Source organism: Callithrix jacchus, chromosome 3 (genome assembly GCF_049354715.1).
Source record: "Callithrix jacchus isolate 240 chromosome 3, calJac240_pri, whole genome shotgun sequence".
NCBI lineage: Eukaryota > Metazoa > Chordata > Mammalia > Primates > Cebidae > Callithrix > Callithrix jacchus.
Window position 1 is genome coordinate 60,689,042 of NC_133504.1, and position 72,089 is coordinate 60,761,130.

The 72,089-nt window shown below is 36.1% G+C and overlaps 1 long non-coding RNA gene and 1 pseudogene across 2 annotated transcripts; one reads left to right on the forward strand and one right to left on the reverse strand.

The window, feature by feature from the left end:
- Positions 1–18,239: 18,239 nt before the first annotated feature.
- Positions 18,240–28,506, forward strand: LOC118152059 (uncharacterized). 2 transcript variants are annotated; one of them, XR_004740409.3, is made up of 4 exons: positions 18,240–18,311; positions 23,049–23,191; positions 27,234–27,408; positions 27,891–28,312. It is a non-coding gene; the product is annotated as an uncharacterized LOC118152059 (long non-coding RNA). The 2 variants fall into 2 exon arrangements; XR_004740408.3 differs by lacking the exon at positions 27,234–27,408 and having other exon boundaries at positions 27,891–28,506.
- A 123-nt stretch (positions 28,507–28,629) lies between these two features.
- On the reverse strand, positions 28,630–29,720 carry LOC100397476 (WW domain binding protein 1-like pseudogene; annotated as a pseudogene).
- Between the last annotated feature and the right edge of the window lie 42,369 nt (positions 29,721–72,089).

A 72,089-nucleotide genomic window follows, 5' to 3' on the forward strand; every position in this document is an offset into this window, starting at 1 on the left:
TAGTACATAATTATTCCATGAACTTTTTCAGTAAATTTTAAAATAAAACTGTTCAAATTACATACAAAAATGTTCAGATGCACACAATTAAAAGTAAAGCCAATGCTGTTAATGAGGATGCAATAAATAAATGAATGTACAGTTTCTACGTGGATTTCTTTTGACTGAAAGTATATTAATAATTATCATCATCATCATCATCATCATCAATGTACCATTATAAATCAGATGCTTTATAACAAACACCCTTCTAAGACTTTATAAACATTATAATGAATGTTAGGTCATAGGGACCTCTCTGGCCTACCATCTTGAGGCTATCATTCACACTGAGAAGAAATTGATGTGAGCTTCTAAATTTTAGAACAAAATTATCTACTCTGTCACCTCAACATCTGGTATGTAAACCGTGTGGATCACTCTAAACAAACAGCCCAAACATTTATATTTCAGAAAAGCATTGAAGGATTTAACTATGAATTATTTACAATTAAGACTTTTATAAACCTCACGTAAGACATTGAAACAACCTATAATTATTTACCTGGCTATTTATTCTTAATATTTTTAAATACGCATACCTAAAATATTAACACTTCTTACAGACTCAACTACATCCCAGATCCTGAAACAAATCCCTTTCCTAATCCTAGGAGATTTAATTTGTTCTACTTCAGATGACTGACATTTTTGCATTCTGAACTTGTGTTCTAATTTCTGTTACTATATTAAGTTTTGTAAGTACAACAACTAAAATCATCCTAATTCTCTGTAGAAATATCTTCACTGAATTGAATTAATCTTATATTTTCAATATCTGCAAGTTTATAATATAAAGAACATGTCTAATTGTTTTGTAAAACACAATAAAAAACTCTGCATCTAATGTCCCTTATTCTCCTAATAGAATTATGCCCTGTGGGGAATTGGGGAGAGAGAGCATGGGGAGAAATGCCAGATATAGGTGAAGGGGAGGAAAGCAGCAAATCACACTGCCATGTGTGTACCTATGCAACAATCTTGCATGTTCTTCACATGTACCCCAAAACCTAAAATGCAATTAAAAAAATAAAATAAAAACAGAATTACAAGGCCAGGCATGGTGGCTCATGCCCATAATCCCAGCACTTTGGAAGGCCAAGGCAAGTGGATCACTGGAGGTCAGGAGTTCAAGTCCAGCCTGGCCAACATGGTGAAAACCTGTCTCTACTAAAAATACAAAAATTAGCTGGGCCTCATGGCAGGCATCTGTAATCCCAGCTACTCTGGAGACTGGGGCAAGAGAATCTCTGGAACCTGGGAGGAAGAGATTGCAGTGAGCTAAGATCACACCAGCTTGGACAATAGAGTGAGACACCGCCTCAAAAAACAAAACAAAACAAAAATACAAAAAAAAAAAAACAAACCACATAGTGCATTTTGCTAGTATTCAAAGCTAGAATTCTGTTAATGTTATATCTAGCTGAATCCTCTGTTCCATTTTATTGGATAATATAAGCTACATATAATATTTATGTCTTCCCATAGCAAAGCATTTATGGCTCCTCATTTATTCATTGATGCTACAAACAGTAGTTAATTTCCTATTATGTGCCAGGAACTGTGCTAGTCACTGGGGATAAAACAGTCAGAAAAGATACCATTCTTTTGTGAATATTATGGTATAGCAAGTACATAAAGATAAATGTCAGATGGACAAAAGTTCACAAAGCTGTAATCTCATGAAGGCTAAGTATTCATTTTTGTCTTGCTAGGTAAGAAACAGCTCTTAAGTAAATAACAGTGAGCAGGTATTTAAAGAATGAAAAGTAGTTAAGTATAAAAATAACTGAGAGTGTGGGAAAACAATAGAAAAGTCTCCTAAGCAAAATAAAATATATAAAATAGGAGCATTTATAATTTTTTTCAAAAATTATAAACTATAATCTTCTTTGAATCTGTGGTATACAAAATTTGAAAGTAGACAAAGTTATAACTTAGGTCAATAGGGAAAGATGGTGGACGGTGTGAGGAATATTTGAATTCGTGGTGAGTTCAAAAAATATAAAATTGATTTTAGTGACATTTGGAAGATAAGACTTGGTGAAAAATGGCATATGATATGTGAAGATAAATGTGATTTCTCACTATCTATCATGCTTATAAAGACGAATGGTGGGCTGGTGTCAGTCACTGAGACACAAACCACCAGAGGAGGCATAATTTTTTGTGGTTGTGAAGGTATGCAGGTGAGATCCCAAATTTGGAATATGTTCAGTTTCAGGTTAATTTGGACTTTATTTAACATATATTTAAAATTTCATCATGTGTCAGAACAACTTTTAGCTCCTCTAGGTTTTAGTAGACATTTGGTATATGAGTCTGAAAGTCAATGAAGAAGCTTAAAAACAAATTTGAAAACCACTAGTATATAAATGATATATAGATGGTAATGGAAACTGTTAACATGGAAGAGGTGAAATTGAAAAGAAAAAATACAGCACTAAATATTGAGAGGCAACGTTGAGAAAGATAGAGGTGGTAATCGAGAAAAAGAGATCAAGAGGCTTGGGCCAGAAATAATAGAATAAGGTAAATAGAGCTTAAGTGGCAAAATTTAAGAAACTGTTTTAAAAAAAGAGTGGCTGGGAGGGGTGGCTCACGCCTGTAATGGGACTTTTGGAGACAAAGGCAGGCAGATTGCTTGAGCCCAGGAATTTGACATCAGCCCTGGCAACATGATGAAACTTCATCTCTACTAAAAATAGAAAAATTATCCGTGTGTGGTGGTACGTGCTTATAGTCTCAGCTACTCGGGAGCTTGAGGTGAGTTGGGAAGATCACCTGAGCCCAGGAGGTCAAAGCTGCAGTGAGTTTTGATAGCAGCACTGCACTCCATCCTAGGTGACAGAGTGAAATCTTATATATATATATATAAAAAAAAACACAAAAAGGAAAAAAGAAATGGGGGAGCAATGCAGAGGATAATTGAGAAACCCAAAAACATGCTTCCAAATCAACCTCCAGAAGGTTTTGAGTGTAAGAGCAAGTGTTGATTTGATGGAGAAAAAGACAACTTAAATTTGGCTGAGAATAATCATCAGTGGATAGTGACTACAGGACTAAAGGTAAAACAATGCTCAAGGAAGGGTGTGCTTCAGTTAAAGCATGAAACATGAAAAGAAAGACGTACTGCTCAGGGAGTACAATCTCTGAGGGCAGAATGGAAATTATTGTAACGTTTAGGTGAGGAGCAATGAAGCTGCAGAATTGAGATTGAATTTGCAATAGGTGATAGATTGCAAGAATAAGATATGAAAAGGGTAAGGTATTTTGAAGAGGAAAAACAGGTATTAAATGATTTTACTTTGTGCATACTTTTTTAATTTTTGCAGAATACATTCTGTAAGAGTAATAGACTGACATCCCCTACCCTAACCTTTGAAATTTACAAAATATCTGCTATGGTGACCAGGATTTGGGGTGTGTGTATGTGTGTGTGAAAGAGAGAGAGAGAGAGAGTGTGTGTGTGTGTGTGTGTGTGTGTGTTTTCTTTTTGTTTCCTTTTTCCTTTAGCTAAAAGATGTGAGGATAATTTACCAACATGGTAGAAATCTTCACCTTCTGCTGCTTAGAAGCACACTTCCTCCTCCATTAATTCAAAAATTGACTATTATGTGAATACATCCAAGCCTATGCTAGAGTATTGTAAGAATGGAGCCAAATGAAACACAGGTGGATTAATTTGTGCATATGCAGATAATTTTTTGTTACTGGAGGCTACTCATGACTATATTTTCAAACATATCAGCTTGAAACATTTGGTATTTGCATAAATACCGTTCATCATAAAAGCATTAGCATTGTGTTAGAAGGTGAAATAAGTGTAATAAGTGCACCTATTTTAACATTATCATCCTTCAACTTGTGATAATTTCAAAAGACATGAAACAGTATCTTATGCATCTGAAAAAGCTGTACAACGTCGTAATTTTAATTTATCTGTGTTTCTACATTAATTAACTATGCATAGGTTTTAAAAATAGAGATTAAAATATGAAAGAGATCAAGCTATTTACAATCTAATTAGCTCAAAATTGGATGCGTAATACAAATGCATAATTAATCTGGTTTGACTATGACAAACTTGAAAGGAAGATTATGGAATTAGTAATGGAAAAGAACATCATTAAAAAAGCAAAACTTTATAATCAAGCCCAAAGTAAAAGAAATTTCCTCAGACACTTTTAGAATAGTTTTCTATACCCTATTTTGTGAAAAAATTTACACCATAAATTAAAAAATAAATATAGGGTGAAACATAAAAATGTTTTACTTCTGAAAGAAGTCCTATAAAAAAGCAAAGCAAAACAAAACACAAAACCAAACCAAGCATCAAATCTTCTAAAATACTTGTGAAATAGAAAATTATAATAAAATTACTTTTCAATTTTTACTTTTATTTTTCAATGAATTTAAACATAAAAATTGTAAGACTAATACAAAGAGTATTAATTAACCCTTTGCTCATTATCTCAGGAGTGCATTGGTTATTAAAGAGTGGGGAAGTTCCTTATAAGAGGATACCTTTAGCCTATGTTCTCTATACTCTTGTATATACTTTCTTTCTCTTCCATCTTCTTTTTTTTTTTTTTTTTTTTGAGACGGAGTTTCGCTCTTGTTACCCAGGCTGGAGTGCAATGGCGCCATCTCGGCTCACCGCAACCTCCGCCTCCTGGGTTCAGGCAATTCTCCTGCCTCAGCCTCCTGAGTAGCTGGGATTACAGGCACGCACCACCGTGCCCAGCTAATTTTTGTATTTTTAGTAGAGACGGGGTTTCACCATGTTGACCAGGATGGTCTCAATCCGTTGACCTCGTGATCCACCCGCCTCGGCCTCCCAAAGTGCTGGGATTACAGGCTTGAGCCACCGCGCCCAGCCCTCCATCTTCTATCATAACATGATGCAGCACAAAGGTCTTCATTGATGCCAGCACCACACTCTTAGACCTCCCAGCCTCCAGAACCATGAGCCACACAAACTTCTACTGTTTATAAATTATTCAGTCTGTTGTCTGTTATAGCAGCAGAAAATGGACTAAAGCACATTGTATCTAATCATATACCTACCTATTATTTGTTATAGATGTGGACTTGTAGATTTCCATCTTATTTCAAAGTTTATAATTCATCACTTTCATTGGTTATATTGTTCTGGATTTGGCCTCCAGAAGCCTATTTAATGTTGTACCTTTGTCCTCATGACATGCACCTGTTATTGTTTTTTATTGTTGTTTGTTTGTTTTTTAGTGTTTCCTTACTTCAAGCATAGCAACGTGTTCCAATATCATCTGGTATTTCTCTGAACCAGCCCTGGAATTTAACTCAAGGAGCTAAACTGTTTTTACTGGGAAACATACTAGAAACCATGATCTATGTGTTAAGTGTTAAGTCTACTCATTGCTTTTGACATTTTGCTTTTAGGTCTATCCAGTGTACAAACCTAGAAAATATATTTGTATTCGCACTTATAAACATATTTACAATACACACAAACAAACATACATGTGCTTATTGACTTGCACATTCATAGACATACACTTTTAAAAATTATTAAAATTTTAAAAATTGAAGCATCTTCAATTTCAATGTGGAAATGAAAGCATCTCCAATTTCAATGTGGCCAATAATTTTTTTCCTTTCTCCCCTTTAATATTTGAAACTCTTTCTTATTCTCTTGTTCTCATACATTGCGATATTTACTGACTTTCTAAATAAAAACAAACACTGTTTTCAGAAGGTTTTTGAGTTGGGTATTTTCACTTGAGTATCTTATTCATTTGAACTATACTTGGGTTCGTATGCTACTGATTATTTTGATTTTTAGTTTTATCTTATTACCATGTTATTGTAATTGAAAAATATAAATGGTGTGCAGATTCTTCCAAAAGCCAATATTATACAAAAGACTGTTTTGAAAAATATCTCACTCTTAACTATTTTCCAAACTTTGCTCCTTGTAGGTAACTGATATAATTATTATCTGCCTTATTCTTTCTATTTCTTTTCATAAAGACAAAAAAAATCTGCATGTTCTTTTTTACACAAAATGAAGTTTATTATATATTTTACTCTGTAACTTGCTTTATCACATAAAAATATCTCCTGGAAATCATTCTGTTTTAGCACAGATGTATTCCTCAATCTTTTTTTTTAGCAACTAATACTCAAATATACTTATATAACATCTTTTATTCATCTCCCTTTTATGTCTGGACATATATATAGGTCAATGATGGAATCAATAGACAGGTAAGTATGTGTTTTCATATTACTGGGGCTGCATATTCAGAATAAACTCCTACAAGTGGGATTGCTGAATTGAAAGGTAAATTTATATGTATTGCAAATTCTGATCCCTACTTCTATCAGTGACATTACCATCAAAACATGACACTGTTTCTCCACAGCTTCACCAAAAGAATATATTGTATAAACCTATTGAGCAAAGGTGCAGGATATAAAATCAACATTAAAAAATCAATTGTGTATCTATATACCAACAATGAACAATATTAAAAAAGTTAAGAAAACAATCTTATTTACAATATTATGAAAAAGAATAAAATATTTAAGAATAAATGAGTCCTTATAGTAGAATGATTTATAGTCTTTTGGATATATACCCAGTAATGGGATTGCTGGGACTATAAGGACACATGTACACGAATGTTCATTGCAGCACTGTTTACAATAGCAAAGACCTGGAATCAACCCAAATGCCCATTGATAATAGACTGGATTGGAAAAATGTGGCACATATACACCATGGAATATTATGCAGCAATCAGAAATGATGAGTTCGTGTCGTTTGTAGGGACATGGATGAATCTGGAGAACATCATCCTCAGCAAACTGACACAAGAACAGAAAATGAAACACCGCATATTCTCACTCATAGGTGGGTGATGAAAAATGAGAACACATGGACACAGAAAGGGGAGTACTAAACACTGGGGTCTATTGGGGGGAAAAGGGGAGGGCCAGTGGGAGGGGGAGGTGGGGAGGGATAGCCTGGGGAGAAATGCCAAATGTGGGTGAAGGGGAGAAGAAAAGCAAAGCACACTGCCATGTGTGTACCTACGCAACTGTCTTGCATGCTCTGCTCATGTACCCCAAAACCTATAATCCAATAAAAAATTAAAAAAAAAAAAAAAAGAATAAATGTAACCGAGGAGGTGAAGGATTTGCACATGGAAAATTACCAAAGATTATTAAAGGAAATTAAAGAAGACACAAATAAGTAGAAATAGGCATCCCATTTTCATAAAATAAAAGAACTCAAATTGTTAAGATGTAACAATTAAGATGTCCACACTACCTAAAGTGATCTACAGATGTCTATTTAATCACAAGTTTACCAGCAATTTTTCAGAAACATAAAAATTTATATAGAATCTCAAGGGACCTTGAATAGCCAAAGCAATTTTGAAAAAGAGGTTGGATGACTCGCTCTTCCTAATTTCAAAATATATTGCAAGAATAAAGTAATCAATACAATAAATGAATATATTTCAAGACATATTACAAGATTTGGCCTAAAGAAAGACAAATTAAACAATTGAATAAAATACAAAGCTGAGAGATAAACCTCTTGTTTATGGTAAAATGGCTTCAAAAAATTGCCACTCAATGGGGAAATGACAATCCCTTCAAAATGGTGCTGGGAAAAAATGGATATTCACATACAACAAAATAAAGTTTGACCTTTATCTTACAGATATTACCGCACATACATCTTACTGATATTATAGAATATACAAAAATTAATTCAAATGACTTAATTCAAAAATTAATTCAAAATGACCTATATATATGGCTTAAACAAACAAACAAACAAACAAACAAAAAAACTAGATGAAGCCATAGGGGAAAGCTTTGCAACATTTGGGTTGTCAATGATAAAACACCGAAAGCATAGACAGACAACAAAGGAAAAACACAGACACCTAGAACTTCATGAAAATTACAAACTTTTATTCATCAACCTAGAGAATGTAGGCCATATATATGTATGGCCAACAAATATATGAAAAGATGTTAATTATTACTAATTATTAGAGAAATCCAAATAAAAAACATGAAATCCAAACCACACACCCATCCGGTTGGCTGGTATTTAATGAAAGCCACAACCAACACCCCCTCCGCCCCACACCACTGACCTCAAAACTATAAAACACATAATATCCATTGGTGAGGATGTAGAGAAATTGGGAAACTTGTGCATTGTTGGCAAGAATGTAAAATGGGGCAGCCTGTATGAAAAACAGTCTATTGACAGATGAATAAATTTTTAAAATGTGGCATACACCCAATGGTATATCATTTAGCCTTTAAAAAGAAGAAAAAAATCTTTCATTTGTGGCAACATGAATGAACCTGAGGGCCATTATGCTAAAGACAAACACTACACGATTATACTTATATTAGAAATCTAAAATAAACTTTGATCTATCTCAAAAAATTAAAATAGAACTACCATATCATCAGCAATCCCATTTCCAGGTATATGTCTGAAAGAATTGAAAGCAGCCACTTGTGTGTGCACCCATGTTCATAGCAACACTACTTACAATAGTCAAAAGCTACAAACAACCTAAATGTCTACCAGTGGTTGAGTGGATAAAAACACTCTGGCATATACATACAATAGAATATTGGTCAGCCATAATGAATGAAGAAATAAAATACTGATACATTTTACAGCAAAAATGAGTTTCTAAAACATGATTCTAAGTGAAATAAGTAAGACACAAAAAGTCACATATTCCATGATTCCATTATATGAAATATCCAGAGAATCCAGGGTGACAGAACTCCAGTGGGTGATTGCTTGATACTGGGGGAAGGGGAAGTGGAAAACGACAACAACAACAACAACAATGAAACGGCTGTTTAATCGTTAGAGGGTTTTACTTTGCTGTGCTTGACAGTCTACAAACAAAGTGGTTGTATGACATTGTGAATGTACTAAATGCCACAGAATTGTTCAGTGTAAAATAGTTATTTTTTGTTATATGATTTTACATCAATAAATTATTAAAAATGAAAAATAAAGGAATTGAATATATACATATTTTAGAGGTATTTTCTACCCAGTTATAAAGAAACAGAGAATTCCAAACTTATGCAAACTGTCCTACATAATATTTCACAGTTTATTTTTATAAGGCTAGTATTTTTAGAAAATAGATGAAAGACATGAGAGACAAATGTGCCCCATAAACATTTCTTTTTAAAACAAATGCAATTTAAAGACCAGAAGTCTGGCCCATAAGTGTACTTTACTTCCTCTGAGCTTTTTTCAAAAGAAATATTTTGGTAATTGAGGGGGAAAAAAGGGAAACACCTCAAAATTTAAAAGAAACATAATCATTTATCTTACTGCTCTTAGAATTAAATGACTTACTGAAAATTTGCTGGCAATCTACAGATTTAATAGTTCTAGTTAATATTTGCTAAGTAGGAACAGTGAAAAGCAGTCTATGTGATTAGATTTGTAATTTTAGCTTCTTCAAAAATTCTATCTGAACAGGATGTATTAGAGTAGTACATGGACAAATATTCATCATAGATAATAGTGTGAAAGGGAAAAAGAATATTTATACAAAGGTATCTAATCAATTCAAAAATAATATTTAAATTAATATTATAAGAACCAAATTTACTTACTCAGTGACAGTTATTCTTATTAACAAAATAGTTTTTTCTATTTGTAACGTTGTTATAACCATCTTAATAGACACATTATACAAATATTTTATCTGTTAGTATCATGTGCTCAGGAGTCAATTAGATTACAGAAATTTTTGGTATAAGTAAAATATATTCATCTCTCAGTATTCTTGGAAAATTGTAGGACCTCCTTTGAATACCAAAATTTCAGTATACTCAAGCTCCTTACATAAAATGGTATAATTTGCACCTATGCACAGCTATGCCAATAATTATACTGTATTGTTTAGGAAATAACAACAAGAAAAAAAGGCCTGTATATATTAAGTACAATTTCCTTCAAGCATTTTTAATCTACTGTTGTTTGAAAATGTGGGTGTGGAACTCACAAATACAAAGGATTAACTGCACACTTATTCAACATTTCTCATATTCTCCTATTTGAAAAATTACACAACGAAGATCAAAATAATAATTTTAGTAGTTTAACTTCCCAAAAGAGCTTAATGAAGTAAACCTGTGAATTTTATTCAAGCCAAAACAGATACTGTGTTCCAACATCAATGTCCCATGTGAATAAGCAGGTGACCTGTTGTTTACAACTTTCTTTTAAGCACTCCAAAACTGGGCAAGCCACTCAAGACAGCTGGCAGTAGTACAGCACATCATTTTCACTGCAGAGTCTATGTTTCCCTCCTCTGCTTTGTGTGCTATAATGAAAGAGAGAGACGTGATTTTTTAGTTCAATTTCCCCTTTTTTGTGCCTTTATAGATATATGAAGATAGATATCCTCTGATAAAGAAAAGAATAAATAGTAAATATTCACCTGTTGCTACATTATGTTTATGTCTTTTTCACACCCACACTCTTGTTTGAAATTAGATATTTCAGCCTTAGAATTCATTACAAGTAATTTTTTCTTTCTTGCTGTCTCACTTTCCCTCTATTTTTCTTTCAGGGTTGCTATTAAAATTGGAAAAGCTACAATAACTAACAATGATTAGTGTTCTCCAGCAGCTGCTCCATCATTACAGAGCAGGAACTATGTTTTCCTTTGTCTATGGAGTAATCCAAATGGGGGTCCCCTTCACTATCATCTTATCCAAAAGCTATGCAATTTACAGTAGATAGTTCTCAATAAGCAGTAAATGTGGGAATATTATTTACTGAAACAATAATATTGCTCTCCTCATATCTGTGTATAACAATCTAAAACTACCTGTTATCTTTAGAATAGGGTAACTTAAGATTTAAAGTAAGAAATAGTCCGGGCGCGGTGGCTCACATCTGTAATCCCAGCACTTTGGGAGGCCGAGGCAGGTGGATCACGAGGTCAAGAGATCGAGGCCATCCTGGTTAACATGGTGAAACCCTGTCTCTACTAAAAATACAAAAATTACCTGGGCATGGTGGCACGTGCCTGTAATCCCAGCTAATCAGGAGGCTGAGGCAGGAGAATTGCCTGAACCCAGGAGGCAGAGGTTGCGGTGAGCTGAGATCGCGCCATTGCACTCCAGCCTGGGCAACAAGAGCGAAACTCCGTCTCAAAAAAAAAAATAAAATAAAATAAAGAAAGAAATAGTCTTTATTTTTTTTTAACTTAAAAATATTTTGACATGTGGGACTCTTCCAATTTCTGCATCACAACAGCTCCTCACCCTCTTCAAAAATATCAAAAACACTACAACTTTTCTCAATAGATACATGTGTATGGCTTTATACATCATTTTTTTATTGTACAGCTACTTTGTACCAGACTCTATTCTAGAGACTGGAATTTCAACAATAAAAAAAATATACAACTCTATTTACAAAGATCTTATCATTGTGATGAAGTTGAAAGATATTTAAATTAGCAACCAGTGTCATTTCAGTGGTAAGTCCTACAAAGAAAATAAATAGTACTTAGAAAAAGGAATAAGAATGACCTAAAGGGTGAGGATTATCAAATAGGATTTCCAAGAAAACCCTTTCTAAAGAAGTCATGATTGAGTCATATAGCAAAGAAGGAAGTTTAATGTTTATTTTCAAATAAAGCATCAAAAAATACACACAAGTGCAAATCATTTAATATACAAAGGAGATTTTCAGGTTGAAGTGAAAGAAAGATTAGTATGACTAAAGCATGGTGACATAGAAAATAGTACACAATAAGCTCAGAAGAAAGGATCAGATGCTACAGGCTTTACACTGAGTACATGGGAGTGCCATTTGGTGTGATGGGAACTATTAGAGTAGCTATGACGTTGGTGAAGGGGGTATTGGCAATAGTAAACAAATGTTAGATAGTAATAAAATGAAACAAAAAATGAAGCAAATCTCCTAACAATCAACAGTCTAGATTGTATATTCCAGCACCTCAGGAAAAATAGTTCTTTAAAATACACAAAGTAAAACCAACAGAAACCTCATTTTATTTATATAAGTATATATACAGAAACACATTCCACATATATACATATATCTTACACACACACACACATCTATATATATATAAATCAGGTAAAACTTTTTTGCATTTAGAGGCAACCATAGAACCCATTTTCTGTCTATCTAGAAGATAACTTTGATTTTGCCTATATTAAACCTTTAGAATTCCTCAAAGCAGAATTTCAGTGAGCAGCTTGCATAGATTTATCATATGTACGGAATTAATAAGATCACATTAAAATGTTGTATAAAACATCTTTCAGTCAGTGATGATGATATTGCTAACAAAAGACAATTTAATTTGATATATATACACATACACACATATATAAGCAATGCTAGAAAGTTATCGTTTTAATAAGCAAAAATTAAACTTTGGTTACAGGTTGGGATAACTTATACAGAAAATAGATGAAGTTTGGGGCAATTTATTAAAACTCTTAAGTACAAATCAGATATATTTTCAATAAAATAAACTTTTAAAGGCAAAAAGTACAGTCCAAATTAAAGAATATTAATGTCCCTGTAATGACTATTGAAAGTATGATTATGTATTCTCAGAACTTGGTTGGGATAGAGATTGATCACAAAGGTCTTTGTGAAATGGGTGGCCACTGAGTTGCTCTTCAAGGTCAGGTAAGATTTACACATTCAGAAATTTGGAAAAGGGCATTTCTACAAAGGTTACATCAAGAACAAAGTAATGGAAACAGCAAATGTGAGAGGAATCCAGTTAACTTGTTTATAGCATGTTTAAAAGAAGTGTGGGTGTGGGATAAATTAGAAAAGCATGTGAGAATCACATATTGAAAACTTTAAAAAATAAAATTAGTCATCCTTCCTTATCTCCCTCTTGACCTGCTTTTTCCTTCTTTTATTCTTCCTTTCTCCCTCTGTCTCCAATGTTTTTCTATCTATCTGATTATTTAAAAAATTTTCATAATATTTCATTATAATATTTAGTTATGTTGCCTTCCTATAATCAGAGTTATTTCTGAAATTATTTTATAAGCATTCCTTTATAAGTGCTTATGGATGCATTTGCCAAGGTAAACAAATAAGTCTGTTCGTTTATTTTATTCTTTGGGGTATTGGGCAGAAGCTCAAGTTAAATTAAGGATGATTTATATTGTTAGGCACCCATAACCCAATCTGAAATTAATCAGGGGTTACTAGTGTCAGGAGAATCTAAGGCACAAGGGTTATATTTATGCTAGTTTTGTTAATGTGGCCAGAGGCAATGGAGTATAGTGGCACACAGAGCAATATTGGAGTTGTAAGAATAAAATTTATTTCGCAGTCACAACAAAGGAATTATTCACATTATATAGTACTTAAAATATTCCTTTTGTGACTTAATATATTGTGAACATCCCAGCAGGTCAGCAATTGTATTTAACTCATTCATTTCAACTGCTGAGTGTATTTTATTGTGTATTTATACCAGGACATACAAAATTTATAATACTTGCTATCTACCCATGTATACATCAGTTGATTTTAATATTGTATACTATTAAAAATAATAATGTAATGGGTGTCTGTTGATTTGCTTCTTTGAGCACATTTAAAAATACACTTTGGTATTTTCAAATTTTTATTGTGATAGATCAACTACCTGAAATAAGTTATATCAATTTTTAACCCATAAAAAAAGTTGTTTCTCCTGTATCTCATGCACGCTTTTATTAGTATTGTAAAGTAAAATTTTAAGTAAAAAAATCCCAGAAAGTTGTGCAATATTAATTTTCTTTGCATTTCCATTTCTCTTTTGTGATCTGCTGTCAAATATCTAATTCAGAGAGTCTGTTGAGAAGAGGAAGCTAGATTAAGACAGCCTACGAGATAATAAGTGCATCCACTAATAGCTAGGAAATGAATATATATATATATATTTTGTGTAGACACATAATTTTATAATTCCAGAAATATGTGTTTATATACCATTACATTAATTTATAATAATTTATTAAATTATTCTACTGTATTTGGGCATTGAAGCACATCTATTTTAATGTGTATTACAATTAATATGTGTCTTTGTTCTAAATAAATTTCTCCATTTAATCCCTCTTAAATATATGTCAGAGTACAATCTATAAAAATTTAAAAAGCATTATTATTTTAAATAAACATAAAGTAAAGCTCTTCAGATAATAAACACTTATGATTCATTTTTCTAGGCAATTGATAAAAATGCTGTATTTTATTTGATATTCAAGATAAATTTATAAGAAATTAACAATATTAGTTTCTTTTTTTCAAATGGTAAAATGGTAAAGATACAGAAACTACTTTCTGAAGGTAATAAGCTCACATTGTAATTCAGTACAAAGGCACGTCCTAGTCATAAAGACTAGATTACTGTCCACCCACTCATTTAAGTCAGAAACATGAACTACACACTTTCTGTCTCTTACTTTTATCTAGGTGGATAATGAGCCAGGATAGACTGGTACTGTAAAATTGCTTTTGTCTATTCTGATTGATCTGACATTCAACCTGATTGATTGGTACTTAATGCTGTGGTGAATACTGTGAATATTATACCTGATTACATTCTATTCCATAGCCAATCAATCTTCAAGAACTATAATTTCTACTCATAAGCCTCCCTGCTATGTGTCTACTTTTCTCCACCTTCACATTAATATTCACATAAATATTCTAAAAACGGGCAACAGTCTCTTCCTCAATACTAAAATAAATTCCAAACTTCTAAATCAAGGCTGTTGCAATTTTCCAGAGGGCTCCAAAAGTACTTAAGGCAAAGCCCAAGCTCATTTACATGCCACAAATTATTTGTTAATAGATGGTGCAGTGGAACAAACATTCCTGGGTAAAAATCTTGGCTCCAGTTTTTCTAAATTGTTTAGTTTTGGGGCAAAAATTGTAATGGCTCTTTGCTTTATATTCCCATTCATGAAGTGCATTAATATAATCTCTCTTATATACATAGTAGAAAAAAATATGACATGTACATTATCAGCTTTCAATGAAGCTTTCCTCATAACTACAACTACCATCATCGATCATCAAACATTACTAAACGTGGCCTCAATAATACAAATAGGTCCCTGCTCAGTTGTAGCCTCATCTGATGCTAATCTAAAACTTAGAATATAGACACAATGTTATATAAACTACCTAAACAATCTATTTTTAGCTAACTTTATTGAGACATAGTTGACAATTTAAAATTATACATACTGAATTGTACTTTATTATTTTCTATAAATACACATTGTGAAATTAATTTAAGTGTCCAATTTTCAGAACTCTTATTTTAGCATAGATTAGCACTTAAGACTTACAATTCAGTTCTGTTTGCAACTTTGCTGTCCTCATGATAATTGTTCATGCCTGATTTTCAGCACAGTTTGTTTTGTAGTTGGAGAAGATGGTTTATTTATATGCTTCCATTCCAGCCTTCCAAGTTTGAAAACATATTGTGGGTAATAGTTGGCTAATTTGAGCATATCATTCTCTCTTTTCAAAGATTCTAAATTAGTCAGCTTAGTCTTATCTTCACAATCCTTAACTTTGTCCCCATACCAGTCAAGTACTAGGGCTCCTGCATAAGCCAATGTTTTTCTTTCCACCTAAGGCGCGTTCCTGCTGCAAGTGATGCCGCAGCATGCTAGAAGTTCTTGCCTTGTCAATGACGATCAGCCCTTGCTGCCATCTGATGAATGAAAGGCCCACGTTCAGAGTGCCATTCTGCGTGTCCGTTGTCTGTGGTCACTCTTAATATCAATTGTTTTAGTTTGCATTACTCAATTCCTATGCTAAGGGTTTAGAAATAATTATTTCATAAGTAATAAACTGAAAGTATTATAGAATGAGGTAGCAGGAAGAGTGAAACAGATACAAAGAAAAAGTCAGTAACACATACATGAATTACTTAACAGAGTTCAAATTTAGTTAAACTTCATTACCTACATAATGAATACTGTGTCGTGAAGTAGGTATAAATACTATGTAATGTAGATAACGAAGGTTTAACTAAATTTGAACCCTGTGTATCATCCGAAATGGTCTTAAGAATAGTTCATCTAAAATATGAGAAACTGGGGTATTTACTCACCATTTGCATCTTCAGTGTTTTGGGGGTGGACCATGAGATATTAAATCCCAATGTTGCTGAACTCTGAGTTTGCAGACTACATGGGTTCTTTAGGCAAACGAGTTAAAGAAAACATGGCTCATAACTGAGGTAAGACTTAGTAAAGGTGCATGGAACTTTCCATAACCTATAAGAGTTCAAGGGCTGGGAGCGGTGGCTCACGCCATTAATCCCAGCACTTTGGGAGGCCAAGGCAGGTGGATCACGAGGTCAAGAGATCGAAACGATCCTGGTCAACATGGTGAAACCCCATCTCTACTAAAAACAGAAAAATTAGCTGGGCATGGTGGCGCGTGCCTGTAATCCCAACTACTCAAGAGGGTGAGGCAGGAGAATTGCTTGAACCCAGAAGGCGGAGGTCGCAGTGAGCCGAGATCGTGCCATTGCACTCCAGTCTGGGTAACAACAGCGAAACTCCATCTCAAAAAAAAAAAAAAAAAAAAAAAAAAAAGAGTTCAAGTAGGTGACGATAAAATATAAATCATTGAGATTTCAAAAAAAATCATTGTAAAATGATAAGCAACATTTCATTGGAATGATAGAAAGAGAAATCTGATTAAAATGGATTGAAGAGAAGGGGAAATGGGGATATGTGACAGGAAGTCTATACAACATATAAAAAATTTAGTACAACATAATAGCAGAACAAATATGTTGATGATGGTATGGTATAATTTAAGGAAGGTAAGGATGTTCCTATTTTGCATTTCCCTTTATTGTTTTATTTAAGATGAGAACTAATGTATATTTTATATTTATATAATAATTTCATATATAAGGTGATACTGTTGAGGAAGGAATTTAGCAGCAATGTTCCTAGAGATGCGTTGGGATGATACCTGGAGAAGTAATTCAAAAAAATATTTACAATTATTTCAGCTTTCTCCTCATCCTGGCACATGATGTATGGTTATATTTCACTATCTTCTTGATAGTGAAATGTGTGGCAATGTAACTTGCTTTGCCAAGGATATGTGAGGGAAAGTGATGTGTGTTTCCTGTGGGCAAGGGCTCTAAGAGATAGTGCATGTTTATTTCTTGGTTTTTCCTTCTTTCGTGTTATTAGACAATATTCCAGATACTCGATGCTCTTTGAGCTTTGATTCTGTAAGAACAATTATGGTTTGAAAACAGAAGAACCAGCAGTTATTTGATAGGCTTATGGTAAGAGTAAAGAATGAAGTTTGTTATTTTAAGCCATTGAAATTTTAAAAAACTATTAGGGCATTGATGTGGGGACATCTCTGATAAAGACGAAAGAGATTTATTCATTTTGAGTATGAATACTGGTTTGCTGATTGATTTGGGGGTGGATGAGTGATTAGATGATAATTGAATGATTATTTATATTTTCTCTGTTAATTAAGAGGAACAAGCATCAGATAAATATAAGAAAAGTGTCAGGGGTATTGGAAAGTTTAAAAAGAAATGAAGATATGCAAAACAGTCATTTGGCACAGTTGGAAATGAGTAATATACTAGGAAATAGAATAGTCTTGTTAGGACCATTGGGTAACCCTTTAAGATAGCTACTCGCTAATTTAAAATAAGATGTCACAGCTACTATCTTCAGAAACAAGCAAGAATTTCTGCACATATCAAAAATATTTTTAAGCAATTTATGAACAAAAATATTTTGTGTGTCTGTGAGACAGGAAGGATAACATATTTTAAAATATGAAATATTTTAGAACATAAAATACTTTAAATAGTTTGAAATATAAAATGTAAATTATCTCTGGGTGGTAGAATATATTATATAAAATATACAAATTTCGGGCCCGGTGCGGTGGCTCAAGCCTGTAATCCCAGCACTTTGGGAGGCCGAGGTGGGTGGATCACGAAGTCAAGAGATCAAGACCATCCTGGTCAACATGGTGAAACCCCGTCTCTACTAAAAATACAAAAAATTAGCTGGGCATGGTGGCGCGTGCCTGTAGTCCCAGCTACTCAGGAGGCTGACGCAGGAGAATTGCCTGAAACCCAGAAGGCGGCGGTTGCCGTGAGCTGAGATCCCGCCATTGCACTCCAGCCAGGGTAACGAGCGAAACTCCCGTCTCAAAAAACAAAACCAAAAACAAAACAAAACAAAACATATTTCATTATATAAATATATAATCTATTATTTTTTTTTATTTCCTCAATACTTGAAAAAGGAGGAGTACTATATTTTAAAAATAAGAGGCAGGGGATTTCTCAATTATTTGTGCTTTTTTTTTAGCAGATTTAGTATCATACCCATTTCGTTTCCTGATATATTAATTGTGATGTTAAAATATTTCAAGTTTTCAACTATGATGAGATGAGATGAAAACACTGTAGTAAAAATGCTCAGGTACTTGCTAACCAGAATTGAATACTCTGCTTTCTTTTGTAGTTGCTACTGGCCTAAGCTATGAAGTTATGGCAACTCTATCCCAAAGCCACAGGGTGTATACACATTTTTTTTTAAATTGTGAGGTTTGTATTTCCCAAGACTTATGGAAGTTACCTTATAAAATAGTTTTCCAATATTTTATACCTCCATGTGAAGATATTGGGTATTTTTCTGTTTGTGGTTTATCTCTACTGTATTTCATGTTACAAAAATAATTTTTGTATTCTTTAATGAAAATAAAATTTGTATAATATACATGAATTTATTAATTCAACGACTAGAATCTTCCTAATAGCCATTATTAGACTTTTTTTTCATAAGTAAGCCTTGAATTATATGAAGGAGCCTGTAATATTTTAGACTTCAGGTGGAATATATTACATTTTAAATTATTTTATGAAAGAATGACAAAGGCTGGGCACCGTGGCTCATGCCTATAATTCCAGCATTTTGGAAGGCTGAGGCAAGAGGATTGCTTGAGCCCAGGAGTTCACAACCAGCCTGCTCAATACAAGGAGACCTCATCTGTACAAATAATTTTAAAAATATTACCCAGGAGAGGCAGCATGAACCTGTGGCCTCAGCTACTTTAGGGGCTGAGGGAGGAGGATCCCTGAGCCTGAGAGGCTGAGGCTGCAGTGAGCTATGATCATGTCACTACACTCCAGCCTTGAGCAACAGAGCAAGAACCAGTCTCAAAATAAAATAAAATAATTGCAATAACCGCTGCACACGTACACACACTCACACACACATACGTATTTTTTTCTGTACTTTTGCCTATTTTACCTCCATGTAAAATAAGCTTAGCAAATTGAACAATGTTTAGCAATAATGTATTTTTTATCTTAAAAATTGATTTTGTTGATTTATTAAAGTACGTTGACCTCATTTAAGAGATTTATCTGAATAAAGAGGATTGAGTAGGAGTGTGGACAGAAGTATGGAAGTACAAAAAATATATTTTATTAGTTAGGAATGTAATTCTCAATCTCTTCAATTTGTCCCCTCCCTCTCCCCCGACAACACAACTTACTTTGTTTAAAAATAATTCTGAAACTATTTCAGAATTATTTTTCAGTAATGCAATCTTATTGTTTCAGTTTTATATATATATATATATATATATATATATATATATATATATATACAGTAGGCATATTTTCACTGGTATTACTATTTTAAAATTTGCACTGAATTGTATTCTGTAGGTAACCAGTTCAAACTGGCAAAGAATTAATGAGGAAGATTATTTATAGGGGAATATCTAAATGAGGTAAAGAAGTTAGACATCTTGCTGTTATTTAAAACATTGTGAGTTGATTCTATTAGCTCCTTAAAATATATGTTACTAACATTGAAAGTTCTTTTTAAAAGTATTATTCTCATACCAAAACTCTCTTTAAGAAGTTGCACAATGATCTTTGGCTGTATGTCAGCATAAATGACAAAGTCAAGTGAATAATAATAGAAAGAGTCTCTATTGATTGGTATCCAGGACAGCAAGACTATTATTGGAATCTATATAAATCATCTTCTCCTAAACTAATGTATGTGTTAGAGCTGTAGTTAACTTGATAAAAGCTAATTTGAAGAAAAGACATTTTCTATGTGTCCTTGATGGTATTACTGGTAGTCTAGTTATCACAAAATAGTAATGAAAATGTTTTGGATATATAAAACTTTATCAATAATGAAATTTCATTTTAGTTTTTAATAGTATCTTGAAAGTAAGAACATATAATTTATTTTTCAGATTTTTTAGAAACAGTTTCTTATGACCTGTCTAATCTATATATCATGTTTTGAATCATTATATTTTACACTTTTTACTTTATTTAATGATGAAGATTAATCTTTCATCAAAATTATTCTTTCTTTATATTCTCACTCAGTATTTATTATAAAATTAACCATTACAGAGGTGTGCAATTTAGCTCAATTAAAAGTTTAAAATATTCATTCATTCCCTGATAAAGTGGTCATATAGCATTGTTTTTGTCAATAAGTTCTAAAAGGAAGTTTCACACTATAACATTTCTGGAATGTATTTTGTTTTCTGGTAACAAAGGCAGATGAATAAGAATATTTTGTTTCTTTGGGCCTTTTCACCTATTCTTTCTGCTTATGTTTTGCTTAGTTTATCCTCCAGACAAACATTCCAAGTGATAAAAACAGAAACATATAAAGTATAATTTAATGAAAGTGTTAAAAGAGCAAGGTTCTCAATAACACTGTTTGGCACTGTGCCAAATATGATGTATCCTGTCTTCTGATCCCTAATTATGTAAAACTGTTAAATGTCTTTAATATCCACAATGGTGAAGTCTGTTATTGGTAACCAAAATCATTTGTAACTGATACCACTTAAATCTTAAACGTGATCCCAAAACAGTAAATAAGAATTTTCTTTATAATCTAAATTGACCATTATGCAGGACTATTAAAGAAAGATTCATAGAAGCGACAGAATGATTAAGTAGGAGATCAAATGATAATTTTTGAGCAAACTCTCAAGTTACAGTTAGTTTCATACTCTATACTCTATCATAGGCAAGAGTATAGAGGATGGCTCCCACTAATTAGCAGTATGATACATGATTAAACGATAGCCTGTAATTCCCTCCCATCAGCTTCAAGGTTGCATGAGGTATTGAAAAAAACATAGGAGACAAAAACATGGAAGGACACTGCTGATGCCTAAGGCAAAGCTACAGAGCCAAAGCAAGCAAAAACACTTGTTTATATGAATGTGTGAGTGAGTGCTCTCCTGCAATGAAAGAGTCCTTTTCTCGGGAATCTAGAAAATGAATCCAAACAATACTCTGGTGCTAAGTCATGCTAACAATAGCAATCAACTTGAACTTCTTTGTGACTTTATTTCACTTTCTTGCCCAATTCAACTTTAGATGGTTTGGGGCAATCTATTACATGGAAGAATACTAGTTTGCTCTTGCTGCCTTAAAGTACTATAAATTTAAAAGCTTAAACTGGTAGCAATTTGTCATCTTGTTTGTAAATCAGCAGCATGACGTGACCTCTTTGTACTAAAATTGAGGTTTTAGCAGGACTGTTTTTTATTTATTTTTTTTTCTGGAGGCTGTATGAGAGAATGCATTTCTTTTTCCAGCCTCTAGAGTATTTCCGCAACCTTTTGCTCATGACCTTCTTTTTCCATTTTTTAAAGCCAACAAATTTGTATCTCTTTGGCCCTTCTTCCATCTTTAACTTTGCCTGTCCCTTACTCTTTCTTTCTGTCTGTCCACAGTCAGAGTTTACAAAGTCACAGTTTACAAAAATGCTAAACTTTTACAACTTTTATAATGTGATTACAGTTGAACTCCTTAAAATATATACTAAGATATAACATAAAGAAAGCAATGTTAAGGCAAAGATATTTTCCCATTAACTATATGAATTTGACATTTGGATAAATGTATTTACCATTATTAAATGCATATTAATCTATTCAATTTGCCACAGTCTTAACTTTGCATATTATAGTACGCAATCTATACTGATATAAAGACAAATTTATGGCTCCAAGACTTAACCAGTTCCTTTTACAGAAGCTGAGAATCAAATTTTGTGGAAAAGTAGGTATGGTTTAAAAACTCATGCCTGATATTTATGTAAGATGTTAAGATATACTGGCTTTTTGTTGTATGGGGATTCTTTAGTATTTTCAAAACTTTTCTATAAATGTAAAAGTATACGAAAATATAAACTTTACTGCAAATAGAAATAGAGAAACAAGTACAATTAATAATGTGGCCATTCAAATATCTATATAGGAATGAGTTTAATAAAATACGAAGTAAAATTTGGGAGACATTAACGTATGATTTGGCAGTCAAGCTTTTATTAAAGTTGATCTTAAACCTAATTCCTGTTATCAGTTCAGAAAACTTACTTCTTAGAAGAATTTGAGTCTACTTAAACTATTTTAATGCTTTATTATAAATTTTCTTTGGTAACCAGAGCCTTTAAGCTTTGAACTTTAGTTCAGTTAGATCAAGAGAGATCTTATATTTATCTATTCACAAATAGCAGTTCTATAAATGTTACTAATCAGTGATTGAAAATAATAAAGATACAATGATTCAGACTGTAAATATTATAAGTACACTGGTTCAAATTATATATATATATATATATATTTTTTTTTTTTTTTGCTGAATTGACTTTGAACCTTATAGCAACTAAATATTTTATGTGTACAGAGACAAATTTTATTTTACACCACAATAAAAATATTTATGTAATTTTACTATATAATTAACAAATGATCATAAATTAATTACTGACTGTTAAATGGTGGTGAGTGTTTAGTTAGTACTTATACTCTTAGGGAATTATATGTTTTAATTAAAATATATGCATTACCTGCTTTCCAGGAGCCTCACATTCTCCATGAGAAGACATGACTAACACATCCGCACTTGGAGAGAAATATGCCAAATTAGATTACTAATTAGAAACTATAAACTACAGAATAATAAAGCGATAATTTAGCCAAGAGAGAATAACGTGAAATAAAGTAAGTGGGGAAAGATTTATGAAACATGATAATTTATATAAATCCTGAAAGAAAATATTAGGAAAATTAAAGAGATAAGGAATAATGATAGGTGCCAGTCAAATGTGTCACATTTAACAAAGATACAAAATAAGAATGACAAGGATGTATTTAGATTGCAGAGAAACAATGTTTTGTGACCATAAAGAGAGAAACTTTTAGAAATAAGAAGGTTTGAGCAATATAGATGGTCTTGAATTGATTCAACAAATAAAATGGTTCATAAGTACAACAAGCTTAATCAAAATATTGTATCAGAAGTATTGTGGTAGAATCTATTTTATTATTAACACATAAGAATTATTTGTCTTTATGAGTGCATGTGATAATGTGTTATATTAATACAATGTAGAATGGTGAAATCAGGGTAATTGGGATATCCATCATCTCAAATATTTATTATTTCTTTGTGTTGCGAATATTCTAAATTTTCTCTTCTAGCTCTTTGGAGACATACAATAATTATTGGTAACTATAGTCTCCCTACTGTGCTATTGAACACTAGAACATATTCCTTCTATATAACTGTATTTTATATCCATTTACCAACTTGTCTTTATTCCTACCTCCCCACTACCCTTCCTCACCTTTGGTAACCACCATTCCATTCTATATCTCCATGAAATCAACTATTTTTTAGTTCCACATATGAGTGAGAACTTGCAATATTTGCCTTTCTGTGTCTGGTTTTTTGCACTTAACATATCCTCATCCATGTTACTGCAAATGATAGAATTCCATTCCTTTTTTGTGGCTGAATAATATTTCATTGTGTATGTTTACGACATATTTGTTTCCATTGTAAGGACTTAGTATTTAACACATCAGAGAAATGCAATATTTCAACTAAGATATACCATTTCAAATGACAGAAAGTTTTTCAAAAAACTATGAAGAAAATATTACAATATTAATAGAATATTTTTCCTTTATTCCTTCAAATGAATGGAAACTGGTGATCATAATTCTTCTGATTTATGTTGAAAAACAACATATATAGAAAAGTTAATAAAATCACACAATTCTTCTTATGTGTTTTTAAACGTGTATTATAAAGTCAGTGTTCAAGTTATCATTGCAATGTTATAAATATAAAAATTGTCATGAGGCTATTTAGTACTTCATTGATTTACAATTGAAGCAAGTGTCACATTAATTGAAATTCCAGATGAAATTCTTCTAATTTAACTCAAAATCCTTTTAAAATAGAGGTTTCAATGATTAAAATGCATAGGTCATTTCTGTCTAGGATATATAAAATTGAAAAGAAACTCTGCACCTTGAAGCAAAAAAAAAAAAAAAGCAGAATAACATGCAACATCAGTACTATTCTTGAAACTGACATAAAGGGCAGTACTTTCTTTCCAGTACTAACAGCAAGTCAATACTATTGAAACTGACAGAAACTGAGGTCCCAGAGCAACCAATGACCAGGCACAAGCAGTGACTCCCTGAGACATAACGTGGTAGAAAATAGTGTAGGGCACTCTAAGAATAGGCAAGAAGAAATCAAATAAAGTTTTAACAAATTGCTACAGACCAGGTTTGGGGCAGTGTGCCTGTATGAGACCCCAGAAAACACCAGACAAAAGAGTTCTTTGCAGATTATTTTCTCATGAATGTCCACCTAGTATTCATGGGAAAATGAGAAAAACACAGGGAAGAAGAAATAACCAGAAAGCCTCTCTCGGTGGTGCAGGTTTGAAGGAACAATGCCTGCAGCTGTGGGAAAGGCGCATGACCTCAGTTTTACCTGGAAATTTCTCTCATAGAATAAGAGAAAAAAACAACAAAATAAACAATAAGCCTGCCCTTGGAGAAGGGACAGGGAACAGTCCTAAGCCCAGGATCCTATAACAGTAACACTGCAAGTCACCATAGGGAACCAGAGTACAAAAAATCTCAAATCCTGCTCAATGTCTCACTATACTGACTCAATGAAGCCCAACTCTCTCCCATTTAACGGTTCAAATGAGGTCAAATCCAAATGCTGCGTAGGCCGTGGTTGGTCAGGGTGAATTAAAAATTGATGACTAAACACTGTATACGGTGAGAAATTAATATTGTAGTCATTTATTTTAGTGTTAAAAACAGATAAATTTCTATGTGAGTTATTACCTCTTCTCAGTAATTAAAAAGTTTGTGTCCAGACATTCTTACTTAAATGCTTTATCATCTTCATTTTCTTCTTTAAAGACATGTAAAGAATCACTCCGGGGATTGCTATATACAGATATCTGGATTGCATTGTCTAGCTAGTGGACTAGTAATTCACCATTTAGAAAATTTATTCTGAATATGATCATATTTTCTTAGGTGTGGCTTAGATTAATTTTTTTTGGCCGTGTGTGTGTGTGTGTGTGTGTGTGTGTGTGTGTGTTTAGTATAAAATTTCAAAATCTTAAATCTACCGCTTTGCTCCTAAACAACACGAGGCTATTACTGTTTTCTTATTTGGGGGGTAATCCATTTTTATTTGGTCTTCTCACAGTGGTTAAAGCCACTCTGTCTTCAGAACAGTCACAGTACAGGAAATGTGTCACCAAGACTGCCCAGAAAATCTGACCAGCTGAATCTTATTGCTTAAAACGCACATATTCACAATCACTGACAAAGGGTAACGTGCCTCACACAGGAATGTGTTCACATTTGCAAATCTTCCAACTGGCTGTAGCACCAAACTCTCCACCAACCCCTTCTCATTCACCTGGAAAACCAGCCTCAGCCACATCTCCCTGGCTCCCAAAGGATTCCTTCAGCTCCTGATTAAATCTCTCTTGAGCAGGGCAGCCTGTAGCGGGGACCAGACTGCAACTCGGGAACCAAGCCCAGCTCCGCAGGTTGCATTTCCGTCTTCTTGAGCCTTTAGGGTAGGACACTGCAGTGAATCCCATGGTTAACCTTTGACCAGTTCCCCATTCTCACTGGGGAAAGGAACTTGAGAGGGTCAGAACTCATCCATTTGATCTATTGACTGAAAAAGGATTCCTTTTGGTAAAACTTGTTTGCTTTTGAGACACTTCAATGAGTTATTTGGAATTCTTAAAAAAAAAAAAAAAGGTGGAAGGAAAGGCATCTGAGGGCTGTGACACACTTCAGCCACCTCTGGCCACAAGCCAGCTCGCTTGTGCCTGCTGGACTCAGCAGAGGGAGGCAGGCCCTGTGGTTCCTCTGGTGCCCACAAAGCCTCCTCCTGGCAATTCTGGGCAGGGCTGACGCCTGGGCCACAGCTAGTCCAAGCCTGTCCTTGAACACCCAATCAAGCTTCTGTTTAAAATTCCACCTTCTTCTGTCCCAAGTGGTTATGGACACCCCCGGGGGCTGGTACCGAGGACCAGCAGCAGGCAAGGGACCCAGACAGGCTCAGAGCACACTTCCATTTACAGGGAATAGAACGCAGGCCTCTGAGCGCCCATGGAGCAATGTGCAAATCACAGTGATCCGTAGTGTAAAACCTCTACTTCGAGCACAGTAGCTCTGGCAAACACAGGGGACTGCAGTCGACAATGCTGCGGAATACACCCGAGTACACAGTCAGACATTTGTTCAGTAAACAGTAAATGGGGAAGATCAATTACCTTGAGAGGACCATCCGCGCTCCAGGAGTGTGGTTCACATGGGAGAATGGCTGCCACTCAAAGTATCTTCACAGGAAAACAGGGCTCGAGGCTCACACACAACAGACAAACACACAGCTCACCCAGAAAGTCACTGTGTATGGACTCGATTTTGTTTAACGTGGATTTTGGTTTTGTGGAGTCCAAATGCAGACACTCGTATACCTCACAGCCTTGGATTTGTCTGTTTTTGGACATGTATATATATATACATGTCGAAAATATATATATATTTCCTTTCCTTCTTCTGTAACATTAATGGTTTGTCTGAATATCATCATCGTTCAAGAGTTGGAGGAAAAAACAGACACTTCATATGCATAGGGCTGGGCGGGGAATGTTCGTTTTGGCTCTTGGCTACCTCCAATCAGATTTTCCTATCACAGCTCAGCCGGTGACCTAAAGCCGAGCAACAGGCACAGGCGTCCTCAGGGCCTTCTGGATGGTCGCTTTCACCTCCTGCCTGGGCTACCGAATCTCCACAAAGAAAAATGAGTCACCCGACTCAAAAGGGGTGAGGGCAGAGGCTGGGACAAGGCATGAAAACCTCAGATAACCAAGGTATTTCTTCCACGTGGTCAGTTCAAAACAAACAACCACCACACACACGCACAAAAAAAAACCCACAAAAAATATGTATTCAGAATCAAAGACAAAATACTGCGTGAGAGCCAGGCTACAGAGGCCCTTTCTCAGGGGCCATTGCTTCCTCAGTCTGCTGTTTCCTCATACGGAACCGTGAGACATGAAGGGTAACAGAGTGTGTGTTTGGGACGCAGGCTGACACGGGTCACCTGTGGACACAGACCAAAGGGCAGAGAGGCCGAGAGCAGCACCTCTATCCACGGCTGTGGCTTAGGGCCTCTTGCTCATGGAAGCTCCGAGAGCCTTCACAAGAGACATCTCCTCTGGCTCAACAGCAGCCAGGCTCTTTGAAGGCCAACTTGGGAAAGAGCCACAAATGTCATTTTCCAGAAGAGAATTTTGCCTGCCCACCAGTGACGTTCTTATTTTCAGCTGTCTTTTGTTGTTTGTTTTTACAGTAAAAAAACAAAACAAAGGAAGAAAAAGCAGTATAATCTTTCACACCAGAACCAGCCTGCAGCCAGCCAGATCCCCAGAGAAGAGGCCCCTCAAGGACACATGGGGTACATCGATCTTGTCACCTGGAATTTGGCAGATCGACCAGCCCCCTACCAACCTATCATACAATGGCCTGGCAGCTCTCATCCTTCCACAGGATTTGCTCAATGCTGGCTCGGCAGCTGCTGCAGCCACAGTGACAAGCCCTGGGCCTCTATGGGCTTCCTTCTTCATCCAGGGCCAAGATGGGCTGCCTCTCCTGGACTGAGACACAATGATGTTCTCTTAAACTAGAATCAGAGCACAAGCCTACTCCATCACCAAGAATCATGTCAGGGCACAATCCCAGCCTCCTTCCTTGGGGGCTTTTAAAACACATTTCTCTTCCCATCTCTCTGACTCAGGTATGTAGGTGAGATTTGACTTTAAAGAAAGGGGATGGAGTTGGGAGATGAGGAATGAGTCCCAGAACCAACTCAGCCCTCTACAACACTGTGCCCTTGTTGGGGGAGAGGCATCCACACCTCGAACTGTTCCTGGTGATGGAGGAAAATGCAGGAGAAAAGGAAAATAAACAAAAAAAAAAAAGGAACCAGGTGGTTGTACTCTGAAAGTCTCTGAAAGTCATTTAATGCTTCTCTCGTGGTTCTCCCCTACCCTGGTTGCTTTGCTGAGTTCCTGGGTGCTGGCAGGGCTGCTCTAGCTGAAAGAGCTGCTGCTCTGGGAGTTGGGAGAGTCCTGCTCGTTGATGGTATTAAGAAGCAGGTATGTGGGCGGCTGTGGCAGGTGAGGGTGCCCAGGCTCTCGATCCTGCTCCTCAGAAAGCTGGCAGAGAACTTCCTCATCACCAGGGGGCCACACATGGCAGCTGTCGCAGAAGTCCAGGGGCCCATCCAGAGCATTGTCGATGAGCACGTTGAACTCTTTGAGGTCATCGTCATGGTGGCCCCGGTTGCACACACACACTTCAATGCCTGAGTCACCTGTGAAGCGGCGATGTCTCCCAGGTGTCTTCTCTTTGCTGTCGGGTGGTTCTCTGCCAGGTTCAGAGCTGTCATCTTTCAGCAGCTCCTCCCTACACTCTGCATCCTTGTCCAGGATGGCCCCTGAGTTCAGCTCCCCCAGGCCAGCCACAAAGCCACTGGGCTCCGTCCCCGGAGCTTTGGTGGCTACTTAGTCAACTAGTAGGTCAGAGGGCTCAGGGTCAGCGATGCTGGGAGGTCTTGTGCTGTTTCTGCTGGGCCCAGACAAGGGGCCGCTCTATGCCCCTTGGGATCCCCTGGTGGGATCAGTGCTGCCCGAAGGACTGCCACCTGCAGCGCCACACTGTGGAGGCAGCAGCTCCTGCTGCTGTAGCTGGAAGACACTGTATGGTGGGGGAGGAGTTGGAGGTCGGTTCACCACTTCTTCATAAGGAGGTAGTAAATAGTTTGTCAAAAACCTGAAATAAAATGGCAGCGCTGAGTAATTGTGGGCTTCTCAGTAGGAGATCAGGTTGATTTCATGTTGCCGCTGCTGGGCCTGAAGGTGGTGCTTGGCTCGGCAGTGGTGGCAGACACAGCAGCAGCTCAGGATGATGATGATGGTCCACACCAGCCAGAACCACCAGAGTTCATAGTAGCAGTTGCAGCACTGAGACTGTCCACAGCAGTGTCCTGTGTCACAGATGTAGCTTTGATACCCACACAGGCTTCCTTATCCTGTGTGGGTTCAGCCCTGGCTGACATGGGGCTGTGCAGCGCCTGGAGGAGCAGGAGTGCCATGCCACCCAGGAGCCTTCTCCTCTCCATCCCCCTACTGCTCCTGCTCCTGCTCCTCTGCCACGCGGCTACCTCCCTCCTCCTCCTCCCCGCTCTCCTCCTCTCGCTAGTACTGTTTTCTAAAAGAATATGAGCAAGCTGTACTCCTAAGATTTTAGGTAGATGCATGAATAAAGCTATTCCTTATTTTATTTTGTTTTATTATTTTTATTTTTTTGACACAGAGTTTCGCTCTTGTTACCCAGGGTGGAGTGCAATGGCACGATCTCAGCTCACTGCAACCTCCGCCTCCTGGGTTCAGGCAATTCTCCTGCCTCAGCCTCCTAAGTAGCTGGGATTATAGGCACGTGCCACCATGCCCAGCTAATTTTTTGTATTTTTAGTAGAGACTTGGTTTCACTACGTTGACCAGGATGGTCTCGATCTGTTGACCTCGTGATCCACCCACCTCGGCCTCCCAAAGTGCTGGGATTACAGGCTTGAGCCACCATGTCCGGCAAAACTATTCCTTATATACTTAAAAAGTAAATTATATAGCAACTTCCACTAAATTATATTATATTGTGTACCCACTCTCTTACACACAGAACTCCATTTGAAATATACTGTACAATAAAAATATTATTTGGTGCATTACTTCATCAAATGTTTACCAAAAAGTGTGACATTTGCAAAGGAACTTGTTATATCAAAGGTACATCAATTCCTTGTATTTTCTAAGGTGAGTATAAGCACCAGAACCAGAGGCCTTTAGCAAGTATGATAGGTAATCTGCTGTAATTACAATCAGTAGTTAGTGGTGCTTATTGCAAAATAGGTACAATGTCTAATTTATTGGCAAGAGTGTAGGTGCTAATTTTGCTTGTAAATGAAAAGAACAAGTGTTTGCCAATTAAATCAAGCAGCTGCTTCACAGTCAGTAATACTAATAGCTACCAACACAATTCTAAGCCATTACTCTAAATTGTTTAATGAACGGCTTTTAATATGTAGTAAAGTAGAACCCTGATTCCTTAAAAATGTTGGGCTGGAACTTAGTTATTTAACTTTGATTGACCTCTCACTAGATCCCCTGCAATTATTATAGTTGGGTAGAGCTAAGATTTAAAAAGTACATTTAATAGAGATTAAAATACCAGTATACTTAAATGCAGATATGCTGAATGTATCTGTGATTTACATTCATATTTACAATCTTCTGTGTGCTCAGATTTTCAGCTATGGAGTTTAGGCCATTATAAAGAACTCTACTAGGCTACTTATTCTTTTCTATTATTGTTACCCAAATAGCATCCTCAGTTGATGAAAATGATAGGAAACCATAAATGTAATCCCAATTTCCTGAGGCAGTAACTGAATACCACACATCTTAAAAACTGTATAGAATTATCTTAAAAGTTTTATGATTTGTAAAATATTGAAAAGTTTGATGTCAGCCTATATTCTGGTCCTAGGAAGGTTTCATTCACTTGGAAGTATATTAAAGGTCCATCTAGTGAGCGTAAAATGATAATGACTTCCTGTCAAACTGGGTGTCATAATTAGAACTATTAACTACCCTTTCTTCATTACTTTAAAACATCATCAACTTGACAATGGAATTTTCAAACAGGAATTTTAAAGTAAACTGAATGCACAGATAAGTAGTAGATGACAACATCTATTATAACAAAACTTGTCTTTGGACTTTTTTAGCTGGTATTTGGAAGCATCATCTTTTATGTGGTGTCCATAGTAAAAGTCTGTAAGTTTCTATGTGGCATCCATCATGAAACAATGCATTTCAAACAAATTAAATTTTTACTGTCACCATATTTAAGATTATACTTGGCAAATTAAGTATCTATAGTCATAAAACTAAATATAACTTAATATAAGTTCAATCTACAACACATACAGAAGTGTTGACAGTTAATATTAGGTAAACATAAGAAGTAAACATTTCATGACATACAGTTCAATTTAGCTTACTAAATATTTGTCTGTTTAGAAATTACACAGAATATGAATTAAATAATGTAAATATATTTTAATTTTTACCCACAACTAGTTACTTACAGAGTGTTACTGGAAAGTTATCAAGGAGAATCATAACAATCTCTTTTAGCAGCAAGTTAGGTGACTTTTATTATATTATTTTATTACAAGCTTGGAAAAATTGTCAAAGCTTAGAATTTTATAATTTTTTTCAGTAGCTACATAGCACAATGACTAGAGGTGATACAATATTTATAATAGCACTAAAACATGGACATGAGGAAAAGATTAAGATAATTCTGATTATGGCATGTCCATACTAAAACAATGTTTAAACAGTGTATCTACAAGGAATTTTTTTGAAATGTGAAGACTGTTACACATTCTTCAATATTTATAATACAGATACTGCTTGAAAATACGTTGTATATATGAAGACTGTGAATAGCTCATAGATGAAAAAAATGTGCATAGGTATGTTATATTTCTATTGCCATGTAATAAATTACCAACACTTTAGCAGCTTAAAACAGAAACTATTACCTTGCAGTCTCTGTAGGTCAGAAGTCAAGCCGTGCATGGTTGGGATGTCTGCTTAGGGTATTATAAAACTGATACCATTCTAGCTCTTTTTTCATAAGGCATCCTGTTGTGCTGGAGGACCACATTAGTCCCTAGTCACTGTGGTCCCTCCCAATAATGGCGGCAACAGGAGTGAGGGCCATGGAGCGGCAAAACTAGTGGCCTGCCTGCTACTTCTGGGAGCTCTGTCCTAGAGCTGCTACTAGCCTGAGATCCCAGGCAAGAGGTGCCTGGGGTTCCAGGTTGGGAGGCTCTGCAGAGTGAGGAGTAGCAGAAGCAAGGTCCCATGTGGAAAACTTTGGCTGCTTTTCTGTGAGACAGCTGTATTGTGCTGGGGGTCTGCACTAGTCCCTCCTCATTGCTCTCCCTCCCAAGCCAGAGGACAACAGGACTGAGTGCTGTAGAGAAGCAAAAATGGTGCTCTGCTTACTTACCCTCTGGGAGCTACATCTCAGGGAAATGAAAAGCTGCTCCTGATCTGAGAGCTCAGGTGGGGCTGGGGAGGCCATGCTAGGGTCCCAGGACAGTTGGTCTTATTCAGAGAGGTGCAGTCAGGGAGAAACCTGCTGTTCATCTGCTGTTCAGTCCCTATGGAATCTTCCCCCACTCTAGGGATGTGCAAGGGAGGCTGGCCTCCCTCATTGCTGGATCTGCAGCCAGTAGTACTGGAGGCTGTGGGTTGTCCCAGGGATCCAGGGGAGTTTGCATGTGCCTGAGTGGTAGCTCTGCTGAGACTCCGTGTAGTTCTCCCCATTAGTCTGGAACCCCCAGTTCAGGGAGGATCATGGGGGATCTCTAGAGATCAGGTTTGCAAAGGTTCATGGCAGAAGTGTGGGTCCCCAGGTCCTATCACTCATTCACCATTTCCCCAGTGAGGGGTCTCCCCTGGTTCTACACTGCTTCTGGGTAGGTGGTTGTCCTATCTCTTCTTTGTTATCCGTGGGTTGCATTGAGGAATCAATATTCCTCAATGAATCCCAGTGTGTCCACCTGGATGATCCAGTTGAGGAGCTTGTGTTTAACTACCATGCCTTATTCTCTTTGTAAAAGTGATGCATGCTGGCTGCTTCTAGTCATTCCAGATTTTATACTTGGGTAGGAAAGCCTGAGATCTAGGTTAATAGCCACATTGTAACCAAGTCTACATATACCACTTTCTGCATGACAGCCAGTAAATCAAGAGACAGGTGTTGGAACAAGGAAAGCAACTTTATTCAGAAAGCCAGTAAACTGAGAACATGGCAGTCTAGTGTCCTAAAGAACAGCTTAAGTTAGTATAAACTTTAGACTCCCTTTTGTGTTAAGGAAAGGGGAAGAAGAGGGGATTAAAGTCAAGAGGTGACGATCAACTGCAGATGTGAGCACCAGTGAAGTTCTGGGGAAGCTGTGAAACGTCTTTGTTCTTGGTCAGCTGACCTCAGATAACACAGGTCAGGTCACAATATTTCTATAAATCAATTTTTAAAAAGGCACGTGTATCCAAATTATGTCTACAAAGTTGGTCTTGTTCACATGGCTAAACTTTGTTTTCCCTGACAGGTAAACCAGTGATGGCTGTGAACCAAAATTTTGCTTAACACATTATCTGTGTCAGTTTCATTTTCAAAAAACTGCTTTATGTCTTTTCTCTTTAGTTTCAAATGTTTCCAATCTTTACATTTTAGCTAGAACAGTCTGAACTGTATAAGAAAAACAAAATCTCAAAGTATCCTTAAATGAGTAGTACTATAAACAGTGAGTTTTATCTCAACATCAGTAGCTTAACATCAGCAGATTCAAATCAGGCAAAAAAGGAAAGAGAAACAGAGAGCTTTACTTAACTCTACAGTTGCAGGTTGACCATTAGAGCTCTGAATTTTCCTTGGTATAATCAGTTTTAAAATGTGCACAGGTTGGCCCATAATATGCAACCAGATGGAGTCCTAGAAAACCTGGCAAGCTTTTGAACTTTCCCATGTTTTTACACATGTATGACACAAGGGTTTCTTTCCTAAGTGGGTCAGTTACCCATTGCACTGACCTGATAAGATGTGTCTTGCTGTGCCCTTAGTGTGGGTGTTCCCGAGTCAGTCATTCTAAGCCTTCCTCTACTGATACATCATGATGATTCATTTCAAGATCATTCTTCAGAGGGAAATTTGACGACAGCCATCTGGAATTGACTATTTTTAAATAATTAACTTGATAAATAACAAGATCCCCCAAAATAAAAAAGATTAATTAAGATGGATGCAGAGAAAAATTGAAGAAGAAAGGGAAGTCAAACTGACAAAATGGGTGAGTTATAATAGTTTCTACATCCTATGCTGAAGTGACAGAAAATAAAATATTCTCAGATGTGGAAAACTAAATGTTTTGTATTTACTCTAAATTTGATGAAAACTCTGATCTTTTATTGTCAGAAAACAAGCAAAAATATTTTCTCCCCCCAAAATTTAAAATCTATATATATACACATATGTGTCTAAATATATACATATATAACATATATGTATCACAATGTAGCATACATATGTATATGCAATTTTATGTTCAATAGAATTCTGATTATAATAGAGATAATTTAATTTTTAACATTTGCAAAGGTATACACCTATCTCTCTTTTTATAGTATGAGCAGATACAACTGTCATCTTATAAAAAGTTGATTTTTATCTCTGAGAAAATCGCATCTCAGAGAATATTTTTCAGTGCTGACTGTTAATGCATTCTTGAATGTTACCTATAAAATTTAACAAGATAATTGTTTAGGCCTATATGTTTTAATTCCCATTCTAGAAACTTAATGACTTTATGCAGCGTTCTTCCCCATGCATGACAAAGTCATGCACCTCACTCAAGCTTATCTTTAGTTTGTGAAGATATACGTCTTGTGAGAATTTAAAAACATAAATGGAGAGTATGCAATAAATATTTTAGATTGTTATTTTCTTTTTGAAAAGCAAACATGTTATGATGTAAATTTCAAATGTATTAATATAAATGTAATAGTATAACCTATACTTATGTGCCCATAACTCAGCTTCAATAATGATCTACATTGCACCATTTTTATCTCCACCAGCTACTGAACACCATTTGATGATTGTGATGATGATGACGATGACAATAAAGGTTAGAATTCCTTTTTGCTGTATAACTAAAAGCGGGATTATGATATAGAGTGGAATTTCTTGAAATGGCCAAGAATATTACATTTATTATTTATTAAGTGTAACTTTAGAGAGACTATAGGCGACATTTCAAAAAATACAAAATATTAAGACCATTTAAAAAGATTTAAATTCTAGAGAAAGGTATGAGTAATAAGACATTAAATGCAGATACAGCTAAGAATTATTTTCTAGTACATGATATATATCTGGAAAAATTTTCTGCTGAAGGTTACTTTATAAAGAAATAATTTCAGGTATAGTTTGTATACTGAGAAATCATTTGAGTGTAAAAATGATTTAAATTAATATATCTTACATGTTCATCAATAAAATAAAATGTATTGGCCAATAAATGAATGTCTCAAAAATGAGTTATTTATTATTCCTAGCACACTTTCCTATCAAAAATAGTCAAAATTGTTTACATATATCATATACATTTTTGGAGTAGTAATTTCCACATGCTCTTCAGGAAAAAATGTGAATCCTCTTCCTAATTTTTGAAAGAATACTTCATAGAGTGTATTATTTTTTTCAGAAATGGTTTCAATCATCCAAAGATCTAAACATTTAAAAGACTTTACTGTGGGTCTATATAAATGTATGCATCTCTAAATCTTGACATGAAGTCAAAAGTAGCCTCACAGAAATTCCATTTGGGCAAGTTAAGTGACGTGGCTGTCCATCTCATCTCCATCAATGTCTTCTTGATACCTCATGTCACCATTTCTCAAGTCTTGGCTTTATACATATACTTGTATCTAGCCCTACTCACATTATCAGGGATGCTAGTGTTAAAAAAATGTTCAGATATTTGTTAAAATGGTAAGAAAGACTCTATTCAGAACTGTTGCCATAGGTGTGAAGACCATTACAATAGGAAGAGAGATCAGGCTCAGCTCTGAATGCAGTAAAGACAGCTAGGGATTTATAGCCAGTTAATAGAATAAAGGTGTCAATGTAGGAAGAATTGGATTAAGGTAATGGGGATTTTTGCTGAACCATCTTAATAGAATTTTTCTTGATGGTAGACCAAAGGATTATACATCAAAGGTGGGGGATGAAGAATTTTCTCAGTTATCATGATCAAACATGGAGGGTGGGGGAGTCTCAAAATGGAAATAGTAGGATTCTTTTTTTTTTTTTTTTTTTTTGAGATGGAGTTTCGCTCTTGTTACCCAGGCTGGAGTGCAATGGAGCGATCTCGGCTCACCGCAACCTCCGCCCCCGGGGTTCAGGCAATTCTCCTGCCTCAGCCTCCTGAGTAGCTGGGATAATAGTAGGATTCTTGATAAAACTGGAATGGGTAGGACAGAGAGAGGATGGGGCCTGAGGTCTACACCTAGTCAAGAAGAGGGCTCAGAGAATCTGGCTAAGTTTTGTTCAAGGACAGACTGTGTCAGCAGTGATCAACATGTCGTGTCTGACTTTTATATCTCACTCAATTTAGGATACTCTGCCTGCATGAAGGACAGAGGGGAGGCTACAGAGTCCAGTGCATTCACCAGTTGACATTTCTCTGATGTTCCTAAGACCATGGCCTGTCCCTCATTTAGGCTAGCTAATCTTCTGATCTAGTGTTAGGGGGCTATTTATGCATGTAGCTTTATAAAGTGCTGACTATTCTAAAGAGAAACCCAAAAGACAAAGCATTGACTCTGTCATCATTCCTTGAGGGTATCAGTACACTTTCCTGTTAAGATAGTACCTCTTCTCAGCCTGGCCAAGATGGTGAAACCCGGCTCTACTAAAAATAGAAAAATTAGCCGAGTGTGGTGGTGGGAGCCTGTAATTACAGATACTTGATAGGCTGAGGCAGGAGAATCACTTGAACCCAGGAGGTGGAGGTTGAGGTGAGCCTACCACACCACTGCACTGCAGCCTGGATGACAAAGACAGATTCAACCTAAAAAACAAAAATGTTAGTACCTGGTCTCAGACTCTAAAGTTGGTTTATAGTCTATGCTTAAGGCTATCCCATCAACAGCATCTCAAAAGCAGACCACAGTTTAGGGTGGGCACAGACACTACACCGTAGGGCAGCCTGCAGTTGCAGAATCATAAAGAATTCTCACATCTTGCTTTTCAAAAGTCTGAACATTTTGGGTTGTTCACTGTTAACTAGAATACGTTTTTTTCTTTCCCTGCCACTATGGGCTAACCTACTGTGTGAAACGTTACTTTTTTCCTGATTTTTCTCATTGTATTGAGGAAACAGCCATTCTCTTCTACACCTTCTCTTCCTTTTATACTATATTTTTACATATTCAATGGTTAGGAGAATTCCACACAGGGAGCAAGGAAACTCATTTTAAGTATAAATTAGAGCATATCAATTCTGATTCTGATGGAGGCAAAACTAAATGAATTGAAAATTATTTAGGTCAGTAATATAGCATCGACATCTACTACTACATTTCAAACACCAGAACTTTCTAACTAGTCCTGTGTTAATCTATAGCAGTTCTGATTACTGTGCCACTTAAAATACTTCCAGACGCAAGTAACGGTAAAATCAAATAAAAATTATCTAAGACCTTTAAGAATGGATTTTACCACATAAACAGAAGTCTAGATTTAGGGCAGTCTGCCAGATAGGCTCTAGAGTGGCCCACATGCCACTTTGTGTTCATGCCCTTGTAAATTCTCCTACCCATAGGCAGAAATTGTGACCTCTTCTAATCAACAGAATAAAGGTAACAGATGTATGTGGTGTTGTATACATGATTATAAAGCATAAAACTGTAAGCCATGTCCTAGATTATTTCCTTGATGCTTCTGAGAAAGTAAGTAGTCATGTTAGCAAGGCCTGTCTAACAAGGAACTTAAGGTGTCATTCAGCTGATAGCTAATAAATACTGAAGTCCTCAGTTTGACATCCCAAAGGAGCTTAATTCTTCCAACAAACATGTGAACTTTAAAGTAGATTCTTCCCCAGTTGAATTTCAGATGAGAACATGGTTCTGACAACACCCTGATTGCAGTCATATGAGATGCTGGACCAGAGGATCCAGCCATTCCATGGCCGGATACTGGACTTACAGAAACTGTAATAAATGCTTTATTTATGGAAATTAGTTCATGGAAATATTGTTTTGCAGCAAAAGATAACTAGTACAGGCAGTTTGAAAGTTGACTAATTACGTGGTTCAGAAACAGGCTCTGGTTTTGTACTGATGTTATTGCTGCAAAACCAATCATCCAAAACTTAGTGGCTTAAAACAACAATCATTTTATCATGTTCCATAATCCGTGAGCCAGGAATTCTGGCAAGGCACAGCTAGGTAGGTAATGCTTCTGTTCTTCATGATTTGGTGGTATTTAATTCATGTCTGCTTTGGCTTAAAAGGTCCAAAAAGGTCTCACTCAAATGCCCGATAGTTTGACAAGGATAGCTAGACATCTATGTGACAGGGATCAGCTGAGCAACTTTTTCTCTCTGCATGTGGCCTCCCAGCAGGTAGATTCGGATTACTTGGATTACTACTTGAATTACTCACGAGGCAGCTAATGGTTCTAAGGGCTGGATATCTGAGAGATAGAAGTTGAATCTATCGATCTCTGAAAAGTCCAAGGTGTTAGTCAAAGCAATACAGGGTCTTATCAAAGGAGATGTGGTCATAGACCCTATCTCTCAATGGCAGGATTGTTAAAGACATTTTGGTCATCTGAATCCACTACAGTCAGTATCTTAGTTATTCTCGAAAAGTCAAGAGCTGTCTTCTAACTGTCAAGTAGTTCTTACTACGCAGTTATATCCAGAGGTAAGAAGAAACTCATGTTTTCTATTTTTTTTTTTTCAGAGATTGAGCAATGTTTTCTCAGAAGCCTACTCTATTAAGTTCTATGGTATTCTCAGATCTACAGTAATCATATAATATACAGTAATAATAATCATACTACTCAACAAGGTAGTATTTACATATGATTTGTGAATATTATCTAGTTCTTATAAAAACAGAATTAGGTACTAGTATTTTTCCATTGTTATCGTTTTTCCCTTTTCAAGTGCACTTATTCTCAAAAGTTCATGATAACCACTGAATTAATCAACTTTTGTCAGTTTTACAGATGTCAATGTCTGAAGTGATGGGAATATATATGCATATATATATATATATACACACACACACATATACATACACACTATCGGCTCTCATATGATTTACATCTTTGAGTAGGATATAAAGAATTATCATGTAAGCAAATAAGTAAATTATTGAATGTGAGACACCATGGAAAAAACAGAGAGCAGGAGTACACATCAAGGAACACCTCAAATATGTTGTGTATGCTTGCCAGAGTCAAAAACAAAACATTTACAAATAAGTGAATTTTCTTTTTAATATAATTTCAAGTTTTATTATAGATTAAAGCATACAAGTGCAGGTTTGTAACTGGGTATATTGTGTGATGCTGACGTTTGAGTACAAATAATCTCATTGTCCTGTTAATGAGCCTGGGATCTAATAAGCTAATAGGTGGTTTTTCAGCCCATTTCCCTCTTCCCCCTCTCCCTTCTAGTAATCCCCAGTGCCTATTGTTCTCATCTTTATGTTGATGTGTATTCAGTGTTTAGCTCCCACATATAAGTGAAAACATGCATTTTTTTGATTTTATGTTCCAGTGTTAATTCTCTTAGGATAATGGAATCCAGCTGCATACATGTTGTGGCAAAGAACATGATTTCATTCTTTTTATGGTTGTGTAGTATTCCATGGTTCACATGTATTACATTTTTTCTATCCCGCCCACTGTTGAAGGGCACCTATGTTGATTCCATATTTTGCTGTTGTGAACAGTGGTGTAATGAACATATGAGTGCATGTCTCTTTTTTATAAAATGTTATTTTCCTGTTGGTATATATCCAGTAGTGGCATTGCTGGGATAAATGCAAGTTCTGTTTCAACTTATTTGAGAAACCTCCAAATTTTTTTCCATGGTGACTGAATTAGTTTGGATTCTCCTCATCAGTGTATGAGTGCTCTTTATTCCCTGCAGCCTCCCTAGCACATGCTACTTTTTGACTTTTAAATAATTGCCTGCCATTCTTACTGGTATGAGATGGTATCTTATTGTGGTTTTGATAATTAGTGATGTTGAGTATTTTTATATATTTCTTTATGTTTTCTTTTGAGAACTATCTGTTCATGTCCTTTGTCCATTTTTAACTGGATTATTTGTTTTTTTCTTGTTGATTTTTTAAAGTTCTTTATAGATTCTGGATATGAGACCTTTGTCAGGTGCATAATATGTGAATGTATTCTCCCATTCTGTAGACTTATGGTAATTTCTTTTTCTGTGTGGAATGGTAATTACTCTGCTGGTAATTTCTTTTTCTGTGTGGAAACTCTGTATAGTTTAATGAGGTTCTACTTGTCAATTTTAGTTTTTGTTGCAATTGCTTTTCAGGATTTAGCCGTACATTCTTTGTCAAAGCTAGAATGTTGAGAAGGGTATTTCCTAGGTTTTCTTTTAGAATTTATATAGCTTGACATCTTACATTTAAATCTTTAATCCATCTTGAATTAATTTTTTATGTATAAGCAGGGGTAGGGCTCCAGTTTTATTCTCCTGCATATGGCTATCCAGTTATCCCAGAACCATTGGTTGAATAGGATGTTCTTTCCCCATTGCTTGTTTTTGTCTTTTTTTTTTTTTTTTTAAGATTAGATGGTTGTAGTCATGCAAGTTTATTTCTGGGTTCTCTGTTCTATTCCATTGGTCCGTACATCTGTATTTGTACAAGTACCATGCTGTCTTGGTTACTGTAGTCTTGCAGTATAGTCTGAAGCTGGTTAACATGATGCCTCTGGCTTTGTATTCTTTGTATAGAACTGCATTCTCTATTGTGGATCCCTTTTTGGTGCCATCTAAAGTTTAGAATAGATTTTTTTCTAATTCTGTGAAGAGCAATGTTGTTGTTTTAACAAAAATGGAATTGAAACTGTAAATACCTTTGGGCAATATGGCCATATTAACAATATGATTCTTACAATCCATGAGCATGGAATAATATTTAATTTATTTGTGCTGTCTCTGATTTCTTTCAGCAGTATTTTTAGTTTTCTTGTAGAGACCTTTCGCCTCTGTGGTTAGATGAATTCCTAAGTATTTCATATTTTTTGTGGCTATTGTGAATAAAGTCGTGTTCTTGATTTCATTTTCAGCTAGAACACTGTTGGTGTGTAGAAATGCCACTTATTTTTGTACATTGATTTTTGTATCCTGAACTTTACTGAAAACACTTTTTAGGTTTAGGAACCTTATGGCAAAGTCTTTAGGGTTTTCTGAGTATAAAACTATACATTCAGCAAAGAGAGATAATTTTACTTCTTCGGTTCCTGTTTGGATGCTTTTTATTTCTTTCTCTTGCTTGATTACTCTGGGTAGAACTTCCAGTAACATGTTGAATAGGAGTAGTGAGAGTAGGTACTCTTGTCTTACTCTGATTCTCAAGGTGAATGTTTCCAACTTTTGCCCATTCATTATGATGTTGGCTGTGGGTTTGTTATAGATGCCTCTTACTGTTTTGAGGCATGCTCCTCTGATGCCTAGTCTCCCAAGGGTTTTTGTCATGAAAGGATGTGAGATTTTAATGAAGGCTTTTTCAGCATCTATTAAGATGACCATATGGTTTTGTTTTTTTATTCTGTTTGTGTGGTGAATCACATTTATTGATTTGTGAATGTTGAACCAGGCCTACGTGATTCTGGTGAATTAATTTTTTGGTGTGCTGCTGGATTGAGTTTGCCAGTGTTTTGTTGAGGATTTTTGCATCTGTGTTTATCAAGAATATTGGCTTGAAGTTTTCCTTTTATGTTGTGTCTCTCTACTAGATTTTCATATCAGGATGATAATGGCTTAATAGAATGAGTTAGGGAGTAATCCCTCTTCCTTGAATTTTTGGAATAGTTTCAGTATGATTGGTATCAGTTCTTCTTTGTACATCTGGTCGAATTTGGCTATACATTCATCTAGTCCAGTGTTCTTTTTTTTCTTGATAAGTTTGTTATTATCAATTTAATTTTGAAACTTGTTATTGATCCATTTAGGTTTTCACTTTCTTTCTGGTTTAATCTTGAGAAGCTGTGTGTTTTCAGGAAGTTGTGTGTTATTCATTTTATCTCCATTTTCTAATATGTGTGCATAGAGATGTTCCTAAATCTAAGAGGATCTTTTGTATTTCTGTAATATTTTTACAATTTCTTATTGGGCTTATTTGAACCTTCTCTTTTTCTAACATATTAATCTGCTAGTGGTCTATAAATTTTGTTTATTCTTTTGAAAAATCAACTCAGTTTTATTGATTCTCAGTTTTATTGATTTTATTTAATTCTTCTCTAATGTTAGTCATTTTTTTTCTTCTACTAGCTTAGAGCTTGAGTTCTTGTTTCTAGTTCCTCTAGGTGCAATGTCAGATCATGAATTTGAGATCAAACTTTTAATAAAGGTATTTAATTTTTCCTTCATGTATGAAGCTTAGTTTGGCAGCATATATGATTCTGGGTTGGAATATATTTCCTTTAAGAGTGCAGAAAACTGCCCCCCAGCAATTTCTATCTTGTAAGGTTTCTCCTTAGAGGCCTGCTGCTAACCTGATGGGGTTCCCTTTCTAGCTGCCTTTAAGATTTTTTTTTTTTTTTGCATTGACTTTGGTGAGTCTGATAACTCTTTACCTTGGGGATGGTCATCTTGTATAGTATCTAGCAGGGGTTCTCTGTATTTCTTCGATTTGTATATCTTCATTTCTTGCAAGTTTGAAGATATTTTCATGGATTATATCTCCAAATATGTTTTCCAAGTTGCTCACTCTCATCTTTCAGGAATGCCAGTAAGTCATAGATTTGATATCTTTACATCATCTCTTATTTCTCAGAGGTTTTGTTCATTTTAAAATTCTTTTCTCTTTACTTTTGTGTGATTGATTGATTTAAACAAACAAACAAAAACCAGTCTTCAAGCTCTGAAATTATGGTTTCGGCTATATCTAATCTGCTATTAGTACTTCCAATTATATTATAAAGTTCCTGAAATGAATTCTTCAGTTCCAGAATTTCATTTTGGTTCCTTCTTTTCTTTTTCTTTCTTTCTTTCCCTCCTTTTTTTTTTTTTTTTTTTTTTTTTTTGGTGGGGTCTTGCCTGATCGCCCAGCCTGGAGTTCAATGGCACAATTTCCGCTCACTGCAACCTTTGACTCCCGGGTTCAAGCGATTCTCTTGCCTCAGCCTCCTGATTAGCTGGGATTACAGACAGCTGGGATTTTTTTTTGTATTTTTAGTAGAGACAGGTTTTCACCATGTCAGGGTGGTCTTGAACTCCTGACCTCAGGTGATCCACCAGTCTCGGCCTCCCAATGTGCTAGAGTTACAGGCATGAGCCACCATGCCCAGCCATCATGATTCTTTCTAAAAAAAGCCCATTTTTATTTTGCAGCTCTTGTATCATTGTGCTGGATTTATGGATTGGGTTTTAACTGTCTCCTTAATCAAAATGAGCTTCCTTGTCACCCAGATTCACAGTTCTGTATCTGTCGTTTTAGTCATCTCAATATAGTTAAAAATCATTTCTGGGAGACAAGCGTGTTTGTTTGAAGGTAAGGGGACACACCAGCTTTTTGAGTTATCAGAAATTTTGCACTGATTCCTTCTCCTGTATGAGGGCTGCTGCTCCTTTAACTGCAATGTAAATTGAGTGTAGTTAGTTAGCCTCATTTTAGGTGCTGCCCAAGGGACAAGACTTTATATAGAATCTTTATGTGTGGCTGGATTTTTGCCTGAGTTTTCACAGGCACTGTATAGTGGAAAATACTTTAGTGTTGTAATATGGCCTGTGATCCGGTAGGTGGAACTTAAACTTGGTGGGCCACGGATAGGTTCTTAGCTGCACGGCTTTTTTGTATTTTGGCACATTGGCAATAGTGTGTTGTGAACAAAAGAGAAATGATCACCTCATTTGATCTGATCCTGGGCCTTGGAGGAGCCCTGTCTGATCACTGGCTTCATGCTCACATTTTCTTTGTTAGGTATTCTGGGCTGTGGGGCTGCCTCAGGTGGGGGCTATGATTGACAGACAGGCTGTCCCCTTCCCATACCAGCCCTGTGGAGGGAGGTATGTCCCAGTTTCCCACTGGCTGACAAATCTAGGTGTCACTTTCTTCAGCATTCTAAAAATGAGGGCTCCCTCCCTGCTTATGTGCTGTCCACGCTGGTGAGTCCTACTCAGCTGGAAGCAGTGGGAGTGGGTAGAGTTATCTGGTCTGCTGTCCAGGTGCTTCCCAGGGGAACAAGGAGCTATACTCATCTGCAGAATGGGCAGATATGGGGCACTGTACCAGAAGCCACTGTTGGTGTGTCTTTCCTAGCTAGGAGCAACAGGAGTCGATAGAGTCAACATTTTGCTGTCTAGGTGCTTCTTGGGGAAACACAGGGCTGTGCCTACATACAGAGTTCAGACACAAGTGGATCTGTTATGCTGGAAGCCTGAGCAGACATGTCTTTCCTAGCTACATACAGTGGGGATGGATGGAGTCACTCACTAAAATGTCCAGGTGCTTCGTGGGGAACACATAGCAGTGTCCTCTGGCAGAGTTCAGGCAGAAGTAGGACTGCTGTGCTGGAAGCTGTTGCTGAGCCTTGTCTGGCGAGTGGGAGTAAAGAAATTGTACTGCCCCAAACACCGTGACCGGGGCCACTATTGAGGCTATGGAAGCTGGTGCTGTGCTGCTCTGGAAAACAAGATCTCTGGGGGTCCCTGTGGACTTCATTGTTGCCTCCACAAAAACAAATGGCAGCTCTCTGTATCAGTCTAGAGGCCCAATGGGGTCAGGGTATTCTCGTGCTCCCAGGATTGCTCAGGTTCCTGTGAGAAGTGTGGATTCCACAGAGGCTCTTTCTTAGTCACCCTTTCCCTGTACTGGGGAGTTCTCCTGGCTTGGTGCTGATCTGTAGTGGGCTGCTGCCCAGCTTCATGGTTTTCTGTTTGTGTCTCCCTGCCCCTTTGATGGCCCCTGACATGGTTTCTTAGATAGCTTGCCGGGTCAGTGTTACTCACCACTTTTCTTCCTCTCCATGAGAGCAGTGCCCACTAGCTGCTTCTGATATAGGAGTTAAGAAGAACAACTACATAGGCAAATAGTGAGGGTACACACAGGAGTCCTCGGTAAGGTTTTCCTTTTAATGAAAAGCAACTCTCAAATCATTTTCTTTTCTAACAAAGAGCAGCCTGTAAAATCGAGCTGCAGACATTGACAAACAAGCTGGAAGCTTGCAGGGGTGAATGTCAGCAATTATGCCAATGGGCAAAGGCTACCTAGGATTAGGATTTTCGAAGTGGCGGTTCCATCCTCCCTTCTTTTTGCCAAATCACGTGTACAGTAAAGAGAAGATAACATGGCCCTGGCCAACCAAAGACCCCATTTGCATAGTAAGAGCAGGGTGCAGAACAAGCCTTTGCTGGGTGATGTGTAAACGTCACAGCTGGCCCAACCAATCTGTGGTACCTACATACATCAGACACAACCTCCTCAAGTCTGACTATAAAATATGGCACAGTTCATGGCAGACTGGCTGTTCACTTTCAGATGCCCCTCTCTCTCTCTCACAAGAGATAGAGAGTTTCTCTCCTTTCTCCTTCTTTTGCCTATGAAACCTCCACTTCTACACTCACTCCTCTTGTGTCCATATCCTTAGTCTTCTTGGCATGAGACAACAAAATCCAGGCATTTACCCCAGAGAATGAGGTTGTTTCACTTCTAGTCCACCATCTTGCTTATTCCTACCAACGAATAAATTTTAAAATACCAAATTGTCTTCAGGATACTTAATTAATGGCAGATATAATCAGGTAAAATAATATATACATTAAAATGTGACTATATAGAATTATTGAATTCGTGATTTAGAAACATTTCTAAGAGCTATTAAGATGATAGGCCCATGAAACACAATTTCAAGATAACTATACACCTGTCTTTTTACAATTAAGGCATCGACCAATTAAGTGCTGATGTCCACATTTTCCTCAAAATCATACTATAAAAATTGCATTCTGAAATGTCCAAAATATTCAATACTGATAGAATGCTATTTCTAGCATTATTATTTAATACCAGAAGTATAAATTAATATTTATTTTCTGTTAGATATTGTTAAATATTGAAACCAAAGTGTTTTTTATGGGAGAATTTTAGCATTTTAAATGGATTGATGAGAAAACTTTATCATCACTCTCCTCCAGGCATAAGAACTTTTAGCATCATAATCACATGCCCTACAATCTGCCTTAAAGCCACATGTTACATTCATGACATGTCTTTTGATGAGGATTTATATAAGGACATAAGACAGGCATGAAAAACAATTGTTCATGCTACTTCTCTATCAGGCTTATGAAAAACAATTGACTACATCAAACAAATTTCCTGACTTCTACTCTTTTCATAATACAAAGCATTCTCTTTTCCTTTTCTTTCATTCTCACCCGCCACCTCTTTTGATTAATTATGATTGTTATATGGATTTTCATAATGGAAAAACAAATATATACTTTTAAATATGAAATATATATCTCATTTTTCCCTCTCAAATGAATGCTTTTCTTCTTTGCAGTTGTTCCTAAAGCGTTAATCAGCATAACTGTTAGAGCTTAAACAGACTATTACAGATATGACGTCCAGATTACTCTCAATGCAGACAAAATAAAATCTTTTTTGAAAGGGGTATCTACTCTCTATTATCTTTACTATGCCTCAGTCTTAGAAAAGATTAGCACTTGTCATTGCTAAAGATTTCACCAAAGGAAAGCACATATAGTGGAGATAAATATGCCTAAAACAAATATAGATTATGACTTTTACTCTTCATAATATCTAAATGCAAATCTTTTCTTAGCAAAAAAATCATAAATTTGCTTATACTCGAGTATGAATTACATCAATTTTTTTTGTGATCACCCAAGGTAGCTACATTTAATGAGTCTCAAATTCTGTCCAGAATTTGTCTGTAGAATATGAGACATTGATAAAGAGGTTGAACAGACCTATGGTGCTCTTCTGTGGATTGCAAGTAGTCTTTCGGTGGTCTTTGAGATGACATTGTGTACTATACATTCAAAACATTGACAATGTCTAAAAATGGAACAATTGCTTTCCTAAAGGAATTGGAAAATGGAAAATACATTATATCCTTTATGTCACCCATATAATGTTCTGTAGGTAACCAGGATACAATTTTGTATCTCCTTTTTTCAAAGTGAATCTTTTTATTCTACTTTTTAAAACTATGTCATTTTCAAAGCAGAAATGAATCCTTAGGTGTTAATAAAGTGTATGCTTTCTGTAAATATTGGTATTTGTAGCATTTAGCTTTCCATCTAGTCTAAAATAATGATATGCATACAGAAATATGGCAAACAATATTCCCCCATAATTATGTGAGATGAATTGGCAATTATTATATTATGAACATGTTTAAAATGCTTATCTGCTTTCTTGTTCACATCTTTTAGTAAACTCTTTATTGATAGAAGTACTTATTATAAAAATACCTATATTATTTGATAATTTTTGGCTTTTAACCTTATCCATAATTTGAAATAAAAATCTGAAGACATTTCAACCTAATTTCTACTATTGTTGGTCAATTTTGGGGGTGATTCTTAACTTTCTTAGAGATTAGAATGTCCAGTTAAGATTTTATCCACACACATCAATCCTTAAAAAAATTAATTTGAGAGTACACTTATGTGTCATTATGCATGACAATATTTTGATCAGTGATGGACTGCATATAAGACTATGGTCACATAAGATTATAATGGAGCTGACAATTCCTATCACCAAATGACACTGTAGTTGTCATAATGTCATAGCACAACACATTACTTTTTCTATGTTTTGGTAGTTAACACACAATACTTACTATTGTCCTACAATAGCCTACAGTAGTTAGTACAGTAATGATTGTACAGTTTTGTAGCCTAGAAGCACTAGGCTGTACTAAATGCCTAGGTTTGTAGTAGGTTTGTGTAAGTACATCTTCTAATGTTTATGCAATGACAAAATTGCCAAAAGACACATTTTTCAGAATGTATTCCACTTGTTAAGTATTGTGTGGCTGTAACGGGTAATGCCTTTTATCTCTGAGATGTTACAAAGTTTTAGATTTCAGATATTACTATAAGTTCAATATTTCCAGCTTCCAAATTCAAATTTGTAAGACTCCTTATTATCTTAAAATAGGGAATTCTGCTAGCTCTTACAGTCAATAAGCTAGAATGACCACCCTAGGTTGTTGAGAGTATCTTTTTAAAGAGAACAAAAGGCAGGAGTATCAAGCTTAATTGTGACAGTAACATAAAACGAAAAGTGGTCAGTGTGGCAGACATATGAGTTAAGAAGTCCTGGGTTCTGAAGTTAGTTACATGTCAAGAAGATCTGCAATTTCAGTTTAGTGATATTCATCTTCCTTGAACTCTCTGACCAACTATAAAGCCTAAACCCACATGACATAGAAAATACAAACGAGACTTCATTCATCTCTCTCCTAAAATCACATGTACTTTCTCCTCCTTTCTTTTCATCCATCCTAAACACAGCAGATGTCTGATATGCCTTACTCAATGCATATATAGCAAAGAAAAGGTGTCAATTAAAATGTTAGTAAGAAGTAATGAGGAAATTCTGTCATCTATAGGCTTATCTAAAGTTTGGTTCTTTTTAATCATTTATTTTCTGGAATAACTAAGCCTAATTCTTATTCATGATTATATCTTGAGTATTTAGCAATCACTGCAGCCAGAATCTAATTGGCTCAGTCTTCTGTTATCCATTTCAGTGATGTACTGTGTTTTTGGCTACATTTTAATTTCAGGATTTTTATATCAGCATTTATGAAGAGAGCAAGAGAGCGTGTTTGAACAATAAAAATTACGGCTAATAAGATTAAATATTAGCAAATATAATTTTATTGTGTTATATTTCAAGTATAGTTTTCTCTTGGGTTTAATTTTTGTAACAATGATAAATATAATGTACAATAATCAGACTCATAGGAACAAATTGTGGCATTTTAATTAGGATTAAGAGCTCACTTTTAAAGGTAATTAATTTGGTCACTTTGTCTACAACTTAGCTTTTGGAAATAATAAATGAAATGAGTGTATTGAATAGTCGATCTAATTTTCTTGTACATAATATTTGTATGTACTTTGATAATACATGTGATATTTTGTTACATGCATAGTCTTTGTAGTGATCAGTAGAGTATTTGGGGCATTTATCACCTCAGGTAAAATATCTATGTTTGGGGAAAATTTCAAGTCCTCTATTCTAGCCATTTTGAAATATACAATACATTGTCATTAACTATAGTCTCCTTTTAGATCTAATAATACTTGCTTGATATGTATCAGTGCTCCGGTCTGGAGCATATATGCTTAAAATTGTTACATCCTCTGTCTAAATTAATTTCTTTATCATTATATGATGACATTCTTTTTCTCTTTTTACATTTTGTGCCTTAAAGTCTGTTTCATCTGATGTAAGTATAGCTGGTTCTGCTTGCTTTTTGTTTCTATTTACATAGAGTATTTTTTTTGCATCCTTTCCTTATCAGTTTACATGTTTTTATGGGTGAAGTTTTCTGTAGGCAGCATATAGCTGGGTAATTTTAAACATTCATTCAGTCTTTCTTTGATTTCTTCAGCTGTAAATAGTATCAGTTGTGTTTGATTTCCCAGTAGCTTGGGGATATGGTTAATAGTGGAGGCTATAGTGAAGTTTTACTCGGGGACAAAGCGACAGCTGGTCTGTCTTTGGGCCCTAGTAGTGGTAGCAGTGGTCCAAGCAGGCCTGTCTTTGGGCTTCAGAATAACGTATGCTGACACCAGTGTTAGTTGGTTCAGTAGGTCCAATTCTTGGGCCTCCTGGCAACTTGCTCAATTGCCATTAGGGGGAGTGATGAGTCAGATGGACCCCTGGATAGCAGGTATGATGTAGGCAATAGCAGTTGCAGTGTCTGGCCAACCCTCTGGCTCCTGAGTGGTCCATGATGATGTTAGTGGTACCTACAATGGAATGTGTGGACCAGACCCACCTATAGGTGGCATGGGTAGGTGGGTGCCAGCTGTTTTGGCAGGTTGGGGACCTGACTGCAGGACCCTAGAAGGAGTACTTAAGTTCCAATGGTGGTTAAGTGGGCTGGGTGATATCCAGGGATAGGATGATCCCCAGGCTCTTGGTATGATACTCAAGAGGGTGTGGCAGCAGATGCTCTGTCACTTTGTTACTGGGGAGGGTAAAAATGGCTTTCAGTGGCAGCAGTCATTTATAGGCAGCTGGGGAGCATCTGTTTCACTCATGTTTTGGCCCTAGCAGTGGCAGCAAGCTATAGCAATGGCTGTGAGTAGGGAATATCAATGAAGCTCTAGAGACGTGGAGATGCAGAAGGTGTTGGGTTCCCCAGGAAGGATAAAGTTCGATGAAGGCTAAGGCCTTCATGAAAACTTACTGTAGCTGCTTATGACTGAGGTGATGGGTGGGACCCATCTTGAACTCCCTTTCTGGGGCAATGCCATTGTATGGTCCCCAAGCAGTTGGTTTCAGGGCTTAGAAGGGTCTAGGGGCCCTCTCATGTCAAGGATTACAAGAGTCCATGGAGGGAATAGAGAGACTGCTGGGGTCATACTTACTTTTACTTGTCATTGAGGAGACTCTACAAGCTTCTACCTGATCCCAAATGGATCCTTGCTTTAACTGTTTTTTGTAACTTCTGTACTGAATTCCAGTGTTCTCTTTTAGATGATCTATTCAGTGTGATTATCTACTTGCTCTTTTTGTTCTTCTTCATGGAGCACTCTAGTACCAAATATCTCCTGTCAGGCATCTCAAAGATCCTTTAATTTAGTTTTTAATGAGAAAAACTTACTTATCATTTTGGCATTTTGCCATATTGACTTGTAAAGTACATTTGCAAGGGAAAATATACCATAGTTAAAGATTGCATAAAATGGAAAAAAAATTAGGTGGTGTTAACTAAGGGTTTTGATTTAGAGAGTAATATTTTGTCCATTAAATGAACCCTCCATTCAGGAGGCGTTTGCTGTCCTTTGGCTGGCTTAAATAGTTCCCATTTGGTAAGGCTCACTTAGTTTAGCATATTTCACATTTTTTCAGATGCCGTATCAGATCTTTTGCTGCTTTATGTTTTTCCTTCATACTGATTCAGTTTTCACTTACTCATCAAATGGTCCTAGACCTAGTCAGTAAATTCATATCTGTTTTTCTTTGGTCTATCAGCTTCTTCATTAGTTACTTACTCCTTAAAGCATTCTTCCTTGATGAGCATATCATTATTACACAGTTTTAATATAAGGATTATTCTATGAGATTTCTATGAAAATTTTTCAGTAAAGCATTCTATTTTCTACTTTCATTCATCACTGAAGAATTAATTCATTTCTCTAAAAACCTAAAGGTAACATTCCCTTGCTTTCTAGCAGGCTAACAGATAGTAAAATAATGTGAATTAACATAATAGGTGATGTCTGTTGTTCGTTAGAATTTAACATTGTGAGTACTATAACTGTAAGTGTTCTGTATTGTAGTTTTACCATAGTTGATTATATCTGAGAGTTTTGCAAACTCATTTTTAATGCTATAACAATAAATGAAGGTAAGTGTGTCAATATTTCATGGTTCTGCAAAAGAAAAGCAGCAGGTGTTAATGTTTTAAGCTGAGTTCGTTAACTAGAGAGTTGATTGTGTAGTGCATACTACATATTTAAACCATTTTGGTATGAAGGACAAATTTCAAGGGAGAGAATTTTTCCACAGATTAGGGTGGCATATGGGGATGGTTTCTGGATGACTCAAGCATATTAAATTTATTGTGCTTATTAAATTTGTTTATTTCTATTAATATTACTTTGTAATACATAAAAAGTAATTATACAATTCATCATAATGTGGAGTCAGTGGGAGCCCCGAGCTTGTTTTCCTGCAACTAGATGGACCCATCTGGGGATGATGGGAGACAGTGACACTCAAAGAGTGTTGCTTATGTCCAGCAACTCCATAATCTCTTTTTGCTTACTGTCACTGCAGAAAACCCTGCTTCTCAAAAATAGCTTGTTTGGAAACAGGTTTTTCAGTGCTTTTGTGGCAATTTCAAGATATTTCTCCTTGACTTTAATCCAGAATAGATGGAGATTTAAAGTTGTCTTGAACATATTTTTATGGCCACCATGATCTGAGACCTCAAGCAGTTGATCCTCTTCTAGCACAAACAAAGTTGATTCACCTGGCTTATTCACAGATGGTGCATGAATCCCTCCCTTCCCAGTACGGGGGTCTTTTCTGGTTGATGAATCATACTCAAACTCTTTTGAAAGCTGAGATAGGTGATCATGTACCAGCTGGGACAAAGGCAGCCCTAGCTCAGTCTCTTTCAAAATCTCTGCTAATGTTTGAAACATGTCAAAATCCCAATGTTCAATCATGCCCGTGTATCTCCAGTTTGGCTTTGAATGCAGCACCTTTATCTACTGACTTCAACACAGTGGTCATATTCTCCTGAAATTACATATTGAGTTCCTGGAGCAGGTTGAATATGTCACACAGGTAAGCAAATTTTGTTACCCACTCTGTGTCACTACAATGTGCTGCCAGTGGTGACTATTTTCTAAAATAAATATCCGGAGCATCTTTCATAACTCAAAACCTCTGGCCAGTGATTTGCCTTTACAAAGCATTTCACGCCTGTGTATAAGAGAAGATATGTGTGCTGTGCATCCATCTCCTCACAGAGCTTCAACAAGCAGACATGAGTTAAGGGCACGTACTTTAATATGGTTGATAATTTTAACCACATCCTGCAAAACATTGTTAAGTTTGGGTGACATATTTTGGCTAGCCAGCATTTCTCTATGGATGACACAGCGCCTAAATTCACATTCACAAGTGACCTCTTTGACAGGAGAAATGAAACCAGAAAGCCATCAAGTCATGACAGCTGTTCCATCCATGCATATAATGACAGAAAATGACCAATTTAGGTTTTCTGATATGTAATAAATTGAGACTTGTATAGTTCCATAGCTGTGGTGTTGGTTGACAGCAAAAATACATGCAACGTTTCTTCATGTAAATCCTTCTGAAAATATGTATCTCACAAAAACAAGCATTGTTGTTTTGTCATCAACACTGGTAGACTCATCAGCCTGGACTGCGTATCATGGTGACTCACTAATCCTCTCTAACAATTGTACCTCAGTATCGCCTGCTATTTCATCAATTCATCTAGTTTTGGTGCTAGCCAAAAAAGGAACACGTGACACCTTTTAAACTGTAGACTATCCTAAATGTTTGTGACAAGTGTCCTTGGCAGCAAGCAGGGTGAACTCTTCACCAATAGGAAAGGGTTTCTTAGCTTTAGCAATGCAGCCAGCCACTAAGAATGATGCTCTCAGTGCAGACACATTTCAATAATTGCTTTTGATCTTCATGTTCATATTTTTTTTTTGTTTTTTGAATAATGTCAAAGGCTTGTCTTTAATTCAGAGTGCTTGGTCTCCATGCGGCAAAGCAGTTTTGAAGGTTTTGTGGCTTTTTTGGGTAGCTGATGAGCACATATTATACAAAGGGAGCTTTAAGAATGTGAATCACCTGTTGCAATGAACCCATAATTTAAGTAGGATTCCTGGTATTTTATTTTAAACACAGCTTTCTTTTTGTTGGCAGTCTTAGAGTCTTCTGCTATCTTATCATTGGGTTATTTCCCCTTTTCAAAGAAGCCTGCCAGTTACCTTTGTTTTTCACTCATTTTGGCCAGGATTAGCTTGTGAGCTTATCGAAACTGTGACTGAAACTAGTGTGCATTGTGAGAAAGAGACACAGATAGAAGTGATGGGCCACACGTGGACTATAATGTGTTGGACACTGACTTAAAGCCTGACGCCAGATGCAGTTATACAGTTGAAGTACATCAATTCATTTATCCTCTTTCACTCACTCTGGCTCACTTCTTGTAACCCAGACATTAAGAAAATTTGAAAAAATAGAAACCAATGCTGCTTTTTAAATTTTGTATTGTCTATGACATTACAGTTATTTTTTATTAACTTGCTATTTATATATTAATGTTGTCTTTAATAGATTAATAAATACATAATTATAAATTTTTAGTTTTAATTCCTAGTATAGTAAATATAAGCCATGTAAGCAAAAGCTCCTTGGTGCACTAAAAACAGTTGTAATCAAGGAGTTTATAACAATAAATGTCTACCTGAAGACAAACGATAAATGTAAAAATAAACCATTCAACTTTAAATACCAAGACACTAGAATATGAAGAATAAACTAAGCCCAAAGTCAAAAAATAAAATAAATAAAATAATATTCAGAGCAGAAATAAATAAAATAGAGATCAGTAAAAGAAATAGGAAAGACCAATGAAATTAAGAGTTGGTTTTCTAAAAGGAAACAACATTGACAAAACGTTAACTAGACTAGCGATAGAAAGAGAGAGTTATATATATATATATAATTTTATAATCACGTATGATAATTTTATATCATATACGTGTGTATAATGTGTAATAATACATATTTGGTGGAATCTTTAGGAGTTTACATATATAAATAAATAATATATGTATTAAATAAATATGTATATTTAAATCTTGAAATATAAAATTGAATGGTTTATTTCACATTTATTATATGTATGTGTATATATTTCACATTCATCATATATGTATATGATGAATATAAATTAAACAATTCAACTTTAAGTAAAATTAAGTCACAATTTAGGAGTTTATATATATATTAGAGTTGAGCTTACTGTGGTGGCACACACCTGAGGTCTCAGCTACTCAAGAGGCAAGGCCAAGAAGGCCAAGCAGAAGGATCACTTGAGACCAGGGGCTTCAGGCCAGCCTGAGGAACAGAGGTCTTATTTCAAAACAAAACAAACAAAAATCTCCCCAAATCTATTAGAATTAATAAACAAATTCAGTAAAGTTACAGGATAAAAAGTCCATATACAAAAATTAGAAGTGAATCTATATGCTAACAATGAGCTACCCATGAAAAAACTCAAGAAAACATCATATTTAAAGTAGCATCAAAATACAATACTTGGAAATGAATGTAACCAAGAAGTTAAATGATCCATACACTGAAAACTGTAAAGTATTGATAAAGTAAATTGAAGAAGACAAAAATAAATGAAAAACACTCTGTGTTAACACATTAGAAGAATTAATATTTTAAATATATCTATACTACCCAAAGTGATCTTTGGAATCATTGTTAAATTCCAAAGCCATTTTTCACATAAGTAGAAAAAACAGTCTGAAAATTCATATGTAATCGCAAAAGACTCTGTATAGCCAAAACAGTATCGTGCAAGAAGAACAAAGCTGGAGACACCACATTACTCAATTTCAAAATATATTACAAAGCTATAGTAAACAAATGGCAAGGTGAAATGAAACAAACATTGAAACAAACAATGAAACAAACATTGGAACAGACTAGAACACCCAGAAATAAATCCATGCCTGTTATTTGACAATTGTGTCTAGAACACATGATAGGAAAAAAGATAGACTCTTTGAATGCTCTTGGGAAGCCAGATAAACAAATCCAAAAGAATAAAATTGAAAACTTATCTCACACCATATACAAGAATCAACTCAAAATAAATTAAGCAAAGATCTGAAAGTATGTGGCTGCTAGAAGAAAATACAGCAAAAAGGTTTCTCAATATTGGACTGAGCAAGAACTTTTTGGATAAAATCCCCAAAGCACAGGTAACAAAAACCAAAATAGGATTGGATCAAACTAAAAAGCTCCTGCATAACAAAGAAAATAATCAACACAGTGTAGAGACAACCTTTGGAATTGGAAAAAATAAATCAAATATCTGATAAGGAGTTCGTATCCAAAATATCTGGAAACTTAACAACTCAATAGCAAGAAAACAACTCAACTAAAAAATTAGCAATTGACCTGAATAGACATTTCTCCAAGGAAGAAATTCAAATGATGAACAGGCATTTGAAAGAAGGGTCAACATCACTAATCATCAGGAAAATGGAAATTAAAACCACAATGAGAATATCACCTTGTGCCTATTAGAATGGCTGTTACTAAAAAGGTAAATGATATCAAGCCTTGGTGAGGATGTGGAGAAAAAGAAACACTTATATGCTCCTAGGAGGAGTGTAAATTAGTGGAGCCATTAAGGAAAACAGTATGGAGATTTCTAATAAGAGTAAAAATAGAGCTACTATATGAGCCAGCAATTCTGCTACTAGGTATCTATCCAAAAGAAAGGAAATCAATGTGTCAAAGAAATAGTCTTCACTCCCAGCATTATTCAAATAGCCAATATATAGAAACAACTTTAATTGTCCATTGATAAATGAATTGTAAAGAAAATGTTATACACACACGCATACACAACACAATGTGATACTATTGAGCCTTAAAATAGAAAGAGTTCCTGTCATTTGTGACAACTTGAATAAACCTGAAGGACATTATTCTAAGTGAAATAAGCCAGGTGCCAAAAGACAAAACCCACATAATCTCACACAAAATCTCATTTTTATGTGGAATCTAAAAAAGTCTAACTTACAGATTCAGAGGGTTAAAGAGTGGTTGCCAAAATCTGGTTGGGGGTAAGGTACAATAGGGAGATGTTGATGAAAGAATACAAACTTTAGTTAGACAAGGATATGCTCTGGAGTTCTATTGCATAGACTATCAACTGTATTTAATAGTAAGTACTATATACTTGAAATTACTAAGTGACTAAATTATAAATATTCTCACCACTTACACCAAAATGGTAAACTATGTGAGATGATGATATATTAAGTCGCTTGATTTTGGTAATTATTTCACAGTGTATAGATATATTAAAATATTACATTGCATACTTTAAATACTTTCAATTTTATTTGTAAAATATTCCTCAATAAAGTTGGAAAAATATAATTCTAACAAATACAAACTGAAAAGAGAGAGAGAGAGAGAAAAGCAAAAGTTCATTGTTACACTTAACGGTTTTTAAGGAAAAAAAACTCCGAGATCAAAATGTTTCAAAAAAGCTGTTCTAAAGGCAGCCAAATAGATGAATGCTTTAGGAATTTTAATTGTTTTAATGCTGACTTATTATAGAGAATAAAACAACAGTCTTTTCTTAATTTGTTCATGTTTTATTAAAATGATTACTTCTTCTATCTCATTGAATTTTTTTTTTACACAGTAATTTCTTAGTAAGAAATATTCATTTTACAACTTTTACATAAAACTTGATTTCAGTTATATGTAAAAGTTCAGAAATTTTTTTTTCTCAGTATTCCTGGAATTTAACTGAATTGGGAAGCATAGGGACTGCTGTCTCATGGACTTCAGATCTGCTCTGATGATACAAAAAATAAGTACTGTTAGACAAATGTCTAACAATCTGTTTCCACAGCACCTGCATTTATCGTGAACATGGGAATTCAGTTTTCTCTGTCATATTAGTATTCTCCGTGTTATATTTTTTAATAGTTAAAAATGGGTGTAAATTTTCTTTTTTTTGAGACCGAGTCTTGCTCTGTTACCCAACTGGAGTGCAGTGGTGCTATCTCTGCTCCCTGTAACCTCTGCCTCCCAGATTCAAGCAATTCTCCTGCCTCAGCCGCCTGAGTAGTTGGAATTACAGGCATGCACCACTACACCTGGCTAATTTTTGTGTTTTTAGTGGAGGCAGGGTTTCACCATCTTGGCCAGACTGGTCTTCAACTCCTGATCTCAGGTGATCTGCTCACCTCAGCCTCCTAAAGTGCTGGGATTATAGGGGTGAGCCACCACACCCAGCTGGATTTAATTTTTAGAAAGTATTTTTATTTAAAAGTAAATTCAAATATATTATATGACATTAAATGCAGAAAAAATAAAGTTGGCTAAATATTCTGGTTATGTAAATGTTGCTGCTTACATATATGCTATAAATGCCCTGTTACCAGGATCTTGAACTTCCTTATTGTGAGCCTGATTAAAAATACTTGAAAGTCATTAAATAAACAATTTATTCTGATGAAAGCTGCCCAAAAAATTTTACTTTTTACTAGACATTTAAAATTAAAATAATATGCAATTCAAGAGTAGTTTATTATTTTAAAAAACTTATTTGCATTGATAATGTTAATTAAAATAGTCTGTAATCTTTTTAAAATATTTAACATTTACAAAGTTTAAATAAAATGAATAAAAAGCTGAAAATATTACTAAATAGCAAGAATAGTGGGTTAGATATCTGGCATTGGTAAGTAATGCATACATTTTTGTTTTGTGACATGTACCACCATTCTGGGAATTTAAGAAATAATAAATTACAACTGGGCTAAAAACATAAAAATTGCATTTATAGGCTGGGTGAGGTGGCTCATGCATTTAATCCAAGCACTTTGAGAGACCAAGGCAGGTGGATTATGAGGTCTGGAATTCGAGACTAACCTGACCAATACAGTGAAACCCCATCTCTACTAAAAATACAAAAATTAGCCAGGCATGGTGGTGCATGCCTGTAATCCCAGCTACTGAAGAGGCTGAGGCAGGAGAATCACTTGAACCTGTGAGGCAGAGGTTCCAGTGAGCTGAGATCCTGCCACTGCACTCCAGCCTAGGTGACAGAATGAGACTGCGTCTCAAAATAAATAAATAAATTGCATTTATAAGACTAGTTCATTTGCTCACAATTTGATTTTTACTCCTATAATGTAGGACTATTGCTTGAGATAAATGCTGATTGATAAATTGAAAATAACATTTAAAAAACATTTACTAATTAGCTGAATGTAAAAGTTATGATTAATACATCATAAAGTTATAAATATACATATTTTTATTTTAAATTATGTGGGTATTTATTAGGTGTATATATTTATGTGGTACATGAGATGTTCTGAATGTGAAATAATCAATCATGGAATATTGGCTACCCATCCCTTCAAGCATTTACCCTTTTGTTTCAAATAATCTGATTATACTCTTTTACTTATTTTAAAATGTACAATTAAATTATTATAGACAGTAGCACCCCAGTTGTACTACCAAATACTAAGTCTTATTCATTCTTTCTAGCTAGTTTTTTTGGTAATCATTAACTATCCCTCCTCCCCACTACCCATCCCAGCCTCAGGAAACCATCCTTCTATTCTCTACCTTTCTACCTCTATGAGTTTAATTGTTTTTTTTTTTTTTTTTGATCCAACAAATAAGTGTGAATATGCAATAATTGTCTTTCTCTGGTTGGCTTATTTCACTTAACGTAATGATCTCCAGTTCCATCTGTATTGTTGCAAACAACTGGATCACATCCTTTTTATATGGTTGAAGAGTATTCCATTATGTATGTGATATAGCTTGCCTAGAGTTAGAACCTGAACAATGCCATTTTATAAAGGACAAAACGGTTTCCATTCTCCTCACAGTGACTGCTAACCTTGGCTTCTGTAAAACTGCTAGTTTACTTTGCAGAATGCAAAGAGGTAAAACTGCTTACCTTCTCTTATCTGTAACTGCCAGAATTGCTGGCCTTTGTTTACCGGTAATAACCAGAATAAGCACCCCCAGATGATTCCATCCTGGTGCCAAGCAACTAAAAATCTGTGGATCCCACCCCTACCAAGATGATGTGTAAACGAATGCTAATCTTAGCATTTGTGAACCCCTTAAGTGACAATCAGAATGTCAAATAGTCCCCTGGCCCTCGGAATGACCGGAGCCCCCACCCTCATCTTTGCCCAGGAATCCTCTGGAATGTCCAGAACCCCCTCACACTCATCTCCGCCCAGAAGGTGATTTGAATCCACTAGCCTTCGGAATGTCTGAAGCCCCTCACCTCATCCCCTCCCCTCACCCCCAAGGTGATTTTTACGGGTATAAAATGTCTTGTCACCCTGTTTTACGGGGCCACGTGTTGGAGGGACGTGAGTCCTCCGTGGTCGCTGGCAATAAACCCTGCAATTTGGCATACTTTTGTCTTGGTGTTGACTTTCTATGCTCAGTCCAGTATAACATGTATATGTACCACATTTTCTCTACCCATTCATCTGTTGCTGGACACTTAGGTTACTTCCCACTCTTGGCTATTGTGAACAATGTTTTTCACAAACATGGGAGTGCAGAGACCTTTTCAATATACTGATTTCCTCTTTTTTTAGCTATATACCCAGAGTGAGATTGCTGGATTGTATGTTAGTTATATTTTCAGCTTTTTTGTTTGTTTTTGAGAAACCTCCAAACTCTTCTCAATAGTGGTTAAACTCAGTTGCATTCCCTCCAACAGTGTGCAAGGGTTCTCTTTTCTCCACATCCTTGTCAGCATTTGTCATTGCCTGACTTTGGATAAAAACCATCTCTTTTACTTATTTGGAAGCAGTCCCTCCTCATATGTTCTTTAGAATACTTTGAGTAGGATTGGTATTCATTCTTCTTGAAAGTTTTGGTAAAATATACACAATAAAGCCATCAGGTCTTAAACTTCTCTTTGCTAAGAAACTTTTTATTATGGCTTTCATCTTGTTACTTGTAATTGGTCTGTTCAGCTTTCGGATTTGTTCCTGATTACATCTTGGCAGCCTGTATGTGTCTAAGAGTATTTTACATACCACCATTAAAATAACGTATTGTTCTGTGTTTTTCTGTGTCTTTACTATTACCAGTGAGTTTTGTATGTTTCAATAATTTCTTCTTGCTCATTCACATTCTGTTCTTTTAGATCAAAGATCATCCTTTAACATTTCTTGCAGAACAGGTCTGGTGTTGCTGAAATCCCTCAGCTTTTTCTTGTCAGGGAAGGTCTTTATTTCTCTTTCATGTTTGAATGATATTTTCAAACTGAATATACTATTCTAGGGTAAAAGTTTATTTCCTTCAGCACTGTAAATATGTCATGTCACTCACTCCTGGCTTGTGGGGTTTCCACTCTAAAGTCTGCAACCAGACAAATTGTAACTCCATTGTATTTGCTTTTTATTCTCTTGCTACTTTTAGAATCTTTTCTTTATCCTCGACCTTTGAAAATTTAATTTTTTTTTTTTTTTTGAGACAGAGTTCTGCTCTTGTTACCCAGGCTGGAGTGCAATGGCGTGATCTCGGCTCACCGCAACTTCCGCCTTCTGGGTTCAGGCAATTCTCCTGCCTCAGCCTTCTGAGTAGCTGGGATTACAGGCACGCACCACTGTGCCCAGCTAATTTTTTGTATTTTTAGTTGAGACGAGGCTTCCCCTAATTATTAACTATGTTGAGGTAGTCTGATTTTGGTTAAATTTTCTAATTTGGGTTAAATTAGTGTATATTCTATAATCTTCTTATACTTGAATATTGATATCTTTCTCTACATTTGGGAAGTTCTCTAATATCCGTTTCCTCCCTTTTAAAGCTAATAACTCTCAGATTTACTCTTTTGAAGCCATTAAATTTTATCTGTGTGTTTATTTTTTTGTATTCTTTTTTCTTTTGTTGCCTCTGGCTGTATACTTTCAAATAACATGTCTTCAGGCTCACTAAGTCATTCTTCTGCTTGATCAGTTCTGCTATTAAGAGACTCTAATGCATTCTTCAACATGTCCACTGCATTTTTCAACTTTAGGATTTCTGGTTTATTCTTTTTATTTTAATATCTATGGTAAATTTACCTTATAGAATTATGAATTCCTTCTCTGTGTCTACTTGAATTTCTTTGGGCTTTTCAATGGAACTCTTTTCAATTCTCTGTCTGAAACATATGTCTCTGTTTCTCCAGGATTAATCCATGTGCCTTACTTAGTTCATTTGGTGAGATCATATTTTCCTGGTTGGTGTCAATGCTAGTAGGTGTTCTTCATTGTCTGAGCATTGAAGAGTAAAGTATATATTGTAGCCTTCACAGTGTGGGCTTGTTTGTGCCCTTTTCTCCCCCTCGCTCCCTCCCTCCCTCTCTTCCTTCCTTCTTTTCCTTCTCTCCCCTCCTTCCTTCCTTCTTTCCTTCTTTTCCTTCCCTCCCTCCCCTCCCTCTGCCGCTCTTCCTTCCTACTTTTCTTTCTTCCTTCCCTCCTTCCTCTTTCTCTTTCTTTTCTGTCTTTCCTTTCTTTCTTTCCTTCATTCCTCTTTCTTCCCTCCCTCCCTCCTTCCTTTCTTTCTTTCTCTTTCTTTCTTTCTTTCTTTCTTTCTTTCTTTCTTTCTTTCTTTCCTTCTTTCTTTCTTCTTTCTTTCCTCTCTCTCTCTCTCTGTCTTTTCTTTCTTGAATTTTACTCTTTCACCCAAGCTGAGGCGAAGTGGCATGGTCTTAGGTTATTGCAACCTTCACCTCCTGGGTTCAGGCTATTCTCCTGACTAAGCTCCCTGAATAGCTGGGATTATAGGTGCCCGCCATCACACCTGGTTAATTCTTGTATTTTTAGTAGAGACTGGGTGTTGCCATGTTGGCCAGGTTGGTTTCAAACTCATGACCTCAGGTAATCCACTTGCCTAGGCCTCCCAAACTACTGGGGTTATAGTCATGAGCCATCACACCTGGCCCTTGTCTGTCTTTCTTGAAAAGGCTTTTCAGGTATTTGAAGGGACTGGGGCCCCATGTCTAATAATGCTATGGTTTTAGAAGACTTGTAGACGTACTACCTTGGTGATCTTAGATAAGATCTCTAAATTACTAACCAGGGCTCTTATGGTTTTCTCTTACTTTTTCCCAATAATATGGAGTGTCTCTTTTTCTCTCTTTTCTAAGCCTCCTGGAACTGGGAGTGTGGTCCTTCAAGTACCTGTGTGTCCCCCACCACTGGGACTGCACTGGATCACACCTGAAGCCCGCAAAGCACTGGGTCTTGCCCAGGGTCCTTCCTTTCAGAGCAGCAAATTCCCGCAGGTCCTGAGCCTAACCAGAGATAATATCTGGGAGCCAGAGTCTGAAGTAGAAAGTCGTAGCTGTTTACTCAATGTTCTATCCTACTGTGGCTAAGCTGAAACTGAGACCAGAATACAAAGGCATTTTGCTCTTCCCTCCCCTTTCCAGAGACTGAGGAGCCTCTCCCTGCAGCCACCATTTCACAGGGTTCTCTTAGGGCACTGCTAATGTTCACTTAAAGCCCAAGGGCTCTTCTTTCAATTTGTGGTGAATGCTGCTAGGACTGGGAATCACCCTTCGGGACATTGGGCTCCTCTCTGGCCCTGAATAGGTACAGAATTACAATCCAAAAGCATAGGTCTGGACTCAGGGACCCCAAGAACCTGTTGGTGCTCTACCCTGGTGTATCTGAGCTAGTACCTGACATGCAAGACATACTCCCCTTTACTTTTCCCTCTGTTTTCTCAAACAGAAGAAATCCTTCACCATAGCCACCACAGCTTAGAATGTGATGGGTAACCCCTGAGGCCAGCACATTCCAGAACTTGAGGTCCTCAGTCTATTCCCTCTGTGTTGCTGCTTGTTACTCATGGCCCAAGGGCTCCTTAGTCAGCAGGTGACAAATCCTGCCAGGACTGACTCCTTCCCTTCTAGGCAGGGGATTCCGTTTTGGCCCAGAGTGTGTCTAGAAATGTCATCAAGGAGCTAGGGCCTATATTGGCTCCTCATGACTCTGCCTAGTGCCCTATCTTACTGTGGCTGAGTTAGTATCCAAGATGCAAGACAAAGTCTTCTTTACTCTTTGCTCTGCTCTCTTTAAGCGGAAGGAAGGAGTCATTTTTTGTTACTGCTGCACTGCCTTGGGTTGGGTGAGTGATGCTGTAAGCACTCCCTTAGCCACGCTAGCTTATGGCTCCCCAGGTAAGGTGCCACTCTAGCCTGCTAGCTCTAAGCCCGGTCTAGCACCAACAATTGTTCAAGAATGGCAGCCCTTGTGATCAAGATCCACCTTTCAAGTTTACCTAGAACCCCAGATCACTTTAGCCTGTGGTGGTGAGGCTTGACAAGAAACTCAGGATTTGATGGCTGGGATCAGTGATTCCCCTTTGGATAGGGCAGGTTCAAATGCTCTCTCCCTGCACAGGTACTGACTGAGCCCAATATGGCTTTATTCTCCATCATGTTAGGGCAGCACTGAGTTCAACATAAAGTCCCTTCAGTCACTGCACTCTACTCTCTCAAAAAAGCACAAGTTCTCTCTCCATGCCATGCAGCCACTACATAGGGATTTGAGACATCTGTTAGCAATCCAGGACTGTCTTTCCTGTCCTCTTCAATGCCTCTTCCAGCACTGTGAAGTTAAATCCAGGTACTATGATTTCTCATGTTATTTCTAGTTCTGAAGGTGTCTTTTCAGTGTGCATATAATTGTTAAAATTTGGTGTTCGGCCAGGCGTCGTGGCTGAAGCCTGTAATCCCAGCACTTTGAGAGGCCGAGGCGGGTAGATCATGAGGTCAAGAGATCGAGACCATCCTGTCCAACATGGTGAAACCCCGTCTCTACTAAAATACAAAAATTAGCTGGGCATGGTGGCGTGTGCCTGTACTCCCAGCTACTTGGGAGGCTGAGGCAAGAGAATTGCTTGAACCTGGGATTTGGAGGTTGCAGTGAGCCAGGATAGCACCACTGCACTCCAGCCTGGCACCTAGTGAAGGCACAACACTCTGTCTCAAAAAAAAAAAAAAAAATTGATGTTCCATAGGAGGGAACACATGGTGTAGGCTTCTGTTCCACAATCTTGCTCTGTCCCTTTAAAGTTATGTTCATTAATATCAAGTAAATTTATGTACCTACTAACACATAGAATTTAAAATTGTATTCCAATAAAGCTATTTTTTGAAATTTGGTCATGTTTCACTTTTTTTTTCTTTGTTAAGTATATGTGATGGTTAATTTTGTGTGTCAAGTCAACTGGACCACATATCCAGACATTTGGCCAAACGTTCTTTGTGTTGTGACGGTGAAGGTGTTTCTGGATGAGATTAACATTTGTATTGGTAGATAAAGTAAAGCAGGTTGCCCTCTCTAATGTGGGTGGGCCTCATCCAAAAATCTGAAGACCTAAAACAAACAAAAAGGCTGAAGTAGGGAGAATTCCTTCTGCCTGACCACAAGAGCTAGGACATTGGTCTTTCCCAGTTTTCTGGCTCAGATGGAAACTTTGGCCCATCTTTAAGTTTGCCAGCTTTCAGACTGGCACCTACACCATCACCTCTTCTGTTTATCATGCCTTTGAACTCACACTGAAATTACACATCAGCTTCTTGGGTCTCCATAATCACATAAGCTAACTTCTGCAACATATCTATATTTTTGTTTTGGTTCTTTTTATCTGAGGAAGTGTGACTAACACAGTACTTAAAATTCAAAAGGGTGATAAATAATATAAACTTTCTGATGTGACATTTATACATTTCTTTATAACAATTATTGTTTAAGTTTGAAAGATAAATATTCTAGGAACATTTTTAATGCTCTTTAAAAAAATTTCAGCTATATTTGCTATATACTCTCAATAAGTAGATAAATAATGACAAAATGAAAATTGTAAAAACCACATCAGTTTCTATTATCTGTCTTGTATTCTGCCTGTTAATTTTCTTTTAAGTAAATCAGACTACAGAAATTACATTTACATGTGGTTCAGAAAAGAGACACAAACTTCTGACTTTACAGATGGCTGTTTTTCTTAATTATATGGATAACAGTTTAGAAATAACTAATTGGTCATGCCTGACAAGTAATAGCAGTTTTTCCAAGATAAACAAATGTTCACATTTTTCATACTTAATCAGAGACTTCATGTGCAAAGATGACCAAATGTATCATCTATTCTAAGCCTCCTGTGTTGTTTTGTAATAAACGACCATCTGTACTTTGATTTGACTGAGTTTGTCTGTGATGACCAGAGAATCTGATTACATGGCAGATGGTTTTGGAAGAACTTGTCTTTAAAGGAATAAGCAGACAAGCACTTTTCAATATTTTTTCTGTACTCTTCAAACCTATCTCTGCTTCTTTTAAGGCAAAGGTAAAATCCAAGATGTCAGTGTCCTAAAGCCATTCTGTTTGATTTTTATAAACTATAAAAAACAGGAAGATGAGCTAATAAGTAGCACATCTATGGGCAATGTTAGGTTTATTAACAAAAGAAGGTAAACTATGCTTTTGTCTTCATAGGCTTGGTTTATTAATGTGAGAGAGAGCTAAGATATGAGGGAGACCTAAAAGCAGCACGTCCATGATTAATGTTAGGCTTATCAATTTGAAAAAAAGTTAAAGTATGCTTTCATGATCACAGGCTTGGTGTATTAATGTAAGAACATTTGTCTGAATCGCTGCCTCTCACTAAGCAAATAAAATTTTGCATTCTTCTAAATGTCTAAGGTGTTTTTGCTGTTTGTTCTCTTAGTTGTCAGATATAATCCAGTGCAAAACTAGATCTAGAAAGTTTTCAGTAAAATAAAAATATTTTCATTAAAACATTATATTCACATTTATATAATATCTTGACATGTTTAAAACTGATTTCCATAATTTTTCTTTTGATCTTTCTAGTTACCTCACACAGAAAGTGCAGACACTATCACCATATTTACAAGAAAGTAAAGATTTAAGAGTTTCAGCTGAACCTCATCAAATAACTGATGTCCTCTTTTCAATGGTCATCAATTATTAACTAATAGTGCTTTAACTAGAACTCAGGATTAAAATTGCTATTCGTTGTTTTTATATGCCTTGCTCTCACTAAATGGTCAGCTTCATGCTGACATCATTGGTGTGTGACTCCTATTTGTTTTATTCCTAGCAGATGCTTTTCAAAAGGTAAAACTGAAACTCTGAAGTTTTATTATTTTTAGGAGTGATATTTTGATATTCCAAAACAATACTTTACTACAAAAGTTTATAAATGATTTCCCTGTAGAAATTCTGGTGGTCCTGCCAACAATTTTTCTTCTTCTGAGTTTTGTTCTGTCTTTTGGGACAACTTCATGAATGATCTGACTTAATTGGTGGACACATTTTCCAACCAATCATTAGGTTAGATATATAGAACTGTGTATCAATTAAACTAAAAGCCAAATATTAGAAATATAAGACATTAAAGAAAAATCTAAGCTATATAGGCTTTAAATATTAGAACAGTTATAAATAACTCAGATAATGGTTAAAACAGCTTATTTGGGGTATTACGACATGAAGGAGATAACTGAAGAAAGCCAGATTTCTTTGAACATATAATAGCATTTTAATGCCCATTAAAATACAGAATATTAAAGATTAAGATTTCTAAGTTAATAACTTTGTTTTAAACTGATGTTATATTTCTCCCAAATATGATCTATAAGTGACTTATCCCATTTTCTGCTGCTATAAAAGAATACCATAGACTGGGTAATTTATAAAGAAAAAAGATTTATTTGGCTCACAAATCTGGAGGCTAAAAGTCCAAGAGCATTGTGCCAGCATCATGGTAGAAGGTGAAAGGGCAAGCGCATTCTAGAGAGAAAGAGAACATTGAGCCGAACTTCACCTTTTTATCAGAAGCCCACTCCTACCATAACCAACGCATTCCCATGATAATGGCATTAACTCATTTATGAGAGCAGTGTCCTCATGACCCGATCACCTCTTAAGGACTCCTTTATTTAACCTTATTTAATACATTACAATGGCAATTAAATGACAACATGAGTTTTGGAGGGGACATTCAAACCATAATGTTTTCCCTCTTGCCCCAAATTCATGTCCTTCTCAGATATAAAATATATTTATTCCATCTCATTAAACCCCAAATCATAACTCACTTCAGCAACAATTCAAAAAGTCAAAGTCCAGAATCTCATCTAAATCAGATATGGGTGAGAAACGAGGTCTGATTTATCCTAAGGCAAATTCCTCAATCTGTGAACCTGCAAATTAAACCAAGCTATCTACTTTTAAGTATTGCATTTTGGAAATACAACAGTGAGATAAGAATGAGATCGGAATTTCCAATCCAAAAGAAAGAAATGAACAAAAAGAAAGTAGTAATAGTCCCTAAGTAACAGTCCCAAAGATAGAATACAAAAGTAATTTAAGCCTTAGAGCTGAGTAATAGTCCCTTTTGACTCTGTATGTTCATCATGCTGGACTTAGTTGGGCTTAGACAGGCAGAAGCTCTCACGGTTTGACATCTTGTCCCTGTAGTTTTCCCATATTGGCATTGCACACTGGTAGTTAGGGAGTCTCAAAGGTGGCCTCACTGCTATAGTTCCAATAAATATTACCCTAGTGGGGACTTTCTGTGGCAGTTCCATTGCTGTGGCAGGTTTCTTTATGTACTTCCAAGAGGTTCACAACAGGCTTTGAAATCTAGATGAAGGAAGCCATGCTTTTATAGTTCTTGCATTCTGTATGCCTACAGAATTAACACAATATGGATTCTTATGGCTTGTAATTTCCAGAGTGGCACATTGAGTGGCAGCTGGGGTGACTGAAGAGTTATGTGCCAGAGTACAGGTAGCAGCAGGATGAGAGGAATAACCTTGAAGATCTTTGAAGTGCGTACAGGGTCTTTCACCCATTGTCTTGATAAATAACAGCTGGGTTTCTTATATCCATAATAATTTACTTAACAAAGAGTTGCTTGGCCACACTTGTAGTATTTTTTTCCTGAACACACTTCACTCTTCAGGTGACCAGGCTGCAAAATTTTTTAATATTTTTTGTTCTGTTTCTCCTTAAATTATAAATTTTATCAAGTCGTTACCATCCTCAAACGTCTCATAGCATGTAATTAAACGTAGCTCTGCAGTTGTCGGAATGCTTTTCTGCCTGGATATTTCTTCTGCCAGATACCCGTAGTTCATCACTCTTAAGTTCTGTCCTCCATAAAAGGACTTGGACGCAATTAGGCCAACGATTTGTTACTTTATAACAAGGATGGGGCTTATTCTACTTTCCAACAATTTGTTCCTCATTTCCATGAGACCTCAACAAAATTGCCTTTACTGTCCATATTTCTACCAATATTCTGGTCACTACCACTAAAGAAATTTCTAAGAAGATTCAGGCTTCCCCTAGTTCTTCATTTTTCTTCTGAACTGTTATCAGATTTATTCTTAATGTTGCACTCACAGCAGTGCAGGGTATTTTTAGTCTGCTTCTCCAAATCTTTGCCTGTGCCCCTTACCCACTTCAAGAGCTGCTTCTACATTTTATTGTGTATTTGTTATAGAAAAATTCCACTTCTGGTACCAACTTTCATCTTAGTCCATTTTCTGCTGCTACAACATATACCACAGATTGAATAATTTATAAAGATAAAAATATTTATTTGACTCATGATTCTGGAAGCTGGGAAGTTGAAGCATATGACACCAGCATCTGACAAAGATCATCTCACGGTGGAAAGCGAAGACTGAAAGTGGGAGAGACAGAGCAAAAAAAATAGATTAAATTGTATCTTTTTTTTTTTGAGACAGAATTTCGTTCTTGTTACCCAGGCTGGAGTGCAATGGCGTGATCTCGGCTCACCGCAACCTCCGCCTCCTGGGTTCAGGCAATTCTCCTGCCTCAGCCTCCTGAGTAGCTGGGATTACAGGCATGCACCACCGTGCCCAGCTAATTTTTTGTATTTTTAGTAGAGATGGCTTTTCACCATGTTGACCAGGATGGTCTCCATCTCTTGACCTCTTGATCCACCCGCCTTGGCCTCCCAAAGTGCTGGGATTACAGGCTTGAGAGTCCACTTCCACAATAACGAACCCACCCTGGAAGTAATGACATCAACCCATTCATGAAGGCAGAGCCTTCATTACATAATCACCGTTTAAAGGCTCCAACTCTTAGTACTGTTACAATGGCAATTAAATTTCAACATGAGTTTTGGAAGGGACATTCAAGCCATAGCAACAAGATAATTAAAGAAATATAAAAATATAAACTAATTCATATTACTACAAAAATGTAATCACACCAAGGAAAATCAGAAATCTTAAGAAAAGGGGCTAGTTGTAAAGCAGTCAGAAAAATATTGACAGAACAGAAAGGAGAAAGGTAAGCTTTTACAAGTGGTCATTGATTGATTTTCCTCTAACACCAAGAATAAAATTTAAAAAAAATAAATAAAATGTTAGCAAAGCATGGAGTTCTTACTTCACTCATAAAGTAAATAAAATAGGCAAAGAACTAGTCAGTGTTAAAAGGAAAACTTCAGTCAAATTAAATTTAAAGGAGTTTAATTGAGCAATGAATGACTTGTGAATTGAATAGCCCCAAGAACCTCAGCAGATTTAAAGAAACTGTAGTGCAGCTACACAGCAGAGGATGACTTATAGACAAAAAAAAGGGAAACTGACATACAGAAATCAGAAGACTGGTAAAGAAACAATTAGATTGGTTACAGGTTGATGTTTGCCTTATTTGAGTACAGTTCAAAGAGTTGGCTACATTTGATTGGCTAAAATGCAGTGATTGGCACAGGTACAGACTATGGTCAGTTTGTACCTGCACTTTTTATAGGTCACAGTATATAGCAAAGCATTTAGGCTGAATTTAAATATGTAAAGAGGCAGGTTTAGGCTAAACATGATTGACAGTCCTCCCATTTTGGCCATTTTCTGAATTTTGAGAGATTAACCAAAAGTTTAATTCTTAATGCTACTATCACTATTGGTCTTGAAACCCACTGGGGAACTGTAGAACAGTCAATTCTGTAAGGTGGGAACAAAAACGTAGTACAGAGTAGTTTCCTATGCTGGAAGGTCCGTTTGCAGGGGGAGGAAAGCAAAACCTGGTCTTTTTCTAGAACCTATGTGTTTTCTTAAAGTCTTAGTTTGATTATGTTACATTTAGCATGAGAAACTCCATTTTGGTTTGGTTTGGTCTGCTGGGGCCTAGTGCCTGAGCTCAGTCCAAAATAATGGCTTCCCATATATATATATTTAGATTTCCCCTTTTTGGTCAGGTTCTCACTTAGGTGAGAGTGTTACCAAAACCTAGGGCCTTAGTGCCAGTTATAATCATTTTGGGTTTTTTATCTCAGTGTATCATTTATAGGTTATGGTGTCATTATGGTCATGCATTTCTTTCAGCCCTTGTCATTGCAGTTGAAGAGACACCATTTAACATTCTAGAGTTTGATGCATGCAACATTCAAAACATTTGAGAGCATACAGGTACACCAGGGAGACAACTATTATGACTATCAGAAGGGTAATGCCAAGAGTTTGGAATGTGCCCCTTACCCAAGGTTCCCATAAAGCAAACCACCTAAAATCGCATAGATCAAATAATAAGTTAGATAAGGGGTCTAATCACTACAACTTTCCTACAACTGAATCTCTATAAGTACTGCTATGTCTTTACAAGGTCAATTTCCCAAGGACATAAAACAAGACAGAGACCTCACCCAGTTTTTTTGTTTTGTTTTCTCTTCAGAGACTTATGGCAAAGTATGTAACTGCCCACTTTGCTGTGCTGACTTGAACGGAGGTCTTATAAGCCCCCTGTTCTATCCTAAGCCGTGTTTTATCTTAAGGTAATTCTTATGACAGAGCCATACAGGATAGACACACAAAGTGCACCAGATTGGGTACAGCTTAAGACTAGCTTCACAAATACTTTTTCCATTAATCAGTAGTTTACAGGAAATAAACAGTAAGTTTTACCATTCATTCAACCAGTTTGCACAGAGAGAGAGAGAGAGGCCAGAAGTCTGATTGGGAAGAAATTCTTACCCTTTTGCTGGCA